At 36.6% G+C, this 72,089-nt stretch overlaps 2 long non-coding RNA genes across 2 annotated transcripts; both read right to left on the bottom strand.

Annotated features, from left to right (window-relative positions):
• Positions 1–10,835: 10,835 nt before the first annotated feature.
• On the bottom strand, positions 10,836–14,849 carry LOC111926371 (uncharacterized). Its single transcript, XR_002862878.2, has 3 exons — positions 14,716–14,849; positions 12,691–12,732; positions 10,836–11,058 (listed from the first exon to the last, which is right to left on the bottom strand). It is a non-coding gene; the product is annotated as an uncharacterized LOC111926371 (long non-coding RNA).
• Positions 14,850–22,064: 7,215 nt separating this feature from the next.
• LOC111926367 (uncharacterized) lies at positions 22,065–60,873 on the bottom strand. The gene is made up of 5 exons (XR_002862871.2): positions 60,555–60,873; positions 59,048–59,139; positions 26,390–26,511; positions 23,187–23,352; positions 22,065–22,336 (listed from the first exon to the last, which is right to left on the bottom strand). It is a non-coding gene; the product is annotated as an uncharacterized LOC111926367 (long non-coding RNA).
• Positions 60,874–72,089: the final 11,216 nt, after the last annotated feature.

Genomic DNA, 72,089 nt, shown 5'->3' with positions numbered 1-72,089 from the left:
TCTCAGGTCTTCAGATGACCTTTATAATGCTTTTGTATCCCTTCACTTCTCATCATTATTGCTTCTTGTCTTCAACCTTCATATTGTAAAGTACTTCAATTGCATAAATCTACTTCTCCCCACCCCCCTCTGATAGTACTTCTGTTGCTTACTAAATCCTTTTCTTTAATTAATTATTTTTCTTTTTTCTATATCCCCAAAAAATAAGAAAGCCCTTTCTTTCTTTTGAATGTCTACACTTTTGTTTATAGGGATACTTTGGAAGCTGGTTTCTTCACCACAGAAGGACAAGATAAATCTGTTGTATTTTCAAGATCATCTGCAAACCTGTTTCAAACATATCAAATGAGTTCCTTATCTTGTTATGTCATGTTAGTGGAATTGAATGTTACTTCTATCTTTTCATCTTCCTGTCATGATTTTTCAGGTGTAAGCTAATTATTTTACACAGCACTATTTGATTACTCTATTTTCTAAGTTCATTGACAGAAACAAGATAGTGAAAAAATGTGGATTTTAAGGGGGTTGCTCTGCATGCACAGCAAGCTTTGCAAAGCATCCAGTTCAGCACCAGTGTGTCATTTCAACAAGTGTATTGTGAGATTTCATCCAAAGGATGAGATACAGTGCCTGAGGCAATAGTCTAATGCTGTATCTATGTATCTATATTTATGAACCATCTCATTCTGTGGGATCCTCCTAAAGCAAATGTATATATTTGCTTATATATATTTATGAATGCCTTCAAATGTCTATCATTTCCATCAAACTTAGGCAATAAAAGGAACAAGGAGGAATGTGGAACTTCACTTGAGTTCCAGCCTGCCATGATGCCAAATGGAGCAGGAGCAATCCTTAAAAAAAAGGAAGATGGTATTTCAAGTCTCACATTTTACAGAATACCACTATGATTAGAGCTTTTTCCTCAGAAGTGGAAGCACATGATTCTAGATCTTATTCTAAATGTGTATCCTATGTGGGAAATTTTTAGAGTAGGTATTGTGTTTTCCTTTTTGAAATATTATGCAGTGAGGAAGATAAAATTGTATGGTGTCACTTGGAGAGCACAGATCATGGAGACTGCATAAGAGCAAGAAGAAGGAGACTTTTATCTCATCAGATGATAAAAATCTCAACTAGCTGATCTTCCCTAGGGTAGATCTATGAATTGTATTTGATCATTTGGATAAACTACAATTTTCTCCAGTGGAGTATTTCTGGGGGTGAATGATTACCAAGGTAGAACATAGATATTGAATGTGGAGTGAAAGAAAGAAAAGGCATAGTAAAAATCAGTAAGAAATATCTTCAAAACAAAGCATGTTACAAAGAAACAATTGCCATTATTACACACAATGGATAAGTAATGCATAGGTACAACCTCAAATCATTACAACTTCTATCACAGGGTTGATTAAGAGCTTAGATATATGTCTTACTTCTAAATTTGGAGCTTTACTTATAAGACTGCAATGACACTAAAATCAGTCATTGACCACTGTGATTATTTTATGTCCATTAGGACTTGCCTTTGCTCTTGATGAAATAATGATCATTCAGTATATTTCCATCCATCATTATTTGATTAATGAAGAAATGCCAGTTTTCTTTTAGCTAACAATGTCAGTTTGTCTCAAAGTGGTTTAACTTATGAAAAGCAAAATCAGTCTTTATCAAATACCAGAATATCATAAACTGTCATAGTACTGAAAAAAGTCTCATAAGGAAGGATAGTGAAGAGAGTCAGCTTAAGAATACTTATCAAGAACACCGTATATTTCTAGTTAGAGTGACATATATTTTAATTTGAGAACTGAAGTTTATATACGCAATTAAGTATGGCTTTTGACAAAACTGTTCTTATTATTACAAATTACTATCTAATAGTTTCAGGATGAAGTCGTTGATAGTTAAAGATATCCATGACATACTTTCATAACTACTGTAACTGCTGTTCCAGAGGAGTTTGTCACCATTATAAATCTTAAAAGCAAATCTTACTTTTCAATTCTGCTTTCCTTTTACAGCTAAATATTATGCAAAGGAGTGGACACAGCTCAGCAGGGTCACTTAGTTTTATAGAGCTGCTTGGAGAGAAGGAGTATTTTATTTGTTAGGGTATGATATACAGTTATGCTTTACTACATAGTAAAGTAAAAATGGCATGGAAGTGGAACTAAAGCAGGGTTACGATGGGCAATAGAACTGGGGAAATCAGATTCTTCCAAAAGGTAATGTCTATGGTAATGTACCTGGAACTAGAAATTGCTGTTCTTGTCTGTGCACCCTTGGTTTTATGAATTTGGAACAAATTAGGACATTATTGTTGGTATCTCCATTTTCTCATTGATTGCTTACAGAGTTGTCTAGGGTGATTTGATGTATCTTCAGTGTTGCTTGTTCTATAGATATTTACACAAAGGCAAAATAACATAAACATTAAACTACATTTGTGACAAATTTGTGACAAGCTAGTATTAGTGACAGAAATACAACATCTAATCAGTAATCTACATGTGAAATGACTTTGTGATTCTTTGGCAGTCTTCCTGAGGCAAAACCACAGGTAATACAACTCTACACGTCAGACAGTTGCAGAATACTTCTGAAGGTCACTCTCTAATTGGTGGCTTAAGTAATGAACTATAAGAAATACATTAGAACTGCAGATATAAAACAATGGGGTTTTTCACAATAATATTTTTTCATCTATCATTCCCTTCTAGGTGATGGACAGACATTATTTGTTAACACCCAGTTTAGTCATACTTATTCTGTAAATCACATGAGCAATAGAAAAGTAATCTGCAACATAGTACAGTAGTCCTTCAAAAAATATTAAAACAACATAATACCATAAATTATCTAATGATGGTCAAAATAATCTTTATTTCAGATTCATCACAGAATCATTCAATGGTTAGGCTGGAAAGGACCTCTAGATAATATCCAGTATGTGTGCTTCTCTGCCATTTCAATAAAATATGCTGTAGTTTAGATTCCTTTCAGTAAAACATAAGGCAGACTATATCCTCAAAGCAAACTTAAACCACCAAAGTCCTATTTCTTAAATTTTACCCTCCGCATCTGTATGTAGAGAAGAAGAAATAAATCTTTTTCCTCCTGATTTTGTCTAGGATGAAGAACTGGACTGTTGGAAGGTTAGAGAAGGCCAGATATACTGAAAAAACTTTTCAGACTAATCTTCAAAATTGGATCTAGGTCAATACAAAGGAACTAAGATAAAATATATGCAATGGAGTAATTTAACTTTCCTTGATTGCATCTTTCTGATTTTCATTTATAAGCATTTTGGTTTTGATCTGGTAGACCAGGTCATCAAATGGGAAGTTCACATTGTTTCATCTTTATCAGATTATTGTTACTCTTGAATAATAATTCAGGTTCAGGTGTTTTTTGTTGCTTTGTTATTTTATTTTTATCCACCTTTTGAAAGACAATTACATTATCACTGACTAAGAATATCTGTCTCATTTACACACCCAGCTGACTCAGTAAAACACATCCTACTGATTTCAGCAAAGGTTCAGGACCTTAGAGCTAAAGTTAATTCCATTTAAATTTAGTTGCTGAAAATATGTATACTTTAGGACTGCAAATCTAGGTGTTTAAGAGATCATTGCCAAAGCTCAAACTGGTCCAAATCATCTTTCCTTCTAGCTAGTGGAGAGAATGAGGCATTCTAAGAGGGTGATTTACTTCATCCCAAAACACTTGCCTGACACTGATGAAGAAAATTCACTCTCCCACTTGGTCTGATTCAGGATAGGACAGGGTAGCACCAGCATGTAAAGATCCTCCAAAGGACAGGTCACAACTCTGGCAGGCTTAATCATACTCTTGACATTTTTTCCTCTCCTTCTGTCTTTATTGACTAGAGAAGGAGCACCAAACTTTACTTCACCTAGCACAAGTGCTTCAGCCTTCCACTAGGTGTTCTGAGAATTTCTGTTTTGAACTTTCTTTATATGTATACATACAATTGCTTGAATCTTTCCGTGTGTTTGTTTGTTTGTTTGTTTATTTGTTTGTTTATTTTTTCCCACTGTCTGACTTCTGTTCTACTATTTCTGGTGTGTGGGTTGAATTGACATCCTTTTTCTCCACAGAAAGTTCAGGACAGACTGTGAATGTTGCATCTCATTTTATGAAAACAATTATATGCTAATGAAACAAACAAATAAACAAATTAATACAACAAAGGCCAAATTTTCGCAAAAAAATTTCTAGTGATTTGAGTCTAATTTAGTCATTGGAAGCTTGACCTACTCTTTTTTAAAATATTCTTATTTTCCAAATGTCTTTCTGAAAATCTTACTCTCTTTTTTACTTCCCAAACCAAATACATTCATCTGTTGATGTCCTATTTCTGGAACGGTTTATAAGTAGAATTATACTGACTTTTCCACTTTAATTCTCTCTTCAGTACTCTCTCCCAGCCCTAAGTATCTCTTGTGTACAGTAATGTGCACATACTCAACAGCCCAGGAAACTCAAACCTAGATCATATAAAGCTGACTTGCTTATTTATTTTAAAGGAGGATCATCATAGTGTGCACTTTTCTACATGATGCCTCATTTCATCCTCTTTTTAAATGTCACAGCAGAAAGGGCAACATTCATTATCTGAAAATGAATGAAAACCATTGCTTTGGTTTTGCTACTGGTTGAAGCACAGTTCCTCCCACAGAAGTCAGCACATTTGTAATAATCTTTCTGTCTTGCTTCCACTTCCATCATTTTTTTGTTTTTGTCTTCCTCTTTTTTTTTTTTATTTGTTTGTTTGGAGGTTTTTTTGGAGGGTTTTTTTTTTGTTTGTTTGTTTGTTTGTTGTTGGTTTTTCTCCTCTCTCCGTACATTTGTTTACATAAATGACTCCTTTTCTTTTTCACCCAAGGGTACTGAAGTGTCCTGGGGTGTTTTAAGATGTCAACTAAGTCTGCTAATACTTTTTGAAATTCCATGACCCCTGAGGAAAAATGTAGAAATGTATTCTGGTTTTAGATTAACTAAGATTTCAGTTTATGCAAAACTGACAGACAAATGGAGTGGAAGTGATACATAAGACAATTATAGCTAAACACCAATTTAATGAACTGATGTTTCATTTGCCATCTCTAAGGTGATTCCAACAGGAAGAGCCTTGGTATATGAAATTTTGGTTTTTTTCTAGACAGAAGACAGTAGAGAGAGCTTTTCAAAAAAGAAGATAAATTTATATAACACAAAAACCCAACCCTTTTCTGGTAATGACAGGCCTGACCAGAGGATAAAGGGTGCTGAGGCAGGGTATGGACTTACAGAAACTTGTATTTCTTTTCTGCTGTGCTGTACCTTATGTCAATATTTGTATTTTTAATAAAGGTTATAAAATGTTACCACTGAGAATGGCACAGATGATTCACAGAGAAAGAGTATGAATAGCATTATTGAAAAATCAGAAATGTCCAATACTACTGTTCTGGAGTGTCTGTCTGTGTTCACAATGGAAGGAATTTAAATTACCCATGTGGACTGGACAGCAGCTTTCAGACAGCTGACTTAGTTTAGGAGTTTTCCAACCTTTAAGTCTACCTAGAGTGAGGTTTGAATAAGAAAATAAGTGAAGCAAATCCAGACTTAGTACTTTAAGTCCCTTAGTTGCTTTTGAATTTCTTAGATATAATCAGATTATTTTCAAGAAGTTAAAAGTGACTCAACTTTTGGCAGAATTTATCATCTTTTATCTATAACCCCAAAGTTTATTATGTGCCTGCAGAGCATAAAATGTGATACCTTTCTAGCTTCTCATATCACATTCATTAACTTCATCTCAAGTTGGTGAATGTTAAAAAATCTTTTAAAACTTATTTCATTATATGAGTTTCTATGCTCTGTGGCTCTTCCTGAGCCTTGATCACAAGTTTTTTTTGCTAGCCTCTGTTCACTTGCAATTTTATATTTGCCTGCCTCCATTATCTCTTTGCTTATGTAAAGCTTTTTGAACTTTCAGTCACTTTTCCCATTAATAACTGTGATATGACACATTCCCTAAAATGAAACTTTGTATATAAACATTTCAAATGAAAATGAAAAATTACTCAAGGTTTGAGTAACTGAATATACTGTACAATATCACTAATCTCTTTCTCCCCTTAATGCTAGCTGCAGCTCCACAGGACAACTTCTTCAGCCTGGAAAATTATGTTCTGAAGGAACCAGACATTTCAGTGAGTCTAAATTTAAAGTTAGAAGATTATCACTAAAGCCGATCTATTGGAATTACTTATCTGAGCCAAAGTAATTCAGGTGCAGTGAAACACTTCTAATTTTAAATTTAGGAGCACTGAACAGTGAGGGGGATTCTTTGGAATAACAAGAACTTAGTTGCTACTGCTTTCTCCTTCTCATTCTTTCTGCTTCTCAACTTCATCATATTAAAGTCCATGCTTCCAAATCCCAAATGCTGTTAGATAAAAATTTTGTCCTGATGAAAATGTTAAGAAAAGATATTTACTATTAAATATTATACAGCTCTTAAAAATGGATAAATTATATATTTCTAAAATGCTGTAAAAAGTTACACCATGGAATACTATATGTGATGCAAAGATAACTCTTGGGAAAACAGTGTAAGATGATGATAAATCCATCAAATGGCTGGTAAAGTGAGACTTGTAGGAGGTTTCATTAAAGGTGAATTTGAAAAGATTGAAGTAAATAGACTCTGTTGGACTACTCAGGCACACCAGAGGCAGGAGAAATGTAGTCAGATTGTTTTAACATGGGCAGATGTAGGGGCCATGCATTTATTTGTTTCTCAAATATGTTGGTAGAAGATAGGAACCAGTAATTGTGTGCTCATTGTGTTTAATGATTGAATTCTTCACATGCTCATGGAGACCAGCACTCCCAGTAACATGCACACGAAAATATTCCTTGTCAGTTACCTGCAATTGCAATTGACAGCAAGGGACAAAATACATTTATCACCAGACACTTAAGAGTTATTTTGTATTAAAAAAACCATGAAAATTCTTCATTAATGTATTGTTTAGAAATATAGGATTAAGGGAAGAAAAAGTAAGGGTTAGACAGTCTTTGAGAGTTAAGTCTTCTGTATTCCTTTTGAAACACTGCAGAACTGAGGCTTACCATATCACTATCTAAATATACCTCCTCCAGCAATGAAATTCTTAAGGGACAGAAGTTGAATGCCGAGACAAAGAGAAACACAGCTCTAGTATCACAACCTGGAAATTATGATTTTTATCTTTTGTGATAATTGGAGATAACCAAACAAAGCTAAGAGCATGATTGTTAACATCAGCCAGTGTGTTGTAACCTGTGACCTTTCTGTGTGGTTGAACCTCAGGGAACCCCAGTTCGGGCTGGCACTTCATTCTCTTCTACAGTGTCCTGCATACAGACAGTCTCAGTAACATAAATCAAAGTTTAATTAGGTAAAATAAAAAGGGTTGATTGTGCAAGTAAGATGCTGAGCTGGTTGCAGGGCTACAGAATTCACAGATCAGATGTGGTGATTCTTTAAACAATTGTATAGTTTTGTACTTTGAGAAGGTTGTCTACTGTCACATTGGGCAGACTCTGGAAATGTGATATTCAGGATACTTTTCACTTATGGAAAGGAAATACTGATCAGTAGAAATCTTGACTCTTTTAATATAAGTGGACCCAAGGCTAATACAAAAATACATGCATGTACTAAACAAAACCCAGGCCAACTGACCAACCAAAAAAACCCCAATCCACAAAACAAACTAAAAATACATTTTGAGGTGTCTTTAATTAATCCTGTCAGGCTTTAGAGAGCAAAATGCAATGCTTGACAGTGGTGCAAACTTAGCAAAACCTAAAGACATTTACATTTAAAGACACTCTACAGTCAGCCAATTGAAATAGTCTCCTATAAAGATTTGTTCAGGTATAAAGTCCTTCTCAAGGATTTATCTGTCCTTTGAGCTATTATGTAATTTTTAGCAACACCTCTTTAATGCAGATATAACAATTAAATTACAAAATTAAGGAGGTTGCTTTTGTGCCTTTCTATATTTCTGAAAAGAGTAACTTCATTGCAAATTCCCTTGTACCAATGTGTTCAAGTTCTAGCTTCAGTGATAGACATACAGGTTAAAACAGTTTCAGACAGCTGGAAACTACATTTACAAAAGTAAGTTAATAATAGTGATAAATTTACTACTGCTTTACTGAAGGGAAAAAATCTTATAAAGAGTGATTGAAAATAATACTCTATGTACTGGCTGTTATTTTATGCTAGCATTCTTACTGTACAGGGTATGGCTAACCTCTGTCAACATTCATTGTCTCAGATTTTGTTCCATAATTAATAAATAAAATTATTAAGCATCTCTCAAGCTGTTTTTTAAAATAAAATATGGCACAGCTTTGTAATGAGGGCTGACAATCCATGTGTCATTTGAATATTTTCTAAATGGGTACAGGTCCACATGACACATGGGTAAATATATTTGAAGAAGGCTTCAATTGCAAAAATAGTCAAGGCCATCAAGGTATTCAACACTTAATGTAGAATCCACACTTTTTCATGAATAAAAAAGTGAATAGCTGCATTAAGTACATGTAACCTGTCACAAAATGACTTATGTCTTCCCCTGGGTAATTCCTGCTTATGCACTCTGCTCATTCAATTATATAATACATTTTTAATAATAAATAACAAATTCAATAATAAATTTGCATGTCAGGTGTAGAACTTAGGAACTTGTCTTTTTCATTTCTCAGTGTTAATATATTTGAAATCTAGCAGGTAAAACTAGAGAGGAAACAGACATGGAATGAGAAATATAAAAACTAAAATGGATAGAAAGAAATAAAAACCCAAACCTAATAAACAACAAAACCCAAAAAAACCAAAAAAACCGAACCAAACCAACCAACCCAACAATGAAACAAAACAAAAAAACCCAAAACAAACCCAAAATACAAAACCAGAAAACCCTCCAAAAAAACAAAAAAAAACCCCAAAAAACCAAAAACCAAAACCCCAAAAACACCCACAGAATTAATTTATGAGAAAAACTGACATAAAAAGGTTTGAATCCTGTAATTGAAACAATTCCCCCTAGTCCTGTCACTACATGCCTGAGACTTTAGATTGATTTTGAAAATAAGCTAAAAGTATAGTACTGGTATGGATTAAAAACATTCAGTTGGAAGGTAGTGTCAGTGCAAATAAATTATAGAGAAAATTGGGCAACACCAGGACTTCAGCAGCAATAATAGGACAACATGAAATACAAAGTTGGAGGTTATGAGGTTATGAGTGCCATGATAATTATGGAAAAAGAAGTCATGTTGGCAGAAAGGAACTGGAGAGCTATCCAGCAAAATGGAATTGTTCATATATATATTTAGGAGGTAAACAAAGAGGAAGAAGAAGTACTATGGAAACTCAGGTACCACATTGCCACAGTGGACAACACACCTATCTAGATCTTAATTGCCTTTAGCCTGGAAATTATCATTCCTGTCTTTCCAATAGATATTGCCTGTGAAAAAAGTCTAGTTAAAGTGAGATAGACCTTGGTCCACTAATGTATTTAATTATGTGATTTGGGGTTTTATTGTCAAAAATCTTTAGCTATTTACTCAAACAGCCCCTCCTAGTCAGTCTCTGATAAAAACACACTTAAAGTTTGTCCTTGGGTCTTCTTTTGCAAAACCAATCTCCTCTCTCTATCTAGCTTTGAAAGAATTGCCCAGGGCTGGTGTACTGAAACACTTAGAATTTTAAAGAAAGTGAATTCCTCTCATCTTTTCTTGTTTCACCTTATTCTTGAATAATTTACATTTGTGAGCCTTGAGAGACTCTCCTTTTCTTTCAAGTGATGTCATTACAATATTGTCATCTATCGATGCATTGGGCACTCTATGGCTCTCTTCAAACGGAATATGAAATCTGAACCGTAATGAGTTGAGAGGTGAAGTCTTGGTCTGAGGTTTTTTTTTTTTCCCCAAAGAAGGCTCTACAAACTCCCTTACTTGTGAATGATCCAAAAATTGATGGATATTAATAATGACAGAAGACACTAGGATGGTTCACTCTTTTCCTAGGAAAGGGAAAAAGAAGACCAAAAAACCCTCCAGACCAAATCAACCAAGCCAACAAACAAACAAACCCAAAAAAGGATATACAACTTTGTTTAGGCAACCAAGTTATTACATGAATTGTTGACTGATATCCATTGGCTTAAATAGACATGCTTTCAATGTAAATAATAGTTATGACCTTTTCTAACAAAAAAACCCACCTCATAAATATATCAAAAACTCAAAGCCTAAATATGATTTTTAGTTTAAACTTTCCAGAAATTCCAGAGTTTCTGTTAATGATTTATTAACTCTTTCCATTTCATTTCAAAATAGAATATAACAAAGAAAATCAGTAGAATATTGGAAAAAAAATATTTCTTTACTAAGAGGTAAAAAGAGAAAATGATAGAGTGCAAAAGGCTGTAAGATGTACAGAAAGCTTCAGTTCCTTGACTGATCCTCAGCTGTAATAAAGTGTGTATTTTGTCATGTACTTTTATGTATGAAGAGAAAAATGAGTCTTCAGTCAATAAACATGAGTTTCATTAGAAGGGAGGGGTCTCAATTTCAGAATTCTTTGAAGTGAATGCTTTACATTAAATTAAGACTGCCAAATTTAATTTCAGGAAACATTTGGTCTGGCATCAACAAGATTCACTTTCAAAATATATCTGGCACTCAATACCAAAATGTTTTGCCATCTCTGTCAGAACTTAGAGAGTCATATCCATTGCTTCTTATTTTTCTTTGAATCAAAAAATATTTATTGAAAAATTTCTTAGATCAGGCAAAAAAAAAAAAAAAAAAAAAAGACAGAAATCTATCATTTATTCCCTCCCATCCCTGTATAATACACATTGAGAAGACTGGGAGAATCTTCTGGAATGTCAGACGCGTGTGGTAAAATTCTTTCATGCAGATGTGTGATGGGCAGTTGTTCCCAGGTCAAGGATGAGTGGAGTTCTGTATGGAAGAATAGAGAACCTCATTCTACTTCATTTTGAAGGTAAATTTTGCCTATTAATTTTCTCCCCAAGGAAAGGACTAAGTAGCACACCACAGAGGGCAAAAGTTCTTGGTAATATCACTCCTGCAAGAAAAGAAGGATTTTCTACAGGACCAGACTAAAATTTTTATAATCTATAAAAGGTCTGAAACATACCTATGATTTTGTCCTTCATGCTTTTATTAATTAACTTAAGATTCCCTAAGCTCATACAGCCTCTAAATTCTTACATAGGTGCTTCTCTAAAATGCACACAGATACTTCAGCAGTCAGGTCTGTAGGGTCAAAGTCTTTCCTGTACATTTACTCTTGCACACGTGTTCAAGCCTAACAGTCAAGCTCTCATGTAGGTAGTTGCATCTCTTGGACAGACAGGTTATTCTAATTGTTGAGCAGTCATCAGTACTGCTTAGTCCTTTTTACTTTGTAATGAATCCTGACTGTGATTTGAGGCTACTGCTATAAAATTCTCTTTCCTTTTATCAGAAGACCTACATAGGAACTGAGAGAGGTAAAGTCATTATAGAATTCTAAATGAATTTGAGAGATCTTAATAGAAATTGCATAGAAAGAATGATCAAATTGGATTGATAATGACACATTTTTATAGGTTATTAGTACCTGCCTGTAGTATTCTACAGAGAAAATGTTCTGTGCCGAATTCTCTAAAGTTCCACCTAGTTTTATTTGATGAAGAAATAATATGATCTAGAAAGTAGAAGTGGGAAGTAAAACTCTGATTAAGTTTTACTGTATATCACAACAGTGATTTTTCACTATAGTTAACAAAAATATTGAATAAAGGAATATTCACTGTTTTTTTATTTAATAATTTTTTAAAAACTTTTCACAAATGCTTTGACTTTGGATCTCTCACTCACAAATTTCATGCATTTTCACTGTAGACAAGGTACACTTGTATATACAGTATGCAACAACTTCTCATGTTTCTTCAAAATATCATTTCCTAACTTTCTGAAATAAATTTCTGTTTCTATCAAGTGTGCTTCTATACTTATATCATGTCCTGGGTAATTTTCTACTGAGATTTAGTGGGTTTCATATGCTCATGAAGATGCCAAAATTAAAATGTTATGTGAAACTTTAGACAATATGCAAATTTGTCAGATCATGATAAGAAGGCATCAACATTTAGCTATATTGGTTCAGAACCCCTGGAATAATAATTAAAAAAAAAAAGTTGTGTTTATGATCACTATATAGTGGGAAAAATATATATATATGTGTGTGTGTTTTATAAATTAGAAAGGTCTTTATCACAGCTGCTAGGCTATTAGAAGCATAGAAAAGAATTATCTGAAACACTCTGCGTTTGAAAATCACATTCAACTTATTCAACCATTAGATTGTTGAGTTAAATGACTAGGAAATCATAAGAAAATATGCAGAAACAATTTCATTTTTAATTGAGAGAAAATCAGAGCTCAAAACTGATTGAAGTAAATCATATGAGCTATTTCCATTTAGTAAATGGAAATGAAGAAAAAAAAACAAACAACAAAGCAACAAAATACCCAAGCAAACAAACAGAAATGTAAATCATATTCTGTTTTCATTAGGAGATTTACCTGTATCTGTAGTGGCTCCAGTGACTATTTGAAATGCATGATCTGCAGTGGAAAAAAATAATAGAAACAAAAAAACTAGCCTTGACTATTGCAAATATAGACAGCTTTGTGAATTATAAACATTTCATGATGACTTAGAATGAGGTACCTTTATGTGCATGGAATTATGCTACTCAGACTCTGATTACTAAAACAGACATCTCTATGTCTTCCCAGAAGCCTTATGCATTGATCCTCTCAAGTGAGAATACAGCTAGCCCCATGCTGAGGGACTCTGGTTTAAAATTCAGATGAAAAATGTTTGGGTGTTGAAGAACAGTTAATCTCTTGTGTCATGATTGCCACATGCTGCTTTCCTATAAATAAAGATGATGTCAGGTATTAGATGACTTTTCTTTCTTTTTTTTCCTGTTTGAGAAACAAATAGTGTGCCTGTATTTGGAATAATTTGGAATAAGTTTATGACAATAATGAAATTGTGAGGCCCAGGCATATCTGTGATTCGTTAAATTGGGAATATTAGCTTAAAATACACGCTGTAAAATTTGAGCAAAAGCACTCTTATTGAAAAATGGATATGGTAAATATGTGAATATATGACGATACACCTTAGGGTATGATTCATTACCTTATCAAATAATATTTTAAATAATAGTTTTAGTAAAAGAAAATATTGAAAATCATACACTTTTGAAATTCTTAAATTCATTAGATGCTAAAAGAAGGACAAAATCTTCCAAAATAAAGAAGTTTTAAAACAGAGAGTACAGTAACTAGAGACCGTCATCTGAACAATTTTGTCCTGGCAAAATCTTTGCAAAGTACTGCAATCCTGAATTAAGCTTACTGCTAACTATAAAGCTGTGCAGTGGAGATGGTAATGGGGCATGACATAATGGCCAAAAGCATGGAGAATGAGGTCTTTGACAATAAAGCTTTTGCATCCTCAGAAACTTGATCATATTTGAATTTACTGCCCATAAAGAGAGATTTATTGGGATAGTTCATTCTTTCCATAGCAACCCAAATGTGTAGAGTCATAAAGCAATACACTAGGTAATGCTGTTTGAAGACTGATGTCAAAACAATTCAATGTTTCAGTATGACAGGACAAGTTTTCATATCTGCTAAATAAGTACGTAGCAGAAGCAAAGTATGTTGGCTATTTGGATCGCTGGGGACCACAGGAAAGTCTGTTATCACGGGCAAACTCTTAGTGGAAAAACTGGGTGGACACTGCAGTATTTTGATTTAATTCTCTATATGACGATGTCTTGATACTCGAATCCTATAAAAAAACCATTTATTTTTTTATAGCTACTGCCATTTTATCAGAAATGTGAAGCTTTTTTTAAAAAATATTGCAAAAAATAAATCCCAAAAACAAAGAGGGAAAGAAAGGGAAAAAAAAATTCCAGATGTGTTGAAAAATCACTGTGTAGTGCATATGTAGGAATACTCTTGATCTTCAGACTCTGAGAATAAACTTCACTCTTGTGCTCAGAAAATAGCTACCGGGAATACAGCTGTGCTTTCCTGTTGGGACTTGCCTGGAAACACACACAGTTGGAAGAGCTCTCTCTAAGAGACATAAAGAGTTTGTTTAAAATTCCTCATAAATGTGATGTCGCGAAGGACGTGGTATCTTGGCTTTTTAGAGGGAAAAATAAGATAAAAACTATAAAGTGTCCCATCTCTTTTAGAAGTCGGTAACAGTATCTTAATGAAGCAAGCAAATTGTCCAAACAGGCAATATTTTTTCTTTTTGTTAATCATGGTTTATGACAAATTTAGATACTGATGAGATCTCAGAGGCACAGCATAGCCTAAAGACAATCAGATTTGTTATCAGTCTTCATCTACCTAATGAAGGCTTATAGCCCTTTAATACCTGTATAAAATTAAGTGATTCTTTACATCTCGTCTTGTATCAACTCTGTCTAAATGAATAAAGTTTTGACAAGGATTGCTGAGAGCATAAATGTCTGATATTTCGTATGACTGTCATTATCAAAGTAGATGAACCTTCAACTTATCTTAAGGGCAGCAGCTGGCTTTCTGCTTTCCTTGACTTTCTCTCATGTTAGATGAGCAGGATTTATTCACATCTGTGGAAATCCAGCATACGAATGAGAGATATTTCTTGCTGATGGTTAAATCTGCTGAGGAAAACAGAAAAATCAATTGGAAATGCACATCATGTTTGCTCAGGGAAGGCTGCTGTGTGTTGCACCCATGGCATAGAAAATAAATAGCTCTTTAGCCTGGAGATGTTGATCTTGAAATTTTTGAGCAATTTCTCCCTCAGCATGTATTCATTCCCAGTCCCACTCAAGGGCTGGCACCTGTAGCTGTTGCTAAGTGGTGTATCTGCCACATGGTGGAAACATAATATTGATTTTTAGGAAAATCAATTCCCAGTTTTACAAGATCAAAACCAGAAGATAGCAAAAGAGAGACTGGACTTTATTTTATAATGATAATCATTATACTATACAGATTCTTGAAAGAGATGCATGGCTAAGAGACATCATATTGATTTACTGGTAATAAACTCTGCCTGTTATGGTTCTAACTGAGCTGCTTGAATCTCTAGATATAACACTATTGATCACAAGCAGTGAGTATGTTCTTATCTGTAAATAAAGAATTCCATTCTATTTTTCAGGCCTTTCAAATCTGTGAAAATGTAGAAAAGCACAAAAGGATGGCAGATGTCACTGCAACCATTTATTTTAAAGAGAAAAATAAAAATGACTGAGCTTTCTAAAAACTATCAAATCTGGAGATGGATCCTTTGGGAAATATTATTGAAATTAGCCTGATCATTTCTGGTGAATTCCAATCCTTAATACAAAATATATACAAAATTTATTATCTTTCCTTAGTTAGTGAATGATACCCATCTCACTTATTAAATAGTGATTTAGAGTATCACAGAATCACAGAACAACTATGGGTGAAAGGGGTCTCTGGAGATCCTCTAGTCCAACCCTTCTGTCAAGGCAGGGTCACCTGGAGTGGGTGACACAGGAGCACATACAGGTGAATTTTGGAACTCTCCAGAGAGGGACGCTCCAAAACCTCCCTGGGCAGCCTTCTCCTGTGCTCTGCCACCCTCAGTATTAAGAAGTCCTTCCTCATGTTGAGGTGGAACCTCATGTGTTTTAGTTTATTCCTACTACTCATCCTGTTGCTGGCATCACTGAAGAGTCTGGCACCACCTTCTTGGCACCTGCCTTTGAGGTATTTATAGATATTGATGAGATTCCTCTCAGTCTTCTCCACAAAAAACAGGTCCAGCTCTTGCAGTCTCTGCTCACAAGAGATGCTCCAGACTCCTCCATCATCTTTGTGGTTCTCTGCTGGACCTTCTTCAGTAGCTCCTTGTCTTTCTTGAACTGTGGAGACCAGAGATGAGCGCAATACTCCAGAGATGTGGTGTCACTAGGACTGAGTAGATGGCAAGGATCACGTCCCTTGACCTGCTGGCCACACCTTTCCCAGAGAAATGAAGAAAGAAAGGCTCTTGCATTTAAAAGAACCTATTTTTGGAGAAAACAATTAATAGGAAATAATAACAACACATATGTTAACCCAACACTATTATACATACTAGAATACATTTGGGATAATAATTTCAGCAAAATATTTATTATACCATTTCAAATATTGCTTGCCATGTTCATAGTGGATAGAAGAAAAGTTACAGCCAGAGTAGCAAGGCAATCTTAAAAATTTAGTCAAGTCAGGCAGTCTGTCCTCTGAAAATACATTTAAACAAGTATATGAAGTAGTCTAATATTTTATTAGCATATTTTAACACAGTTTTATCACATATAGAAACAATCTAAACTGTTTATCCAAGCAATAGACATGCTTACGTACACCTATCTAAGTGCATTTTACTGTGCCTTTGGTACAATATGGAGATTGGCAGCAATAATATTTTAAAAGTGTTATTCCTTTCCTCTTGAATTTCAGCAATATTGTAGCTGACACCATTTTAGAGGCAGAGAATTCTAAGTAGTAGCTTAGAATATATTGAGACTGGGTGAAAGTTCCTATCTTTACTCAAATACTGGAGAGTAAATAATGCCAGGATTACCAGTATATTTTGCTTTTGCTACTCAATTCCAACATGCTTATCCCCAAGCTGATTTAATTTGCAGTTCAAGAAACTTGTAGCAATCCCTGGGAGAATAATGATGCGGGTCAGAGGATTTTGTACAGTCTATGAAAAATTCCCTGGTCTTGTGTCAGATGCATCAAGTATTGCTAAATAACTTTTAAAATATCCAGTCCTAATTTATGTTACTCACAAGTTTGATGACCTTTTTATGAAGACACAGATAAAATTTATAAAGGCAGATCAGGTAACAGTTTTTGAATTTGTTTTCTACTTTGGCTTACTGAAACTAAGCATGGAATCATAGAATCATTTAAGATGGAAAACAGCTTTAATGTGATTGAGTCCAACTGTTAGCCTGGCACCTTCAAGTTCACTACAAAACCATGTACCTGAGTGGCTTATGTACATATCTTTTAAATAACTTTTACATAACTTTTAAATCACCAGGGATGGTGACTCAATCACTGTATGTTGGGATCTCACCACCTATGTATGATTTTGGGGAGTGGCAATAGGCGATGCTCAAGTTCAGAAGCCACAAACAATGTTTGCAGTATGGTGATTGTTTCTATGAGAATCTTCCTAAAAAGGCAAGAAATATGAAAGAAAAGTGCATTGAAGATGAACTAATAGCATCTAAGTTCATTCTCCATGCAGGAGTACAGTTCACACATGTAGCTGTCATTGGGAAACTGCACAGGTCTCGCTGCAGAGAGCTTCACCTGAAGCAGAGAAAATAAAGCAGAGTGCAAATATCTTTAGTGATAATTTCTTTCCCATAGTTTTAGACTGCCCAGAACAGCTGGGACTGTGACATCCAGCTGCATCATGAGAATATAAATGGGTCTTGCTGTTTATGTAAATGTGTGCCTTTGAAAACATTAACAGTCCGTGACAAAGTATTAAGCAACCGAGTGAACATGTAAATCTAGCAGAAAGGCTTCAATACCTTTGTTACCCTTTAATACAGGTCTTCTGACAAATATCATTGCCTTGTGACATCAGCAGAAATGCACCAATTTCATTCCCATTAATTTGTCACAGAGGGAAATGTGACAATTCCTGCCCCAAGACTTGTAAAAATGTATTAGTCCGTATTTCCAAGTCACATGGTTAATTTGCCTTCAGCATCAAACTAATTTTTGCTGCTCAGTTTACCTGTACGGGAACTAATACTAAGCTAGAACACAGACCTCATGTTTTAGACTCTCACAGTAAATATTTTTTTTTTTTCTGTGCATTTACAAGTGTCTCTCTGAAGCACCATTCTTGGAGGTAAGCAATTAATAATTCCCAAGAAAGATGGGCTTAGCACAACTCTTGCCAAACCTGAAAGAGGCCTTCTTTTGGCTCATGGACAAAGTTTTTCTTCACAAACTATGAAATAAATCCACTATTGGCATAGGATGCAAGGGAGATGCAATTCCATCAAGTGGTACTTAATTCATCTGGCAGCAAAGGTACTTTTCTACAGAATACCTATTAAAATTGTACCTGCAGAATGAGGCTTTTCCTTGACAAACAGTGTAAATAACTTATCTATTAGTTTATTAATCTGGAATGGCTTCACACAGCAGAAAAATAAGAAACATTTAGTAATTACAATAACTTGAGGGCTTGATCCAACTACAGATGCAAGTAATTAAAGACAGGGGACTTGAAAGCTGTGGTTAAGGACCTGTTTTTGCAGTTCATATGTAGTGGTATTCCACTAAATGGGAATTTTCCTGACTATTGGAAACTCAGCATCTGTATTGCTAAATCCCTGATGCAGTCCCTTGTGCAGTTTATTGCCGAATATCACCCGCTCAAACTATTTCTAGCAATACTTGGTGACTCAGTGTGGAGATGGGACCATTCCCTATTTGCAGCACAGTCACTGTGATCTGGAGAATATAGTATGGAGGCTGGACTCAAACTCAGAGAGGTTCTCTCAGTCATGTTTAATGCTGTAACTCAGAAACCAGACTCCAGAAACCTGTTGCCCAAGCTCGGGGGGAACAGCATCTAAAACAGCCGTACAGAGATATCCAAAGTATAAAGCTGAGAGGGCAGAAGTTCAAAATGTCTCCCTTTTATAGTTTTGATGTTATATGATTCTTAAGTATCATCATGTGTTTTGGTGCTAAAGCCCAAAACCACTGACAGAATATCTGAACATACCGAACCAAAATTCCTACTTCAACATTTCTGTTTTTCCTTTAAAAGAGCTGAAAAAAGTGTATGCTTTCCTATTTGATCAAATACCATAGGAGAAATAACAAAGAGTATTCTGGAAGAAAGTCTATTTTCTACCTATTCAACAAAACCTTACCCTTGTGTATCTCTAGGATCTATATTAAGTTATGGTAGAAAGAAATATTGCTGCACAATGCTATTGGAGAAATTAGCATGCAAAACTAAAAAGAAAGATTACAAAAGAGTGTGTGACTAAATGATGAATGTAAAATTGATTCCAAGAATGTGGATTAAAGCTTTAGATACCTTTTTTATTCTCCAGCTATTGCCAGAAAACAAGATTAAAACACTCTTAATTACAAAATAAGGCCTACAATAAAATAAAAAAAAATAAAAGCAAATATATTAATTAGGTTCTGTTGGACTGACACAAATATCTTCTTAAGTAATCTGTAATGTGCCAGTGTATTCTTAAATGTTCCAGTCTAATTCATGTCCTGTTACTTGCTTACACCTTACTTATATATTTGTTGGTTTTGTACAGTGCCTAGTGCAAAGTTATCTGGAAACATAAAACAGGGCTATTAAATGCTGGATGGTGATGATAATGCTAATGATAAAAGTATCATTTGATTAATTATATCAGTCTTTATTTGCATGAAACAGGCTTACATTTCCTTCTGCATTTTAATAATACAGTAATGGTTATTGTAATGAACTCATTAAATCTGAGAGTCAATATTAATGGACTATGAGAAGGATCTTTATGAACTTCATTGGCAGCCTACAAATAGTGGATTCATATAAAATACAGAATGAGTCAATTGGTTGTATAGTTATGAGTAATCAATTTATATTACTAAAAGCAAACATTTTAAAATACTGGGCTGAATCCTTGTTAGATGTAAATCAATAAAGGGAGGTCAATCTAAACCAGATACAGTTTTGGAACAGCGTTTTAGCAAAGGAAATGTTGTTTGTATTGACAAAAATATTGTCAATACTAAATCATCAGGCAGGCCCCAGAATATGATGATACTGCATTGATATAATGTGATTTTAATGGATATCTGTATATTTTAATCAATTATTACTGTGCATCTATATAATAATTTCATGCAATTTTATTTCCTATGTGCATGTTTGCATATACTTTAAAGAAAAATTTCAATTCAGGTACCATTTTCAAACTTTTCTCTAGGCTACAAGAGTTAAGCACATCCTTTTTTATTTTAAATTACAAGAGAGTTAATTTTGTTGTGCAATTGCTTGTGCTTAATAGCCATTTCAACAAAAATATAAAAGCTGTATTAAAACTGGAAAAGCTGACAATGTGGCAGTAATTCAGTTATGAAAATCCAAACAAAAAAAAAAAAATTGCTAATGCCCATGAAAAGACTGTCATTCAAAATAAAGGTTTTGTTAAAATGAGGAGTGTCATAATTTCCCATAAAGTGGTTTTAATCCATTTTTGTTATGCCCTTAGCTAGGATGTCCAGGTGTTGCACAGTGAGAGTCCTTCTATAACACAGATGGCCAATAGGGCACCGAATTTCAACATTCTTAATGCTGACAAAATATTTATTTCCTGGATTACATTTTTATTAGTGCTCTGATTTGTGCTCTACTGCTGTGCTCAGAGACATGGCAGGGCAATGTGACAGCCAGGTCTCCAAGCAAGAGACAGTGAGCCACGTAAGTAAGGGTTCAGTTTCTCTGTGCTCCCTGAGTTTGCGATACCTTGCACCTTTGGTGGACAAGAAGCTTGACATGATCCAGCAACCTGCACTTTCAGCCCAAAAGTCCGACCACATCCTGGGCTGCATCCAGAGCAGCATGGCCAGCAGGGTGAGGGAGGGGATTCTGCCCCTCTGCTCTGCTCTGGTGAGATCCCACCTGGAATGCTGCATCCAGCTCTGGGGTGTCCAGCACAAGAAACAGATGGACCTTCCAGGGCAGGAGCAGGTGAAACCACAAAGATGACAGGAGGCTTTGGAGCACCTCTCCTGTAAAGACAGGCTGAGAAGGCTGGAGTTGTTCAGTCTGGGGAAGAGAAGGCTTAGGGCAGACCCTATAGAACCTTTCCAGTACCTGAAAGGGGGCCACAAGAGAGATGGGGAGGAATTTTGACAAAGACTCATAAAGATAGATCAAGGGGGAATAGCTTTAAAATAAAACAGGGTAGATTAATACTAGCTATCAGGAAGAAATTCTTTCCTATGAGAGTAGTGAAACACTGGCACAGGTTGCCCAGACGGGTTGTGTTTGCCCTATGCCTGAATGTGTTTAAGGCCAGGTTGGATGGGGCTTTGAGCAACATGATCCAATGTGTGGCAGCCTTGCCCATAACAGGGGTTTGGAACTAGGTGATTTTTCATGTCTCTTCCAATCCAAACCATTCTATTTACCTATAACACACCCTCCACTTGAAACTTCACCAGCAACTGTGGCATTGTTGTTGACTTTCTCTTCACTGAAGTTTTTCATATCTGATATGTAGTACACCCTTGTAGGACCTTTGCTTTAGACTTCTCTTTCTGGCTTTCTGTGATAAAATGTAGGAACTTAATAACTACCCCTGAGACTTAAATGGCTCTTTTGAATTTGGTTGAATATTAGCTCATCAGTTAAAAGGTGGAGGGATAAAAACAACAACACCCTTCCCCACCCCCCAATAACAGAAAATAAATCTTGTTTTTTTTATTAAGTAAAAAAAAAAGATAAAAACAAATAGTATGCAAAATGAAATTTACACAGTTAATATTTTCTCTTTTTCCATTTTTTATTACTCTGTGCTATTATGAAATACATCTCTGAAAGTTCTGAAAAAAACCCCAGTTCTTTGTTTTGGCTTTCTTAATAAAAATTTGGAATAATGCAACCCTTTCCTCCCCTCAACCCCCTTGACCCTTGTCCTAGTTTTGGCTGGGGTGAAAACATGAGAACCCTGAGGTCAATAAGGACTATATGTAAGAATTTCTGATCCTCAGTCAGAGTCAGAAGTTCAAAGTGTTTAAATACAAAATTTTGACGTGAGCAAGAAAAAGAAAGTACTAAAATGATCTTGGGATGTGCTATAATGAGTGAATCTCCTTAGACTTCATGAATGTCTCTCTCAATACCTCCTCACTCATAGGGTTTCACCTTGTTGAATGTATTTTTAACAGGAAAACACTAGTTCAAAATGTGCACACATATCTCAGCAGCCACAATGAGTCCCTGCTTGGAGGCAAGAAATGAGCAAACAAACAAAAGGAATGTTTTCAACCTACTCACACAGTTCTGTCTCTGGAGCATTGCATGTTTTTGTAATGTAGCTCAAGTAGAGAATGGAATCTGAAGAAAAGGAAAAAACAAATAAACCCACAATATTTTCTGACCTCAGGGACAATCTTTTATCTTGACAGTGTTCTTCCCTTTCACTTTTTTCCTGGACATTTGACCGAAATGACCAGGTCTATGAATCTTAATAATAAGACCCATTCTTATTTCATGAGCAGAAGAAACTTTGGTAGCTGACATCTCATGGCTTTTTAAGCCATCCCAAAATCTGTGAAAATCTATAAAATTCCTATAAAAATAAAAACAATAACCTATTTCCTTTCACAAAGTTTTGTGGTCTTTGGTTTGTTTTTGGTTTTTTGGGGGAATATTTTCTTCGAGGTTTCTTTTGTGTTGGTTTTTTTTTTTTTCCATTCTGTTTGGTGGTTTGTCATTCTGGTTTATTTTTTTTATTCTTTTATTTGTGAATATTTCACAAGGCACAAAATGTACATGTTTGGAAAGATTATATTGGAAGGTTTAATATCTACCAGCTACTATGAAAAACCATGCTGATGCCAGCAAGTAAGATTATTTCTTTACTGTGAGTAAAGGGCTTTGTTCCTCATTATTTGCGTAGCAAGGACCCAGTAAATTGATAAATTGTCCAGAGATCCACTTGCAGCAGGCATAAATTAAAGATTCAAGCTAAAGAAACTGCAATGTCTCATGCTAGGAGTGTTCATGTTTAGTTTGAAGCATGGCACTGTGAAGGGGCTGGACATGCCTAGATTTCAGCATGATATGCCTTTGAAATTTTGCTGCCTTGTGCATGCAGCCTGGTTTGACCGTGTGTGATGGACGCAGCTGTGAAATTTAACATCTGGAACTGCTGATTTCTACTTGCAAATAGACTTAAACTTACTGCAGGTTAATGTGGTGCTCCACCTTCCTGTGGTCATGCAGTAGCTCCAGTTGCTGCCCTGTAGTATCTTTGTTTCTTTCTGTCTTCTCAGAGACCTTGTTTGTGGACTGGTGTGGACAGGGTGGGATACACAAACCCCAGCGTTGATAACTTTGATTGAGAACCTCTGCAAAAGGACAAGGAATTTTCTGAAGGACTGAATTAATTAGTGGTGGGTGCTCCTGAGCACGGCCTTATGAGCACTCCTGGGGCCTGGAGTGTATCACGCTCCTAGGAGATGGCTGAGCTGAGGAATTTAGCTGATTGAAACTCAAGTGACCTTCATTGCTGGCAAGAACTGCTGTGAAGAAGCTAAAAACAAGGTTCTACACCACTTTTTTCATGGAAGCCATACCACCATCTCCCACCTGGGCTACACTGAAGCAGCATTGCAGCTACACCTGTGTTTGGGTTTGTGCCTCCTCTATCTGTGCCTGGTGCTGTGTGATGCCTGGGCTGTTTCTGACTCCCATCACCATCTCAAGCCCTGATCCTAACCTGGACTTGCCACTCCTAATGGTCAGGTCACTGCTCTTACCTTATCCCCCCTGATCTCAGCTCCTTTTCTTGGAGGCCCCTGCTGCTCCCTGAAAGCTAAGATCTGATCTGATGATCAGTGAGAGAAAATCAAGTTTTTTGATCAACGCGTCAAGAACTTTGAATTCAGCCTGACTATAGAAGTCTGTGGAAGTCTCTAGCGCTACTGGACCATGCACATCCCCAAACTGGATGTTCAGTTCTTAACAGACTATGTGGCAGCTCCAAACAGGACACATTATTATGATTTAAGTATTGCATTCACAGCTTTCACCTGTTAATCAGCTTGGATATTTCACTGTAGGATATGTTTTCCTTTTATACACATAGAATGCCAGCTATTTAAATGTTATATTTCGCTATTACTCTCTAACACTGTGGGGCTGTGTTATTCCCTCCTGTAGAAAAAGCTATTAAAAATCAAGAAGTTACATGACTTTGTCTTACCCTAGCTTTCTGGCCTTTTCCCAAATGAATCTTTCTTTTCTGATTTTGTTTTTCTTTTTATTCTGTTTCATGCTATCTTGATGCTACATCTAATCCTTAATTCATATTTGCAATTCCTTCTCTCAATGGGTATGGGGCAATATACAATGGAGTTTTGCTATCTTAAATGAGCTAAGAACTTATTCTCTGTTGCTGGTACTCTGTTTTTTCTTGAAATTTTTTTTCTTTTCTCATTTTGTTCTTCAGAATATGTGTGCACATACATGTAAGGCCATTACTGTATTGTGCTGAAAAATTATCCAGCATAATTCAGACATAATAATAGGTGGTTATATGACACTGCATTTTCCAGCATGCTTTAGTTAGGATGCATCAAAAAAAGAATTTGATATATGATGGCTAATGAATCATGCCCTGCCACCCTTTACAACTCTTTTCATCTACTATCTTTCTGTTTTCTTTGCTCCCTGTCTTTCCAGACCTCTGGTGTTGAATGTTAATGATGAAATTTTTGGTTCTACTCTGTGCAATTATTCTCAAAAAATTAAGCCTCACATAGTGTATACTTTAAACATGATGTATTCACACAAATGAATAATAATGATATACAAAGGAGCGCAAATTCTGATTAGTGAATTTTTCATGAACTGGTCAAGAAAGAATAGCAATTCATTGAAAGTAGCTTGTGGAAGAGACAAAGTTTCCTTTTTCTGAAAATAATTTATTGCTCCCAAGAAAAAATGGTTAGAAAACTCTAAGCAGGGAATATTGCAGAAAAAAAAAATCCCCAAATTAGCACTTGTACAACGCTGTAATTTTAAAATTATTTTTTAATAATTTAAAAAAGTTTTCCTAAGCAATGCAGCATGAAGAAATGATAGTCGGTGATATTCCTGTTTAGGCAGAAGTGACAGAGCCATTTGATTTCATGAGCAGTAAACAGGACATACGACATCAGTAAAAATAACAGTAACCAACAGGCAGTTTCAGCAATAAAACTAGATTAACATAATGGGGAAAGAACATCAGAAGAATGTGTGGAGATTTTTTACTTTATTTCCTCTGGTGAATATCATGGAGTCAGCTGATGTAAGTTAAAAAAAAACAGACACACTATGAAACACCTGAGAAGAGAATTTTGAGTCAAAGTTTTCATTACTGTGATCAAACAAGTTGAGATGATTTAGAGACTATGTTTCACTTTAAATGATAAAAAGAATATTTTCCTGCCTAGAATATTGCTATTCCATTCTCTACTATGGATTTTCTGTTGCTTTGTAATAAATCTTTACATACTCCAAGACCTTCTGTCTTGCAAGATGTTTCTCTTTAAGAAATTTCTAAATTTTTTATGCTCTTCATTACTTATACTTTACATGTAAATTTTAGAAACTATTTGCTGCCCCAGACAGGTGGAACATACCACCAGCTCTATACTGTCACTGTTGCTAGACTGTAAATTTTACTAGCTGTACCACTTAGTCCATCTAGGATCACAGTTTGCTCGTGTCCTCTGCTGACACAGCTACCCAGGGGACATAAACATAAGGCACTGTGTTAAGTGTATGATATGTTTCAGATATGAAAGCAGTGAGTAAAAAAAAATAAATTCTGAACTTCTCTTCATCAACTGAGTAGAAAAAAAGAGGACCATGAAGGCCTATATTTTGCATTATTAAATCAGCCTAAAATTCAGGGTATGAATAATTGTGGGAGTTTTGTCTAACTTCTATAGCTCCATTCTGATTCAGGCAAAATGACAGTAAAGGACAAAAAAAGTGTACCATACTGCAGAAGAAATGCAAGAGAAGGGTGGAACAGATGGAACAAGATGACTTTGTTGGTGCATAATAGGGTTGTCAAATATTTGAATAGAGATTAGGGTCTAATTTTGATTTTACTCTTTTTTTTTTTCTTTTTTCTTTTTTTAATAGGCATTGTAGGAGCTGTGGCAGTAACAGAGGGCTTCTTATCAAACTCATCATTCTTACCCCACAGTAACACAATAAGAGAACTTACTCCATTACTTTGTTAAATTCATCATCTTTAACAGGAAGCAATAGCAATGGTAAATTTTTCTGATGATCTAAGAGCTCAATGGATCATATCAATAAATACTGAAAAATTAAAAATATAAACAGGCTGGAATCTAGTAATAGACTATATAATACACAGTGTACCTGGAAGTCTCATGCCTTGTGGTACATCACTGACTTCTTTTAAAGGAAAGTATCTCCCATTAAACATGAAGAACAGAAGAAAAATATTAAGTTCCTCTCTCCATCGTCTTTCAATTCAAGCCCTAAAAAAAGAAGTACATTTGAATCATAGACGTCTCCTCCACACTTGTGAAATGAAGTATTGTTCCCCTAGGTGGAGAGAGAACAATCCTTTACTGCTCAAAATTAACTACCTCATCATACTTGAGGTTTATGGGTCTGTCACAGGGTTTTATAAATGAACACTCCTGACTGCTGACCAACAGAAATCATGGATGAGGAAGCTCAGTTGGTGCTGAAAACATTTGGTTCTGAGAGCTGGGCAGCCATTCAAGATTCCTATGCTCATCTGTATACCAGTGTGTGAATATATAGGTCTAATGAACAGATGAACGATTTAGAAGGAAAGTTAAGATCCCAAAAAGGCCTTCACGTCTCATTGCAACTAAATTTTTCCCATAGTTTTGTCTATGCTTTCCCAGTGCAGTATCTTTGTTATATCTCACTATTGCTTGTGAAATTAACCTCCATATCCTGTGTGTTGAATTGGACAGCCCCCTCCGCTTCCTTGGCTTAATGATTACATAAGACACCTGAGCTAAAAGGCAATGACAGAATATGTCATTGTTACTGGAGCATACAAAAAGAAAGAGGTCTTGAGGAAATAGCAATGTGTGTAAAGTTGGTCATACTGGGCATGGCAAAGACAGGAAGTGTAGAGGTGACACAGTGATCTAAGTTTAAGGATCAGCAGTTTTCAAAAAGAGCTCTTTCTCTGAGAAATAACCATTTGACACTTCCCACTCAAAGAATGGTCTGAAATTTCCTTTCCTACAGATTAAATGAGAAACCTTTTGGTAATACTCTCTGAGGACATAACACTTTGCTAAAGCCACTACGTAGTCAAAGCAGCAGCTGCTCAAGGATAGCCTGAAATGGATCTGAACTAGTGAACTAAGTTAACATTTTCAAAAGCATGTATGTATATGACCTGGCTTCTTAGTAAGGTCTTCAAATCTGGCTCAGAAAGGTGAGGTGCTTAAATATGCAGATACCGGCTATATTTTCCTCTCCTTAGAAATGTCAGTGTACTTAACTTTTATTGATTTCAGAGACATTAATTTCATCAAGTGGACTAGCAAGACACTTTCAGAAAATCCAACCAAGCATCTACATGAAACTTAAAGTCCTTAAATACCTTTGTAAATCTAACCCTTTTGTACTGAGAATTACTTAGAACCACAGTGAAGGGCAGTGGGATTTGGTCTCTGAATTACTGTGACTTGGACAAGCAGGTGCTTTTGAAAGTCCTCAGACATGGGAATGAATTTGTTGCTTTATACTGTCCTGTGATTTTTTTTCCTTCAGTCCATTGACATGAGCAAATAAAATATACAGGCATGTGGTTTACAGTAGGATAACAGTAGGATAGCAGTGAAGCAGGGCATACACACTGTAGGAAAATGGTAGAAGAAATGAAGGTTGTGATTGATATTCATCCTAGCTAAATCTGAATAGAGAACAGGACAGTGAAGGTGAATGTATTTGGAAAGAGATATAAAAATTAAACTAGCAACAAAGACTAAGCTTTTTTGTTGTTTTGTTTTGTTGAGGTTTTTTTTTGAAGAATACATTTTTTATGAGATATGAAATCCCCAGTAGTTCTGAGAAATGACTGGTTGTTATTCCTGTTGGATACTAATGAACTAGCACCATGAGATCTTTAATACAAATTGGGGGAAAAATGTGTTTTTCCAAGTGCTACAATTCATTGAAACAATTAAGGACTGATTTCATGAGTCTCAAACCTCCTAATACACAGATGACCCCTGGGAGGAGCAGAAACTTCAGTCACTCAAAACCATCTTAACAAAGCAACAAGGGATTGCAGTCTTCACGGTCCACAAGGATCCAAGAAAGCAAGGAGTCTGCAGCCATTTATCTATGTATGAAAGAGCTTATTTTTACAGTTTCCAGGCACTAGCTGAAACAATTTTTTTCATTCTCCTTACTGGTTCTGAATTATGACTATACAGAATGAGAATTTCCTTTCATTAAATCCAATGCATTTGTCTTATACAGAATATATTATTAATTGTTCTAGTGTGTTTTATAGAGAATGTTTTCTCATAGCCATTATTTATACCATTTTGCCATGTGAATGTCAAATCAATTTTGTTACCAACATAAGACTGAAGTAGAGATGGCATGTATATACCTCTTCCTGTTAGTTTTATTTGGATTAGTAAGGACATTTTCTCCTTCTCATACTGAGAATAAATTTCACATTCAAATGAAAAGCTTAAACTTTGCTCACCTTATCATCAGAACCGATTTGTGGTTCTATACTCTTTCCTTAAGTTATGTCTCAGTAATTGATATATTCAAGTGTGTTTGAAAAGTATTTATAAATTTAAGAATTTAGGTTGGTAATCAGCTAATTTGATACATATTAATATCTGGGTTAGCACACACACAGGGAAGGTAAGAAAATATTTGCTTTAGAAAATCTTATAGGTTGTACAGAGAATTACATCTGCTTCCTTGTAGCCCTGCATATCTCTGTATGTTTCTGTAATGATACACCTCTCTCCAGAGATGGTCTCTCCTTTTGTGCTTAACAGTAACCGCCAACACAAGTAGAGTAACAACCATCTCCCATCTAGGCTTCTTTGACATGCAAATTTGGATGGAGAATCATCTACATTTTTTCAAAGTCCACCACAGGATCGACAAAATTTGAATTTGATTAGAACTACAAATCCTTTAATCTCAAGTGATATGTTCAAGAGAGAGGTATTTCTTGCCTAGTTGTGTGACGGCTGTGGTACAACGTTGTGTCCACATAATATTAATATATTTTATTTTAGAGAAAATATAAAATATTCTCCAGAAAGAGGAATCAGAACAAGTTAAGCCTGCTTTCTACATATCTTCCACTGCTATCAAACTATAAGGATGAATTGAAATCACAGAATGAGTCTTAAGTGGACTGATTATGTCCTATCAGTTCCCTGTGTTCTTAATGGAGAGGTAAAAAGATAACATATAAGCAGAATTTCCCATTTCAGACCCAAAAAACCTTAAGCTAACCAAAGACTACACAAAATTTGGGAGTTTACTTGCCTGAATATCAACAGTGAGGATAGTACCATTCCAGAGCAGGAGTCACAGGCTAGCTCAGACTACCTGGTACTGACTTGGGGCAATATATAGATCTGTGTTCTCATGCATACCAGAAATATTCCAATTGCTCATCAGTTCCACTTATGGTACTAGAGCTGTTATGCCAAGTATGTGGTGACAATTCACATTAAAGAACAGTTTTTTAATATATTTGATTAAGAAGAAAAAATATTTAAGAAGTTAATTAGATATATAAAAGAAGAAAACATACTGTGATTTTTTAATCTGTCTGAACAATAATGATTTATTCTAATATCTTGGACCTTTGCTACTACAGCTTTGTATGTTTGGTTTTCTTTGGTGCCAAGGATATCTAAATTACCCTAGTTAAAAAAATACTAGTAAAAAAACATCCTATACTTAACCATCTGTGCATCTCAGTTTAGTTATCTAGAAAAATTTAATGCACCCTTTTTAAAAGCCAAAATCCTTCTATATGATATATTACTTGATTATTGAATTTGTCTTTTGAAGTTACAGCAGTAACTGTTCCTGGAACTAAATCAAAATTAAATTGGGGCAAATATTCCAATAGTTTACCTTAAAATGTTAGAGTTTCCTACTCTAGACAGAAACTTCCCAAGTGTAAATTACTACATTTCCCACTCTAGGAAGTTGTTTGCTGCAATAATGGCACAAATAATGACATAGTCAATCTACTGCATGGCTTTTAGCACATGCTGGTATGACATTTATACTAAACCTCACCCAACTTTCCGAGCTATTTTACTCTCAAATGTCTTTAACAATACCTGGAGCCACTTGACTATGTCATAATGCACTTTGTCCCTTCACCATGGACAGCCTCACCCTGGCAATGAGAGATGGAGTTTGTCTCACATAGATGACCCATAATGAAGTTACACCACAGCTTCACAACTCCATAGGCAGCTAAAAGAAAGAACGGGGTCTTACTATATGTCTTTGGCCCAGTTATTGTAGCAACTGGAGAGCAAGTTGATGGTAATTTACTTCTGGCAGACATACACAGCAGATATCTGTCACTTGCACTTTCTCCCCTGACACCCAGAGAGCTGAAACTCCCTCTACCAGCCAGCACAAATAAAAAAAATAAATAGTCATATGGCATTTATTTTTCATATTTACTTGCAAGTTACTGAGAAAAATATAGGATGCACTTACTCCCTGAAGTCCAAGACACTTTATGTCTCAGAAAAAAGCCATGACATGTAACAGAATAAAGACTAGAGAAATATGCACTTCTGTTCATGCTTACAATGGTGCTACCTCATTGAAGCTCTGTCCCTTTTTTTTTTTTAAAGTACTGTTCCTCAATAGAACCAATAATTGTGACATCCCAAATGATAAAAGGAAGTTGAAATAAAAAGGTGGAGAACTGCAACAGATGTATAGAACAGAATGTAAAAGCATAGTCTACTGACCGCAAAATTTTTCACCATGTTATTCATATCTATTGAAATGCTCCCTTTCCATTTCACAGACACAATAAAGGGAGAGTCATTAATACACATCTCGACAGAGTTATAAGGAAGCTAAAAGAGATATAATATTATTATGCAGATGGCCCTTGGTCTAGGGGGCTTGAATAAAGTACCATTGTGCATCTAATTAACTCTAAAATGACTGTGCCAATTGCTTTGCTATGTTTGAAACCTTCTGTTCTCATATGTTTTGATGAGTTGTTTATTCATAAAAAATACTTGGATGTTTTGTTGGCCTCAGAGCAGCACTCAGAAAGGTAGTGAAGTTGGCAGAATTAGCTTACACCCACTTGTCAGGCTAGCAGAATGCATTAACAAACTTCAGGAAGTGTTCCCTTAGACCAACATTGATTGAAGGGTAAAGTCTATGACTGTAGCCTGTAAATATTCCCTGGCAGTAATTCAATAGAGCTGGAGCTCACTGTTCTGTAATGAACTGCAACTCTAACTTCCTGTTAAACTGAGCTAGCACCCATGTTCTCTACAGAAGACTTTACAAAATGAGGCTACTATGATCCTTACTCAATTCTTTAAAAGATTAGTAGTAAATTAAATGCTGGCGCACAAAGTAAATTAGAACATCAAACGATACTGGAATAATAAACTTTAAACAGTGTACCAAATAATGTTCAGCTTGCAAAAGGCAAGATATGTAAATTAAGCCCAATGCACCAGACAACCACTGTGCATATAACTGTGTGAAATGTAATGGGAGGTGCACGTATTTATAGCCATTTTGAAGTTACTTGACTGATTCCTGTGCAGGTAGCCTCCAGGAGTACATAAAGGCAAATGTTGACATATGGTTTAGTCCTGCATTTGCAAACATATAGTGCACAACCACATTAAAACAACAACAACAGCTCACATATGTTTATTTACTGATCAGGTGCTTGGGAGAAAACAATTTGTTTCTTGGATGCTACTTCACCTAGTTTAAAGGATACTAAGATACATGTCTTTGCTTTCTCTAGGGCTTCCCACAGACTTTTTTGCGCTCCCTGCACATGCATAAAATATATGTACATAGATAAAGTGGGGAAGGAGGAATAAGAATCTTCCCTTATTTGTACAATAAAAGTTCCAAAACCCATTCCCACCCCAGTCAACTGTGCACAGCAATTTTAGGATGTGTACATGAAGTATGTGGAGTATACAAATTATGTGGAGTATATGAAGCAGTGATTGGCAATTCCTCAGGGGCCAGTATTGGGATCAGGGCTGTTTAACATCTCTTTTGGTGGCGTGGACAGAGGGATTGAGAGCACCCCCAGCAAGTTTGCTGACAACACCGAGTTGCTCAGTCACTGGAGGGAAGGGACCTCATCCAGAGGGACCTGGACAGGCTTGAGAGGTGGGCCTGTGTGAACATCATGAAGTTCAACGGGGCCAAGTGAATGTTTCTATATAAGGATCAGGGCAGCCCCAAGTATAAATACAGGCTGAATGAAGAATGGATTGAGGGCAACCCTGAGGAGCACTTGGGGATGTTGGTGGACAGGAAGCTCAACGAGACCCATCAGTGTACACTTGCAGCACCAAAAGTCAACCATGTACTGGGATGCATCAACAGAAACACGGCCATCGTGTCAAGGAGTGTGATTCTGCCCCTCTCCTCCACTCTCATGAGTTCCCCTTTGTGAGGGTGGTGAGGTACTGTAAGAGGTTGTCCACAGGATTTGTGAATATCCCATTCCTGGCAGTGTTCAAGGTCAGTCAGGGGCTTAGAGCAGCACATCTTAGTGGAAGCTGTCCCTGATGATGTCAGGGGGTTGGACTAGATGATTTTCAGAGTGCTTTCCAAACCATTCTATGATTCTGTGATCCCATAATAATTTCAAAATGGACATATTTAAAAGAGAAGTTCTTTTCTACTCCAATTCCAGATGAATGTTTTTACCTTTGTGCAGCAGACCAGTGCTACCTTTGGCATTCTTTCACCTCTGGCCTCATGATGTATTCCTGACAAAACAGCACCCTCTTTTCAAAAAGAAAGGTTTTCGGATCAGTGATTTTATACTCACAGAGTCTTTTAGGGTCCCTAAAGCCTACCAGCTGCACCTGTGCCCTTGCTCCTGTCTGAATATATCTCTGTTTATGTTTTAGTTCTGAACACTGTTCTGATCGTAACATAGAATTGTCAAGAGAAAAACTCACCAAATAGGTTGGGGATGGGGGGGCGGGGAGGGGAGGGGTTGTGGGGTTGTTTTTGGGGTTTTTCTTTGTGGGTTTTCTGGTGAGTTTTTTGTGGTGTTTTTTGTTTGTTTGTTTGCTTGTTCGGGTTTTCGTTGGTTTTTTGTTTGGGTATTTTTATGTTTGGTATGTTTTGGTATTTTTGCTTAGGTTTTTTGTTGTTTTTTTTGGGGGTGTTGTTTTTTTTTTTTGTTGGAAAAAATGAGATATTGAAAAATGTGTCAAACAATAGTAAAACCACAGTCTAAAAAACTCTAGAAACTTAGAAGTGTTCAAAACCAAATACAAATTATAAAATCAAACAAAACTTGGGTTAGGAAATTTAAATCTTACTTGAGAAAGTTTAGCTGCCTCTGAATTTGTATGCAAGTTTATGCATTAAGAGCAATATCATTGGATTTTTTACTCAAATTGCCTTCAAAGAATAGAGTAGCTATTGTTATGAATAAAAATTGAAGAAAGAAGAGAATAAAGAGAAACATCTTAAATCCCTATTTGTTGGCAATGTTTTATTACAGTGCACAGAGTATTTATATAAAAAGGATTAAAAAATGTATTAAAACAGAAATGCTTTCTTAATAGCTATTTCTCTGTGAGCACTGTCCTGCATTAGTACAATCGATTTTCACATCATTTTCATGCTTCTGCAGTATGTCTTCCCTATTTTAAATGCACAGATTTGCTGTAAGAATAGGATTTTGTTGCCATCCATAAGACAGTAGCCAGATTTATGGGAACTCTGAAACTGGTTTAAAAACTCCTCAAGTCTCTCCCCAGGGTGATCATTTTCCTCCTGGGTCCAAGACCTCTTTAGCTGTTCTAAGGCTTTGTCTCGAGTCTAGAAGAGAAGTTCACCATCATGTTGCCAAGCAGTAACTCATCCATCACTCAGGGTATGTTCTGTGAGTACCGACTGCACAATATAATTTTCTCCATGTATTGAGGATGTTTCACTTGTCAGAGGCCTTTGAAAGTAGTCAGCTTTCATCAATGGATCTTGACAACATGGAAAGAATGAAGCACCTGAAGGAAGCGTAGGGCATAGCATTTCAAAAGCGGTATCTGAAGACTGATTATTCTTTGTCCTTGACACCCTGCCAAGGGCTAGATGAACTGAGCATTTGGGAAGTAATGGAGCCTACAAATCACCGGTTGCCTACAATCCCACTCAGGCCACAAGAGGATAGCATGCTTGACTTCAGTTTTTATTACGTGTTGTACGCTTTTGACTGTTCTGATGTGTGTTGTCACTGATGTGTCAAGACTGGGCTCTGACAGGGTGTCTGACCTTATTGAGATCAACAGTGCTCTGTTATGACTGAAAAAATAAAAAAGTAAAATAGCAACACTATTGTGTGACTTTCTTTAATTGACCACAGTCATTATCTGTGCCATATGGAAACAAACCATGAGGGTTGTCCTAGGTGAGAGGAGATGGTATAAGAACATACTGCCAAAGTGTTCTGTATGAGCTATACACTGGGATGTACCCTTTGTTGTTGGAGAAGCCTTTGTCCTGATATACTTCTGATTACTCACCATCTCAATATTTTAAACTCAAAGAGAAATCACCAAAAGAGTTGGCTAAGTGTTGAAGATGTTGCACTGGTAGTTTTAAAATCTTTTATAAAAAGGTTGGTATACTCTGCCTTAGGACTAAACATCTCTAACAGTATCAAGTCATCAGCTATGTGAGAATCTGGTATGAATTAAATTTTCAGGGTATTTTTTTCCTTCATTTAAAAGGAAAACAACAACCAAGATTTTTTCCTTTAGAAGCCATGGAAGATAACAATAAGTATTTTCATGACCACTTGTTATTCTAAACAAACAAAAAGAGGATCAGTGAGGCCCAAAGCACTCCCTACTCGGAAATGATAAGACTCCTCAGGATAATGACACTATATCTTTTGAGCAACATCTCAAAACAATACTGTGTCCTGGTTAGGTGTCTAAGTTCTGCCAAGTCAAATGAAATATAGCAGTGTAGCTAACATCTGAACCAAGTGAGCACCATGTAGAGGATGCCTGTGCATGAAGAGCCACAGAGCCATTTTAATGCACACAGCTGAACCTACAGGATGTAAACCAGCATGAATTTAAGAACTCATTTTCCTCTGAATATCTGAAGCCAAACATGTATTTTCTGGAAGTACCAAAATATTCCAAAAATTATGTTTGTTTGTTAGTTTTGTATTTATAAGATAGCACATATGTAAAGCAATTTTAAAAGGTTCTATCGCTAACATTAACTTGTAGTACCATTTAGAAAGAAAATTTCATATATCATTTATATCACTGGAATCTATAAATCTTTTCAACTATTTAAAATCAAACCAATAGTTATAGCTCTCTTTTTGAATACAGGTAAGTAGCTCATTCTAATACATAGGAAGAAAAGCAATAATTCACAGATTAAATAAAACCCTTTAAAGTTGCAAATGCCTTTGATCCTGACATAACATAATGCCCTCTGAAACTATGGAAGTTTCATGTGAAGTAGTTATTTATGTTTTCAAGGACTGGAGATGTTAAAAGTACTGGGATTAAATTATTTCCTAACACTGGCTCTAGCTTTTGATAAATAAAGTATGAAAAACTGAAGGATATTTTACCACTGTGGCACTATAGGTACACATTTTTAGTGACAAAAATTTCCAATAGTGGCTGTTTAATAGACAGAAAAGAATTTCCTCATCTTATCTAGACAAACCATATTTTTGATATGGTGTAATACCCAATATTGTCTGAAACTGCACAAGTGAATAAGCTCCTACTCACTTCTCTGGGTCAGTAAAATCTAAAAAATCAAACACTTAAGAACTTTTATGCAATATTTAGGCTGGATTTCCTTAGTTTAATATTCCTATTTCTGCTTTTTTGTCCTTTACGATAACACAGCTCCACCTGCTCTGGCAATTGCACTTCTTCTGTACTTGTACAGTGTAACATATCTTTGCCATGGATAATTAAGAACACTGGATTAAATTAAAATTTAAAAAATTGAAACAAAAAATTACATTGTTAAGAAAAAGACCATGTTAGAACTTTTCCATTGATTTGTCATGGTCTCTTAAATTCTTCAAGCAATTAGAAATCCAAAATATAGAAAAGTTTCAGGACTAAACACAAAGTGACAGATTAAATCACCATGTAAGCTTTTCCCCAAATTAGGTAACAATAAAATCATGCAGCTGTCTAAAAACTATAAAATTAATATTAATAATTAAAAATATTATATATCTGTGAAAAAAATGAAGAATTTTTACCTCAGAGGAAGCAGGTCTGTGCATAGTGTAAGGTAAAGTGTAACACAACCCACACAATTTTTAATGCAGCATTTGAATTTATTCACAGTCACAGAATCACAGAGTGGTTGAGATTGATGAGGTGAGCTACAGCAGATTTCTCAGGACCATATCCAGTTGCTGTGTAAATAACTTTGAGGATGGGGAGACCACAGCCTCTCTGGAAACCCTGTTTTGGTGCTTAGCCATCCTCACAGTAAAAAAGTATTTCCTTAAGTCTAAGCTGAATATCCCATACTTCTGTTTTTTCATTCTCATCCTGTCCCTAGGAGTCTCTCTCTGATATCTTTCCTCCCTTCAATCTGGTATTTATGCAAAAGATATTTAAAAGGTGATTAGTGGTGATCCTGCAGCAATGGCAGCCATGTCCCTTAGGCATTTGAGTGTACGTCTCATTGGGGCCTATGGAATTGTGTATGCCCAGTATTCTTAAATCTTCCATAATAGAATCCTCCTCCAGGCAAGGAAAATCCTTCTTGCCCCAGACTTTCTCACTAGTCAGAGGGACATGGGATTGAGGAGTGCAAATTTTACTAATAAAGACAAGGGAGAAGAAGGTATTGACTATCTAGGATGTTTCCACATGATTTTTCAGCAGGTCCTCTGTCCTATGTCAGCAGCCCATATATTCTCCAGTCTATCTTTTGCTGGTGCTCTATCTGTAGATATCTCATTGACATTCAAAGCACTCATCAGATTCAGTACAAGGTGGGTTTTGGCTTTCCTAATCACATTCCTGCAGTCTCAGACAGTGTATCTCTATTCCTTCTTGGTCACCTCTTCCTGCTTCCCTTTGTAGTACACTTTCTATATTTGTCTTTTTATGGGGGAACTTGATGTCCCTCTGTGAAGTTCTCCTTCTACCCTTACTTTATTGACAAAGCTTCCAGCTCCTCACCTCCTATAAGGCATTCATCCCATCTTAAGCTTGTGGTCAACAGCAATTCCCAAATCCTTTTTCCAGAAGAATGTTATGTTGTTTGTCCTGTATAAGTCTTGAGTTTGTATTTTATCTTTTTTATCTTTTTCCCACTGCTTCTCCCATTTGTCAAGGTAATTCTGAAATCTTGAATCCTAACCTTCAACATCATTCTAGATTCTCTCAGCCTTGGGCTGTCATCCATCAAATAAGTCATTGATTAAATATTGGAGTGAAACTGAGCACAGGATGAAATATCAACCTCCTTCCATTTTGACAGGGAACAACAGATAACTAAAAGTGGACTGTGGTTTTCAGTGGCTTTACATATCTTATAGGAATGTATTTGCAAAAATATATTAATGTGAAATAGTGCAAAAACTAAGCCATAACCTCACATTTAAATGTAAATATCTAGCAGCAACAAAGGGATGAATTTCTGTGAAAACAATGGATTAACTAAGTAATGATTTTTTAAAATTTATTAATAGTATTATAATTATCTCTTAAAATACTTTATACAGTATTTGAGATATTAGACTTAAATAAAGCTATGGAAATGGGTTTTAATAACACATTAGACTCTTCTAGAAAATTAAAAAAATATCCAAATCTCAAAAATAAACCCGCATTTTCTACTACAAAATTCTAAAGTCTAAATCTATGTAGTGTTTTGCAAAAGTCTAGAAAATAAAATTCTATTTTGTGTTTTGTAATGGCATTAAGGTGAAATGCCGCAGAATGGAAAATGTAATAGCGTTTCAGGTCACATTGTCTCTGTATCCTTCTCCTCATTATACAAAGAAGATAATGACAGAGCAGAATTTAATAGAAAAGTAAAGTTTTTCTGTAAAAGGATATGGCTGAAAAGTCAATTTGTACTACGTAATGTAATGGTAGCTTAAACAGTATTTTAATTTAGTTTAGTCCTTAGCTTGTAACTCAGCAAGAGATTAATTTGAAACAACAGATGCAGGAGGTTTAAAGTTAGGATCTATCTCATCTAACTTTAGTCATCTCAAAGTCAGTTGTCTAATCAGAGTGAATTATTTAGGTACTCTCTGTTGTAAGTAGAAAGAGAGAACAATTTTCACTCCTTCCTAAAATAAGTAGGATTAATCTAACTTTAATAAAGTTACTTATTTCTCTCAATCAACTAGAGATGAAATCTCTATACTCTATTTGAGACAGTGCAGTAGACATTTTATATTATGCAAAGGGAGGGTATATTTTGAGAATAAGAATGAACTGTTCTCACTTTTACAAGATAAGAATTCACCTTCAGTAACACAGGAAAAACTCCAGGTATGAATATGAATCTTTTAGTAAAGCCTATGAATTTCATACAGTTAACAATGTTAAAAGGATTTTATTTTAACAGCTTTTGCATTTTATTTCTCCTTTATAAATGAAATGACACTTCAGGGTGTGTCTTCAGGACTGTGCCTTTCAGTGAGATACCTCAAAAGACATATTTATTCTGAAGAATTTACTATCTCAGCTATAATGAAATAATAAAGCATTTCTGGCCATACCCCTAAATCAGTAAAATACAGCTAAAATACTAGAGAGGCAGAGCACTATGTTATCACCATGCATGCATCTTCTGCTGTGTAAGTTCTTCGGGACTTTATTTTCTGCATCAATTATGCTGTCTAAAAATAACAATAATTATGCCATTTACAAATACAGTTGCATTTCAAAACAATCCTTATCTCGACCAGGCTTAAGCTAACAGGAAAAAAAAAATTGTGAGAGGAAAATGTGTAAGAATAGTTATATCTAAATTTATACCCCTTTCTTGATAAATACCAATACACCTACAAAACTCAGCCACTATGTAATATGGCATATGAAATATAATTAGGTAATAGTCCTTGCAATGTCCTTGAAATCTTCCCTTATTCCTTCTGGAAAGTTAGATGGCAGCTTGACATTTAGTTCGAGTATTTACTTGTGGCACCTTGGAAAGTCTTGAGGAAAAAATTATACTTAATAGGTAGCTCCTGGTAAAACTGACTGAATTGCAGTGTACTGCTGCTGATAATATGGATCTATTTACCCAGTACTTGGTTAGGAGGAGGAAGGGGAGGAGGATTTGTCTGGGAGGATTGTCTTCCTGAAACAAAGCTGCTGAGATGGAGAGAATTCAAAAGGTCAGTAAGGCATCAGGGGAAGTAATTGTAAGAAGGAAAACCAAACCAAACAAACAAAAAGATAGCTGCTGAAAGTAAGCCTACATCTGCCAGACAAGAAAAAAAATAAATGTATCCAAAAGAAAAATTTCTAGCTGGGACTCACAGCATATTTCTTTTGTTAAACTGAAAGACAATTAAGAAAGTTTTGTGTACGGCTCATGTTGACTAATAATTGCAAGGTTGTCACATAGCATGTGGACCAACAAAGAGAATACATGATGAGATACAGATTTCACCAGTGTAGTGAATTATACAGCTCTTTCTTATATAGTATGGTTGAGACTGAAAAATAAGGGATATAAGTAATGACTGAAGTGGATAGTAAATCTTAATGCTTTTAGTGTTTCCTGACTAATCTTTTAGTCTCCTTTCTAGTCCCTCTCTGCTCAAAGTCCTAATTTACCTTGTTATGATTCTAAACTTTTCTTTTTTCTTCAACTTGTAATTCACCCTTTATTCTATTCCTTTCCTGATTTCTGCCACAGCCTTTCCTCCCAGCTCTCTCTCCCAACACTGTCATGTTCTTTTTTCCTCCATGTTAGCTACAAGCCCTAGTTTGTTTTATCTCTGTCTCCTTTCCGTGAGCTGTTTTTTCTGGATTAAACTCCTCCGTTCCTGAACCCTGCTTCAGCCACCTACCCCTCCTCCTCACACCTTATCCCCTTCCTCTGCCTCTACTTGATTTCTTTTCCCCTGCCACATATTTCTTTCTTGCTAGACTCCAAAAGAGGGATCAGTGAAATCAAAGAGACAGTGTCCCAGCTCATAGTTTCTGCTGAGACATGGGGTTTCAGGGGAGACCAACCCATTAGCAGAGAGATCGTGTTCTGAGGAGATGCAACATCTGCGGCAACTCAGAGAGCACAGTCCTCATGGAGCAGGGAGAAGGCTTCCTCTCTGACCACTGCTGCACACAGACAAACTGCTTAGAGCTTGGCCACATTAAAGGCAAATTTCCATGCCCACAGTTAGCAGCATTCCTCAAATCAGAACATTGTCTTGCCCGTCCTGGATGTCTCAGGCTTCCTCTAGAACAGAGAGATACATAAAACTGTAAAGGCATGTGGAGTCAGAGAACATATCACTCATTGGATCACCTGCTTAAGGTATCTTCAGTATAAAAGAAATAAATGAAGACTACAATAAAGACTGGAATCCTTCAGCCATCAGTTCATGAAGTGCTCAGAAACAGCACTGAAGAGGGTCAATCAGAACTTGTAATAGTAAGAAAGAAAAACCAAGACTAACTTTACTATTTCCAGATACTAAAGTGGGATAATTTGTAATAATTGTATAGGGTGTTCAGATGACAGGCCAACAGTGGAGAAAGGGAAGGATCAGAGTAGACTAGCAAGAAAAAAACACAGAAAGATGGAGAGGAGAGGGATAAAGGGCTGAAGTGAAAGAATTAAGATACATGAGTAGGGAACTGGAGAAGCAAGGATGTATATATATTTGTAGGTATGCGTGAGAAGTCAAAGTGCCAGCAAGGGAAAGACCTGTGTGCATTCATTTTCCCCACATAAATGCAATCCTTTGTCCATGGGTGTGGATGTGTCATTTGTGAGTACATTTTAAGCTTGACAAGGTGGCAAGTAGCAGGAGACTTGCACCAGGAAATACTCATGATCTGAACCAGGGGCTAGGAAAGGGGTGCAGGGTCCATGCAGGTGTATTAGGTAGAGAAGAGACAATCCTAATACTTGGGAAGTCTGTGATAGTGGGTGAATGTGTGAGAATGAAGTTTACAGAGGCAGCTGGCAGATGCTGTAGTTGAGTATCTGGCTTCTGCTTCTGGAGACAAGCTCCAAGGTCCTTGGGAAACCTCTGGGAACCGTCTGACAAACTTGAGGGAGGTTAACTGTACTGAAGGAGCTGTGCTGCCTGCTGGAGGAGTAAAGGGAAGAAGTGAGCAGGCAAAGCAGCATTTGCAAAGGTGGAGGGGAAATGGGATTAGCTCTGAAACTCCACAGCTTGAAGTGATGAAGCTCTTATCTTCAACAGAGAAGGAAGCAGTGTCCAACCCCACTATCAAGGTAAGGGAAACCTCTAGAGACAGGGAAGATTTGCTCTGAAGATTCTAAGAGTAAGGCTCCTGCCCCATCCAAGGGCTTACATATGTGAAACAGGTTTACCACCCTCAAAGGTAAGGGGAAGGCTGGAGTACCTACAAGCAAATAGTACTTCTCAGGACTACCAGGAAGAAATGGCAACTCACCCTAAGAGGTAACTGCCTGCTGCAGGGGACAGAGGCACATGATTACCAGCCCAAGCAGTCATCTGAAAGGTTAGCTGCTGCAGGAGGTTGGGATCTGGGATGGGGCAGGGTACATGTCTGAGTTTCAGAAGTGGATTTGGTAGTGGATTTGTAAGAGGAGCAATGTGGATGTTGCTACAGACAATGTTTGTCTGTTTACCTGGCCATACTGCTACAGTGTGCGTGTCTGCCAGCACTGCTGCTGCATGAATCTGCAAACAGCAACAACAGCAGCCATCTGCATGAGAGTGGGTTGGAGGGACCCCCAAGCTCCCCAAATGCACTCAGCTGGACCAGCTGCACCCAGGAAAGAAGAATTCAGAAGCCTGTTGCATCTTGCTGGTCTAGTAACATGCTTTCCAAAAGCTGCTTTGCTAAAAGCTCACCCCTTTTGAGACTTAATAGTAGGAATAAAACTCTCTAATTATTATTAGATAATATTTTTAGCCTAAATCTTTTTAGGCTTTGTCAAAACCCCAGAGTGACACAACTCACTTTAAACAATTTATATTAAACAAAGTTAGAAGCAGTGAAGAGGAGAGAGTATGACAGCCTTATTTTTTCTGCTTATAATGTCATTAATTGTCTCAGAATGCAAAATGCATTAATTGTCCTTCTGATTCAACAGAGACTATTACAGTCTTTTACACTTCTTATGGTAGCACAGCTTTAAGATGTTAAGCAAACAATGAGTTGAAGATTTCAGACACACAGGGTCACAGTAAAAAAAGACTTTAGATAACTTCAATAAGCAATTCTTAGTACCTGAGAAACAAGTAAACCATTTCACAAAGCTGTGGGGTTTTTTTATGAAGCCTGTAACTGTAGACTTGCAGAACATGAAATTAAAGCTCCTGCTAAGTAAAGGGATCTCTAATTACTGTTTCGTACATTGACAAGGCAAATTATTTCTGAGGAAAAAAAAAAAGCTAGATTATTTCTTTTTCTAGAGGGAATAATGAGTTGAAATGTGGTGGCTTCTGTCTGGTGTTCATTGTCTTTTTTATAAAGTGGATGGCTGGTAGGTTGATAATTTGATCCCATCAAGAAGCAGAAAAAACAAGGAACATTACCCCATCACGTGAATGAAAAAGGTAGATAGGAAGAAGATGCAGGTGAGTGATGAAATAAGAGCAGTCTTTTAAAATCAGTTTTGTACAATAAGCCTAAGGCTGGCTTTTAGGTTGAGGAGCTGCACCACGTGTACAGTGCTATGAAGCAAATCACTTCCACACAGTTTTACTACTTGCACTATTATGTTGAATGAATAACCTCCCTCTCACCATAAACTTTTGAGGATAAATTGCACAGATAAGACTTGCCTAATTTCTTTCAAATGAGAGGTGTTATCTTCTAATCTTCTCTGCTAGCAAAGAAATACCAGGAAATATGACCCTCTTTTGGATTCTGTGCTTTGCCTACCTGCTGGGCCCTACTGTTGACAAGCTTGCTGAAATTATATTTTCTTTGGTTGGGAAAGTAATGTGTTGCTTATATCAGGGCTGTGACTGAAGCCCAGCACATCAGAGAAGCATGAGAGTGCTGTGAAGTAATCATAGATAAAAACAGGACATATTTGTAAACAGGTTGTGTGAGCCTGTTGGTTTTCATTCACCTGTGGAGAGTGAATGAATACCTTATAAATAAAGCCAAAGGGGAAGATGTTAAACATGCTGTATTTGCTTTGTAGATATATGCATCTAAAAATAAATTTGCATTTTTTGTGTTTAGCTCTATATTATTACATCAAGGTCACTTTCTGCAGTACCCTGCAAGACAAATGAAGTGTACCACCAAAAATGAAGGTAGTCTCTAAAACAAAATATATTTTTCTAGCAGTAAGGTCCATGATGATTTTTCAGCATATATATATATATATATATATATATATATATATATATATGTGCCAGATAAATGCTGTTGGTTTGTTTCAAGTGAAATGAAAAGTCATTGTGTTCTCTTACTCACATCTTCCATTCCAAGTCTGCACATCTTATATCCTCAGGAAAACAGTTCTCATATCTGAGCAACAGAGATCTCTTCAAACTGCTTTCTCCCCCTTGATTCATGGTGTGTGAGGGCCCTGCTCCAGAACACCCACCAGGAAACCCAAAACCCAGTTCTGAATATGTTTCCTGCATGGTTCATAAACTGGTCTGATATGATAAATACAGACCATATCATTCTGTGGTGTGGTTCACCTCCCAACAAGTGGATGCAGGTGAAATTTCTGCAAAATTCCATTATTTGACTGGAATTCATCATATGTCTGAGATAGCAGAGATTTCCAGGGCCTTTTGTGTCTTTATCTGTTTGTTCTTCCTCTGTCCTGTCCCCTTCCTTTCTACACACCTTCATATTTCCTGGAAGGGAATTCACAGCTTCATAATCCTTCTTGCAGGGCTGTTTTTACTTCTAGTCAGGAAAGGAAAAAGACAAGATTTCTCCTTAGTGTTTATTTGTAGGGGCCAAGGATACCGGCTGCAGCAGCTGCATTTTCCAGTATTTTCCTTACCGTGGCTTTGGGAGAGTTTCTCTCTGGTCAGATTAAAAAGGTTTTGGTATTCCTTTATTCACATGAGCTTCCACTGATTTCTTGTATGCAAAGTTCTTGCAGCCGTTGTCAAGGGATAAGGAAGGAAGACAAAGCTTTCCCTAGAATTATTTTTAAAGTATTTCTGTAATAAACTTTGCATAATCATTTTGAATCCTAAAGGAAAATTGGTTTTAGCTATTCCTTTTAGTAATATATAAAAATTGTCATTGTAGCAGAGGGTTCATCTTCGCAAAATGAATGATCATAATGGCTTCTTTGTAAATGCTTATTGCATTGTATTACAGGAGAACCTCTTCTGAGATAACATGTTACATGAAAAAACCTTTTGTGATTTTAGTTTTAGAGATTTAAATGTCAGCCTTCATGAAAAGTGTTTTTTTAAAAGCTGAAAAAGACAACAGACCCTTCCATCAAGTGACCTCAAATGGAGTTCTTTCCAGATAGGAAAAAAAGTATATCTTAAATGTTAAAATAAAAGAAATGGAATTGATTCTGTTTTAAAAGTTTAGGGTTTTTTTTCCTGGATATCAAATAAATTTATATATTAATTTCTACCATCCAGATATGATAGAAATTGTTTGCAATTATCTGTTATACTTGCATACTGATGAAGGAGAAAATAAATACTTTTTTACTAAAATTGTTATCTTGGTACAAGTGGATTTCCACAATAAAGAAAAAGTTTAGAGAGTGTTAAAAGACCTTAATGTGCTCAGATCTTCCGCATTAGACCAAACCTAATCATTTAGTGTCCTCTGACCCAGAAGTAAAAATTTACTATTAAATGTACCATGCCTCTGGGTTAATGCTTATGTCATGGTCCTTGGAGGGATGTAATTGGACTGGCTTTCAAGCTAAAAATTACAGCTGGAAGTGAGACTGGGTTTGCTTCTCAGGAGACATGCTTCCCCTCAGCAGGGAATAGACAAGCAACAACCACTTGGTCACTGGCTACATAAATCTGTAGGGCTAGTTTTGCTAGGCTTGTCCCTTCTCACATTTGACATAGGAGGAAAGATATTTTAGTACATAATAGGCGAGTCCACCTCATTGTGCTTCATAAAACTTGTCAGTGTTAAATACCATGTTTGAAAATGAACTAGAAGATTCATAAATGAGAACTCTTTGACGGTGGCATACGCGTTTGCTGTGATAACCAGTGATGGTAGCAAGGAGGTTGAGACATCTTTTGCAGGGCCCTGACTTCCTGGCAGTGAGTCTGTCACAGCAAGTGAGCCACTGAGAGCAGGTAGCTGAGGGAACACTACGTGCAATATCTGTCACCAGAAATCAGTTAGGAGCCTCAGGACAGGAGTCTGTGTAAACTCATATAATGAAAGTGAGAGGTATTGGGACAGTTAAGACACTAATTCACAAAAGGGGAAACAAATCTCCATCATCATTTAGGGCAAGTCCTCTGCAGTAATTGCAGCAAACTGTGTTTTTGCAACCTGCTTTCATAAAACATCCTCTCTCTACTTTCTTCAAAATCATGCAGAAATTTTTGAAATCTGTCTAATTTTCAAAGAACTGCTCCAAGTCCAATTTTGTTTAGGGTATTGTGCTGTGAAGTGGAAAATGCACGTTTGTTTGAATATTTTTTCCTCTTAGTCTCAGATCTTAAGACAATCTTGTTTGTTCACTATGTATACCTATATATGAGAAAGCAAAAGAAAGGTCTTGATGTCTTACAGTTACAGGAAATGCTCCATCCTGAAAGAACTTCTGTAATTCCCACAACTGGAGAAAAACCCATAGCAATTCAGATCAAATCTGTAATTCTATTTCATTGGTTAATTTCAATTTAATTTCATTGATTGACAATATGCAAGACCATTTGTATATATCAAAAGGATCTGTGCATGATGCATCTTCTCTCTCTCTGGAGATCCAGGATAAATAGCAAAGCTGACACTTCAAACCTTGTCTGTTTCCACAGTATTATCAACAAAAGATCTCGTGACTGCCTTTTTTGAATGCAGACAGTGCAGGTACATGGTTTAGTGGAATTCTTCAACAGTCAGTGGTGACTGAAAACATCTCAGTAGAATATTCAGATGACCTGCTGGACACAGCTACCTTAGGGGGTGATGAATCCCCACACCTCTGTGTGCAGCACTTCACTGCCATCTGGGGCAGCTTAGGTAACTTAGACTGGAAACTTGACTTTTCAGTGCTTGCAGTTAAGTGACAAGAATCCTATCCAAAGAGAATACTGTAGTCCTGATGAACTCAAGGAGTATGCTTAGACCAGCATTTCCCTGTTAATTCTTCCACCACTTGCGGAATGGGACCTTGCTTAATGAAAGAACATATTATAGTGTATTTAGAATTTGAGGCTGCTATGAAGATGAGAAAGTCTTTTCTGTGGCATTATGTCTGTAACTGCATTTTATGACAGTTAGTCCTGATTTTGCCTATATCAGTTTATGGTCATAAGACATTGACACATTTAACAGCAGCTGTTTAAAATTTCATAAACATCACAAATGCTAACCCTTCCTTAAAAACAAAAACAGAACCAAAAGATATATAATATAAAAGTTATATAATAAAAAGTTTTGTAACATTTTAAAATATAAAAGCAGTGCTTTAAGCTTTAAATTGTGTCTGTCAGGACCTGCAGTATATTGCTATAAAAAATACAATAGCTAAATAAGAAAAAAAGTAGGAAAAATATTCATGGGGAAAAAAAGATCCACAAATTGTAAAATTACAAGGTATTAAGTCATTTTCAGTAATAAAAAAATCCATAGATTTTCAAAATATTTTTCCCACTGAAAATTAATCAATCACATGATGAAAATATACCAGTCATGTGCAGTGTGTATTGTTCAATGAGAATAGGCTAGTCTCACTTATGATTATGTTCAGAAATAGCTTGTTAATATCATCTCTATACGTACGTAACCAGAGCTGTTAAGATAGCAGATTACAAGAATACAGAGAATCCATTTCTTTATATATTTTCCCCCTTAGGAATCCAGATGGAAGATGTCTTCCCCTGTGGAATTATTTTATCCTGCACTCCAGGATAAATTCTGTCTTTCTCTATCACATAACCTAGAAGATGAAGTGATCTGCAGCAGAATCTGTAACTGTACTATTGATGTATCCATGCAGAGGGCAATCTTAATGATAGCAGGTTTCCTTCAAGAACATGTATGGATCATTTATTTTTACAGGTCTTTCACTTGCTAGAAGCTTGCAGTCATCATTGCAGATGTGCTTGCAAGCAGACGTTATCCCAGTTAACACATTAGCTCCCAATGGAAGTACTGACCCTTCCGTGCAAATGCATTTGGCTTGTCATCCAACCCAGGGAGGATCCCCAATGATTTAGATACCATCAAATATGTGCTAGCTTTTAAATATGTTTATATAAAGAGCAATTATCCAAGAAGACTGGCTAAAGAAACAATGAATTTATTTGAAAGTAAAAGGTTAGAAGCTTTCTTACCTATTTGGAAAGGGATTTTTTCCCAAATATTTTTTTTAAAAAGCATGTCATATATAGGGAAGATCATTATTGATATTTTGATAGAAGAAATTAGACAATATATTGTCACAATTTTCCATGAAGTAACTCCTATGTGGCTTAGCATTTACTGAAGAAATTATTTCAGTCTGTTTGGCCATAGCAGACTGAAGCCTTCTATACTCATACTCCAGGTAAGCATCACAAGCTCAAGTTTATTGATTTAGCCATTAGTGTAGCTCCTATCTATCCATTTCTAAGTAACTGCATATGGGGGAGCAGGACCTGGGGATGTTAGGTGTGGGTTATCAAGAGGAGAGTGAAAAAAGGCATAGCTTATTCACTTGAAAACAGAGTTGAAGCCATGAATTTTTAAAGAAATTTAGATATCTAATTCTATCTTCCAGACTTTAGTGGAGTTGCAAGAACATTTTCTGCATGTAAAGCAATATATTGGATGTAGTCCTGAATTGTCTTATGTTACAGAGCCAGGGGCAATAAGATACAATAGGAAATTCTCAATGTACTAATCTGCAAACAAAATGAACTTATCAAAATAAAGAAATAAATGAAATGGAAGCTTCAACTCTTTTAATCTTTTAATCAAAGGCTTAGTGGCAGAATGTTATAATGAAGACCCCACATTAACACAAGTCTCCATTACTTGAATGCTAAATTAATTAGTGTTACCATGAAGTTTCATAAATTCCTTAAACTAGCCTTGTCAAAATAAATGAGCAAAGTATGTTCTGTGATACTCTAGAACTTTTTTCCTTTTTTTAGTTTCTTTCCTTGTTCTATTTTCTTCACATTTTGCCTGCTTTTGTGCTTGCTAGTTCACAGAACTGTTAGATCACATTGTAGACTTGTTTCAATGCCTGTCAGTCAGAGCCTTAGTAAGCTTGTTGGGGGTCTGAGTAGGCACTGAGTGTCCCAGTATCAGTGAAAATAAGTCATGTTCTATTGTTACAGCTAATTAGCCCGAAAGCATTGCAGAGCAGGTCCTGTCTTTGAGGGTGTGATTGTACAGCACTTAACACAATGGGGCATCCATTCTGATTGGATTATCTCCATTAGTAGCACAGTTCTCTAGTGAATGCAAGTATTGTAAATCTCTGCCATGTGCTCAGGGTAGGTTTGGTTTTTTTTTAATTACCTCCTTTTAGAAAGTTCTAATCTGTGCAAGACATTGGATAAATAAAGTATGTACTATAAAATCAGTCAGGTAGCTGTTACCAAGAGCTGTGACAATATTTTTAGATTATTTTATTAACATTCAAATGATAAGAACAGGAAAAAAAAATATTTAAGTGACAATTTAATACATTTCTTTAGTGTGTGAACATTTTCATGCATATATATGTGTATTCTATTTATGTATACTTATGTGAAAACTTTAGGCCAGACTGTAACCTACTAGTTCAAACAGATGACCACGTGGCTGGGAGCTCCATCAGAAATTACATTTTGTATAAAACTGACACATCAGACACCCCAAAGTGAGAAGGAGGAGAGTGGAAAATATTGCATGGCTCAAGGAGTGTGACAATGAATATCTGATATCACAGAAAATTCCTGTGACAGCCTTTTTTTAAGGTATTGTAATTCTAGTCCCCTCAACATGCGGTTCTGCCCAACAGCCATACTGTATTTTATTACAAGAGGCATAAGTGAAAAAGCTCAGCAGTGATAATTTCTGCACTATATTATGCTCAGTGCCCTTCAATTTTGATGGCATTCTCCTATAAGGTACATAGAAAACATAGAATTTGAATTTAATCTGCGAGAAGGCAGAATCAGACTTTTCTCCTAAATACTATAAGGGAAAAGAAAAGATTATGTATATTGCTAAAAAATAGTATCAGAAGATATTTTAGTGAAGAAAATTAGGTGTTTCATGTCTGATATGTGCATCATCTGCATTTCAGAAATGTACAGTACTCTCTTACTGATTTTATTCAGTATTGGAATTCCACTGGATAATTATGCACCGAGTGTGAGTACTGGGGAAAGGACAATATCTTTAAATTATAATGGCTCTGTTTTGTTTGATTGGATAAATTCCTATTAAAGTGTGCATGCGTGTGTAGGAGAGAAGCCATTGATATGTTTCTCAGCTCTTCATTAAGCCCTATTTAAAAGTGTCAGAAAAATATTATTGCCTTTTTTCTTTCGTAATCGGTCATACAGCAAATCCTGCTGGCCAAAACATCACTGTGCTTCATTGTCAACAGCCTACTGATGTAAAAGGAAAATGTTCCCCCTTCTACAGAGTTAAATGCTGAACCATCTCACTGTCACTTTGACACCTTCATAGTGCATACACATAACCTCTCACCTGACTATGCACTTTAATAGCAGATTAAATCAAAGCCCTCTTTCATGGGGGCAGTAGGACTCTGCAGTCACAGAGTGGTAGACTCAAAAGCAATTTTCTCTGTACCAGAAAATGAATTTGTGGGGAGTCCCTTCATTTGTCCAAGCCTTTGGAAAATAGAATTGCAGCAATACATTTCATGCTTTTTATTTGTGTGGCTCAGTGAAGGGACAGTTGCTTCCCAAAAGCACTGTTTCAATCTGTTTGCTTGGAGATTCAGCCCTGGATTGCTACCTGCCTGGAAATCTCATCCTAGACATTAAGAATACAAGATTTCTTTCTCGTTAAAGTTTGTGTTCTGCAGAAATTGATAAATATCCCTGAGAAGACTGGCATGTTGTAATGCTACATTTTGGCTCAGTTTGAACCCTTATAGCAAATAAATATGAAAAGTCATACCAGAAGTCTGCTTAAAATCCAGGGGCTCTGTTGTGAATCTTATGTAAGGTTCAGCACCGCTTGTTCTCACAGTTGACTGTGAAGTGGGTCTGGCTCCCAGCCAGGTCCCCCACACAATGATTAACTTAGAGACTGCACAGCACCATCTGGTACTGTCTCAGGTAGGAAAGATATAAATGACTGAGTAGTTACACTTTTCCCTCTGTAAGCAGAGTAATATTTGAGAGATGGCACCTTTATCTTATTCCCCAGCATAACTGCTGTGAAATATTTCATGTACAGATAAAACTTGCCCTTGGTACTAAACCTCCTCCCCAAAATTTTTCTGGAAGTCTTTGCTTCTTGCTTTGGTTTATGTACTATTTCTGTGTCCGTCTGTCTGTCTTCTCCCATTCCACCCTCCCTCCCTCTCATTTTGTCTCATCTTTTCATTCTTTCCTTCTTTTTTCACTTTTTCTTGAAGTTTTGCTCAATCTTCCCTGAATGTTTATCTTGAGTCCAGGAGCTTGATTATCAGCTAGAGACCTAAATCTGCCCTGTTTTCTGCCTTCTAGCTGGAGAAGTATTTCTGTGGGTGCTTTTGCTAAGTCAGAAGGGGAAGTGAATAAATAGCTCAGAAAGAGTCATAACTCTTGGGGCTGACATAGTAGAAACACCCCCATTTCCTAACAGAAAATAGAAAAGAAATGTTTATTCAAGACAGCAATGTTAAAGAGGGAAAAACGTAAACAAAAAGAGTCATAAGTTCCCATCTTTTCCTTACCGCTCTTTTTGCCTTGGGTGGTCATATTTTTCAGTGGCTTAAGAATAGTAGGACATGATACTTTGCTGTCCTGTTTTAGAACACAAAAGCTGACCCTCTCATCCTGCTCTGTGTTTCTGATAAATCTCTTCTATAATGGTCCTTTAAAATCAAAAAGTGTGAAATATGAGGGTCACAAAACGTGAAATAGCCAAGGACCTGAGATTTCCTAGATTCCACAGGCCTAGCTTCCTGTAATGCATCCTCTGAGGCTTAAGTGGTGGTCTGGCAACTACTTCTTCAGCCTTCAGTTGCTAAGAAGAATCTCCCTACAGAGGTGGAGCTGATTCAGCCTCTAAAATAGTTCTCATTGACTTTTTTCCCCCTGTGTCTGTGTGTTTCACAAACACAAAACCTGAAATATGAGCAAACTTATCAGGTTCACAGACCCTGAGCCTACAGTTCTAATCCTTCTTGAGAACCAAAACTCATGGAAATGAAAATATAATAATGAGGACACATAATATTATAATGAGAAAGTTGTGGCAGAAAACAATATCCTGAGAATGTGTTTAAGGCAAAAAATGCCTCCGATATAGCCTGAGAACTTGATACTATTAAATATTTATGAAGGATTGATTCTTTCTCTGCATTTTTGCCAAAAGTACCATATTTTTCATAATTATTCCTACACACCCTTTTTTAAAATATAATTTATTTATTTTAAAAACACTTGAATTTTAGAAAAAATAACAGTTCTGTGTAGGTTTATTCTGGGTGTTGTATATTAGTAACTGTTGGGCAGGTATATAGGACTCAATTCTGCTGTGTTTCCCACAATCAGCTGGTGAGATACTTTGACTTCTGCTCCTAGAGCTTCCTAAAGCCAGGAAGTGACTTTGAGAGATCTGTTTAACAATGAAGGGAGCTAAAGACACTTAAACCAGCAATATAACACATCAGATTAGTTGTGAAGCTGGAACCTGAACAAGCATCCCTAACAGACAGGGAGGAGCCCTATACCACAGCAGGGTAGTTGGAACAGTTCCTAGCTTCCTAACAGAAGCCTAAGTGTTCACATCAAGAAAACAGTTAAATTTTTATAATTATTTTGTAACAAGCTAAAATTCCTCAGAAAGGGATTGTAACACTGGATGGGCTTTGGAATCGTAGACCACAAAACAAGTATTATACCTGTACCTGGATGCTGACATCAAAAAATTGAGGAAATGTTTACAGAGGTGTAAGGGATTGTCACTATGTTTAATGGACTGGAATTAAGAACAGTCAGACATAGGCTGAAAATCAACAAAAGCTTCCTTATATTGATATGTCTGATAATATAGAAGAGACTCCAAAGGGAAGTTGTAAAAGAATAATCAGTGCTAAAAGTCAGAATATAATGATGAATTCTTCATTGGCAGCAATATGAACTAGGCAGCCCAACAGGGTTTTTTTATCCATGGCTTCCATTATTCTATGGCAAAATTAGAAGGCAAATAAGCAGAATTGTTCAAGACAGTGTTATCTTTTATTGCCAGTAGGAGAATGCTTACCCAAGCTAATCATGCTGCAATATAACTTCAACATTTTATATTGGATATTATTATAGGTACATATCACTATAACATAGTGCTTTCATTTTGAGCCCATCATGGTGCTGTAACAGTTTTCTAGCAAAACACGTTAAATTTAAAGGGGAAAATGAGTGGGAAGTATAGTACTCAATTATCTCTACTGTGTCTTCGGTTTTAGGGATTTTATTGTTAGACTTGGCTTTTCTTACTAGCTCAAAACAGCAGCTGGGATTTACTCTCTGTGTGTGTCATTTTAGTTTGAGGGTCTCCAGAGATTTTAAATGCAGTCCGCCTTCCCTATACTGTGGTATTTATTTTGCTTGCTTGCTTCTCTGTAGTTTTTAATTTCATTGAAATGAATTGCTGTTTAGATCAATGACTTGCAAATGTCAGTATACTAATGGGATACTGGGTATGAAAAAAAATTTCAGTTAGATTTCATGAGCTGTGGGGACACTCACTACCCACAAAATGTATCATTACTAAACCTCAAGCAACTCCATTTGGGGTGGTAAAATAGAAAATTTAAAACCTTTGAACACAATAGCCAAAATTAGGTCCAGATTACACAGAAGGGGTAATGCTCCTTAAATTGTTCATCATGTTCCTAGGAGCAAATGGATGCCTTTATGGTGTCAAAGATATATTGTTATCTTGGCTGCTGCTTATTTTGAAAAATAAATTTATTTGAAGTGTCAGAAGTTATTTACATAAAATGGAGCTCCTTGTTCATCAAGGAATTCATCCACCACTCTGAATCCAGGTCTAACCAACAATTAGACATGCATTTCTGTAGAGATTAAAAATAATTTAGAGCCTAGATATGCCACTTAAAAATAATATAATACATGTATAAGGTTGGTCAAAATCCAAGGCTGACTGATTGAGGGGCAGAGCACTGAGGTGCTTAAAAATATGAGCTCAGAGTTGCAGTTGTTACTCTTCTTCCACATGCCCACATCTGCTTCAGATTTCTCAAGTAAGGAATAACCAAAGAAAAGCCTGTTCATTTCTCTGGGTCTCAGAGGATGTGATTTCCATCTGAGAAGAGTTTTAGTCTCTCAGCATTTCGTTAAGAAAGCTTACCATGAAAGCCCTGTCCTAAAGGATGCAATACATATGCCTAGATAAAATTAGACAAGATCTGATTTTGAATTTTTTCTTCTGATAAATTTCTTTCTTCTACAAAATTTCTGTCCCAATGTGCATGTCAGTTAGCCTTGGTAATCCTGAAGAAAAGGGCTAATCTGAAATTCAGGTCTATCCTACTGCCAATAGGAGTATTGGCATTTCATTTATTTAAAAACCAGGTTAAAGAGAGGTCCAGAAGGTGCATCTGTTTCTATGACACTCTTTTTCATTTGGCAATCACCAGTGAGTAATGTGAAGGTGACTGAAGGAGGCTGCATTTATCTGTAAATAAGCTAGGACCTCTTCTACTCATTCAGTGGGTAAATTCAATGGCCAGTCCATCTGAGTCCTCTGAGACACTATATGGATACACCAGTATTTCAAATGGAACGAACTAGGATTTTACAAAAACAGTTTGAATTATATAAAATATATACACAACTTCTATCACTGTTATATCTAGTACTTTTGGTTAAAAGCTTCAACTGAAAAGTTAATAATGATGCCTTATTCTTGTAGATGTTCTGTTTTCTTCAACATAGAGGAATCAAAGTCATAGAATAGTTTCTATTGAAAGAGACTTTAAAGATTATCTAGTTCCAAGCCCCCCTGCCATGGGCAGAGACATTTTTCATTAGATTAGGTTGCTCAGAGCCCCATCCAATCTGGTCTGAAAAACTTCCAGGGTGGAGATGCAGAATCACCTCTCTTGACCTGCTGACCACACTTCTTTTTATGTAGCCCAGGATACCATTGTCTTTCTGGGATACAAATGCACATTACTGAGTCATGTCCAACCTCCTGCGCACCAGCATCTCCCCTACACCTCAACCTGGGCAGGGCTGTTCTTGATCTGTCCATTCCCCAGCCTGTGTTGATACTAGGGTTTGCCCTGACCCAGGTGCTGCACCTCATCTTTGGTCTTGTTGACCTTCATGAGATCCCCGTGGGCCCACTTCTTGAGCTTATCCCTCTGAATGGCATTCCATCCTTCTGATGTGTCGACCACGCTGCTCACCTTGGTTTCATCTGTAAATTTGCTAAGGCTGCACTCAGTTCCTTTAAAAATGCACTCATTTCTTCTGTCTATGTTATTAATGAAAATATTAAACAACAGTGGTCCCAATACAGGCCTCTGAGGGACACCACTTGTCATTGATGTCCATTGGGATGTCCATTGATGTCCATCTAAGCCATTGACCATTACCCTCTTGATGCAACCATTCAACCACTTTCTTATCCATCTAATAGTTCACTCATCACATCTCTCACCACTGTAGAAAAAAGGATGTTGTGGGGGGCTGTGTCAAAGGCTTCACAGAAGAAGCAAAGTTGTATCAACGGTCTGAAATAGATGAGAACTATATAACTGAGGGTTAGTTCTTTTTTCATTTATTTCCACTGTCATTCTAATCCTACCTGGAATCTATTGTTACCAGGAGAAAAACTATGCTATCAGAACTATTGAGCTACATAATTCAACTGTGATTACTTATGGGCATAATGATCAGGAATGACTCAGCATTGATGAGTTTGCATCACCATTGTAACACCTGCTCTTCCTAAAGTCCAAGCACCTGCAGGTGTCTGAAACTTTGGTGGAACAAGGGAGAGTGTGAGTTTTTGGGGAGAGTTGTCAAAGCCTGACTTCATCTCCTTACTAAAATATCTGTCCAGATTGCTGTCAAAAATTTGAAGGAAAGGTGTGGAGGTAGTGCGAAAGAAAAGGTCATTACAGAAGTGTAATGGAACTGGTCCTGGACGCAAATTAGTGTGGGCAGAACTGAAGTTCTGAAGAACAGCAAGTTTAATAACATTATTTAGCCCTGAATACAGTTAGAAGGGCAGCAATCCCGAAGAAAAAAAAAAATATATATATGTACGTATACATATAGCTCTTTGTCTCTGCACACACCTTTGTGGTTATGGCTGAACATTTACATCTACTCATCATCTATATATATATATGTATATATATATATACACACATACAAACCCAGCCTCCTGTGTGTACAGAGAATAGGCCTGACATCTAAACCAAACAGAAATATATGCACAACCTTAGCTAGTACTTGTGATAAGATATTAAGCCCAGCTGGACAGGAACAGAAGAGAAGGGCTATGTAACTGTGATCCATTGTCCTGTATCGTCTCTGGAGTGATAGAAGAGCAGTGTATCCCAGCTTGTAAGAAAACTTACAATGCATAGAGAGTATTTGAAGAAAACATCAGCTAAGTTGTTCTTTTCAAATGTTATTACTTACAGAAAGTCACCAGTATGATAAGAATTTAAAATCCTATTAGGCAATTGAGATTTTTTTTCCTGTAATTTGACATGAAAGTCTTTTTGTTAGTGACTTTCATATTGTATTAGCTATAAAGAGAGAATGGAGAAGTAGGCTCTGGCTCTGAGCCAAGTCTGAGATGCAGTACTACCACAATAAATTCCAGGGTGAATGGCAGAAGCATGCAAATGAGCCAAGAGCTCAGATGAGCAGATGTGGCACACATGGGCTGATAGGAAAGTGTGGTGTTAACCTCCTACTTTTGTTATGACAAAATTGCTTAAAATCTGGGGGGCAGAACCGGTTTCAGGTTGGACAATGTCCGTTCCATGTTATTAAGGATCATTCTTACACAAATCTTCTCTTTTTTCAATTCATAGGCATAATTCTATCTACCCACTCTAATTTGCTTCAGGCAGCTTACTGTCTAATATTTCTATTTTTTTAGAAACCTTAAATATTTAGCAGAATACTGTATCACAACACTGTAATCTCTCTTTGTGTGTGAGGAAAAAGAATAAAGTTTGTGCATTGTCTAAATTATGCTTGAGAATGATGTATCTTCTTTTTAATGAGTAAATGAAAAGACAGAATCAAAAGATTATGATTCCAGTTAGCAAACCTACCTAGAGAAGGACCTAACTCAAAAAAAAATCCATATCAAATGAAATTGAAAATTTCAGTGCAAATTACACATGAAGAAAAAAAAGAAATTATTAATATGCATATTTACACATCCAATGCTTAATGAAAACATCTGGTCCTGGGTGGGTGTGGGTGTGTCAGTTTTCTTGTTTTGTTTTTATATGTATGCATTGCAGCATTTATAAAGCTCATCTTCCTAGAGCCTACAACAGAAATTCACAATTTAAGTGGCATAATGAACAGATTTATGCAATTCAATTGTGGTGTCACTAAACCTTAACATAAAATTATACTGCTGAAAGAGAATAGACCTCAGAGGAGACAACAGCCAGCATCTATCTGGCAATCAAGGTACTGTACTGATCGTACCCTGAATGCATGATATAGGACAAGTACTGAAAAGCCATTTCTTCCGCTTTGTCTGCTTTCAAAAATGACGCATTTAAAACAGCATCATATAGTGAAGAAATCAAAGAAATGTGCACATATAAAATCAAATTTTCTTAACCTATTTTAATGGGATAAATACTTAATTCTTAGTTTTCTGTAAAGCAGACTTGGGATATAAATTTAGCATCTTATCTAAATAAAAGTAAAATTTTAGCACTGTATTTGAGTATTTGTTGTCAATGTCTGAAAGCACTGAACCAGACAAAGTTGACTTGCATCCTTTTTATAGCTTTCCCTGTAATTATCCTCAAAAATTGCAAATTATTTTCAAGTGCTTCAGTGTCCCCATTTATAAAATAAGGATAATGGTTTTCATGAAGATATATAACAGAAAATGACAATTAGAAACCTAGATATAGTGATATGTGTCTTGAGTGAATGTGATTTATACAGATGTAAAAGACGAAAACCACATAATTATACTACCAGAAGTCACTAATATACTTGGGTTAAATTCTAGTTAGTCACTGGGCTTTCTGATTTAAGATCAGCAAGACCAGAACATTTATTTACATAATGTTATTTGACAAGTAAATTATCTAAACTGCTGATTAATGTATTTCTTTAAGATATAAATGCACATGTATTTATAAAATATATATGCTAGGACATAGCAAAAATTAGCAATAAAAGATAATTCTAAATAGAAGTATTGTGAAAGGGGGGAAAAAACATTAAAGAGAAATTTCATGCCTTAAAGTAAAATTGAACTTTTTTTCAAAGTACTTTAATATCTATATTGCTATCTGAGATATAGAAATTCAAAGCCTTTGATAAAAATGTAGATAAATAGATTACTTTTATACTGCTGAAGTGACTTATCATTTCAACAATGCTTGAAATTTCTTTATAGATTTCCACCTCAAATTGCTTGAGTTTTGTCTTATAAAAGATGTTCCTTTTATCTACATTATTTTTATCTTCTCACTGAATTGACCCCCCCATCTTATAATCACCTGAAGTACATTGTTTGATATCATCATTAGACAACTCCAGAAATGTAAAAAGGTGTGATTACTACAGTATTTGAAAGGCTTATTATAGCCACTAGAATGATTTTTACTTATCTAAAAAGTAAATAAGTAAAAAATAGGAAAATGTATTTAAAAAAAAAAATAAAAATAATGTATTATGATCTTGGAGCAAAATTAGAGGCTGCATATTTTGGTAGTTGATTTATTATTGCTACATGGCAGCTATACTAATTGATGTTATAATCTTTTTTATTTGGAAGCCACCTGGCAATCACTGTCTCTCTCTCTTCTTGAGCTCACTGTTCAGTGCTGTGCGTAGCAAATGACACAGCATCTTGAGATGCACTTAGCAATAACTAAAAAGGATAACTGGAAGTTAAGGTAAAAGATAATGCATATCTGAGGATCAAACCTGACAAACACAAAGATCAAGTGGAAATTAGGCACTTGGCCTCTCTGGCATCAGTGGGATATAGGTACCTGAACACATTTGAGGACCTGGCTTTGCATTTTAGGGCATTACTTTCTTGTTCAGAGATATGATTTCACATCCTGTGGGGTTCTTCCTGCTTCTGGAAGAAATAAAGTGGGAAAGATGTTAGTTTTCCTTATTGTTTTGAATATTTTTGTCTCTTTTAGAGTGTTTTACAATGATTGCATGGTATAATTGCTTGCATAAAATGCTTTTGATAGAAGTATTTAAAATATATCTCCAGACAGATTTTATCTTTCCAATACATTATAATTCTTCCAGAAGACAGCAAACAGGAGTGCTGGGAGAAGCTTTCAAACACATTATAAAAGATCCCAGTAATGACAGTTCTTTCAAAACATACTTTTTCTTTAAATCCTCCTTAGAGTTTGTGTAGAATATTACATTCAGAATCACTCTCCACCTACAAAAACCCCCAAGCACCATCATGCCATGAGAGAGAGTACAATAAAATGTATATTTCCATAAGAATCAAAACAAACAAATAATACATTTTAACACTTGATAAAAAAAAAACCAAAAAAAATGTCCTTTACTTCCAAACCTTTATCAAGGTGTAGTGGTTTAGGTTCTGCTGATTTAAGGTTCCCGGCCAATGCACCAAATAATGTGGTGGGTTTAATGGTGGCTAAAATCACCAGTGTACTTGCTCATTTCTTGATGTGAGATATAGATTAGGAGGAGGGCAAAACAGGCTCAAATGTTAAAGGTATGAAGAGAACTTTATTAACAGAACTAAAAAAATAAAAAGAATCAGAATAAAACCTTTAGAACACTTTTCCTCCCTCCACCCAACTTCTTTTCTTTCCCAACTGATGATGTAGAGATAAAACCTGGGATTTAAAATCAGTTACCAAATCTACAATAGTCTTTCATCAATTCTTGTAGGGAGAGGAACTTTCTCTTGTCATGCCATGGAGACTTCTCCACAAGAAGCTGTTCTCTCATGGCTTTTAATTTCCACGAATAGCAGCTGCCCAGGAAAAGACCTGTAAAAGTGAAGTTCCTCCCATTTTCACAGCCTTCCCACAGCTGGATAAATGAGCCATGTCAACTTATGGGGTGCTATTTTAAGGATGAGCTGCTTAAAAGCAAAGGTTCTCTTTATCTATATCTGCAATCATCTTCATCTCTGGGAACAGAGATCTTCTTATCTCCCTGGGGTCAAAGGGTCTTCATCACTCTCATCTCCCTCTCTCTCTGTTCAAGTTTCTCATGAGATCAGAATTACTTCAACATCTACTTTATTTCATCAGTAGATGCCTCTGCTCACATCTACAGTTTGAACGCTCCATCCCCCCATACTTTCTCATGAATTAAAGGGAATATTTTAGTGTATCATAGTCCATCTCCATGGCTATACTGAAAGAACTTTCAGCCTCAATACTAGGGCATCTCCTCATTCTCCTTCCATCTGGGACTTGATTCCTCTTTACTGACCTCAGTGTCTTCATGCTGTCTCCAAAGTGTCCTCATTCTATCTTTTTCTCTCACCTGAGGGGAGAATCGTGGTCTGCAGGTCTCATCTGTGCACCAAAAGGGTTAATATCTCGCCCAGGCCTGCAGATGTTCGTGGTGGTTTCTGCTGAGCAGTTGCAAATGGATTTTGGGCCTGGCCTGGCCTGGAGCTGCTCCCAGGGGCCAGCAGACCCCAGCTTGGGCCAACAGCAGGGACTGGGCTTAGTGTCAGCGAGATGTTAGTGCTGTGAACTTGCCCAGCTTCAGCCAGGGCCCCGTGGCCTCCTGTCCCCTGCCTGGCCACCACTGGGGTCCGGCCTGGCCCTGCCAGCTGTGGTGGAGCAGGGCCGGTCCCACCAGAGCTGTTACCTTTCAAGGCCAGAAGCAAGAGAGAGGTTCCCCGGGCTTGTCTGTTTTTAAAATGTGGAATTCACAGAAGCAGACCTAGCTTCTAAATGGTTTAATAGGATGCCAATTCTCAGAGCTAGCCAGCTATTGGTTTTTTCCAGGCACAGAGGAAGCTCTTAGCAGCTTCGCTCAGGAAAATCATTTCTGTGGGTGGTTTCTTTTCTCTTTACTAAATATCAATCAATGCAAAACCAGCACATGAGGCAAGATATTCACATGGTTATTATAATTTCCTTCTAGAAATATGGATAAAATATTTTTAGAAATTTTATTCACATTGCTGTTCTTCCAAGCACAACAAGGGGAAAAAACCCTTCAATTACTATTCACAATATTAGCAAAATTTATATTTATGGAAAATGCATGGGCACAATCTAGATCTGAATATGACATCCTGTCACAATATACCACTTCCCTCAAAAATGCTTTTGTTGACAGTTTTGCTTGCTTTCTGGATTCATCTTTTCCCTTCATAATCTCAGAAAAATCCCCACTGAAAAAGAACTCTATAAAACCTTCTGAAAAATTAGTAAAATGCTCTGAGATGATTCAACTGCTTTAAAGCTGAAGATATACTAACATTTATATAATCAGCTTTCTGAGAGGAAACTTCAAAGCTTCCGAGCTACCTGCAAAACAACACTGCCTGTAGCAGCAGGGTGAGGAGAAGGAGAGAGGATTGACAGGAAGAAGGGCAGATGGTAGGTGGGAAAAAGAATTACAGGCTTTTGCTGCCTTGTGGCTAAACTTAGCAGTAGTTGCTATTTTTAAGAGAATTAGGGGAAAGAAATGGATGCTGCTGTTGTTATCACTGTCCGTAACTATCTAATAAGAATGATGTGCTCTGATCTGCTTGTGGATCTTGATGAAAAAGGTGCAAGAAAATATATTCCATCCCATGCTCCATTTTCAGTCCCCATTTCAGTACAGCCAAGTCTTCTACCCTGTGTAAGGGAAGAGTTTTATCCCAGAGAGCACTATCTCTTATCCCCTGTGAAAAAAGTAAGAATTTGTCTCCCTTCTGTGTAGCACCTGCTACACCTCGGTGTAAAGATTGTATTGTCTTGGAAAACAAGCACTGCCTGGTGGGGAGGAGAGGCACTGACACCCCTGAGCTCCCTGGGAAGAAGGCTGTTCTGCCTTTCCTCTGCCTGGACCTCTGCCTTAGGGATACATTTTCCCTTTGTAAGTGAGCTGAGTTGGTGTTGAGGCAGACTTTGTTTCAGAGGTTTACCACCAAAAACATAATCATCAAGAGCACATTGTTGAACAACATGTGTGCAAACCCATCTCTTTTATCTTTTATATTGCTTGTATTTGCAGCTGGTGCTTACACAAAGAAACAGGCAGAAAATAACAAGAATAGCCTTTGGTGACTTGTACACTGGGGTATGTACTCCTAGGGTGGGCTTTACAGAGCAGTGCTCATTAACACAGCTCAAGAAATTTAAAAATGGTAATATGCTCGTTTTGTTTATTTATAATTGGTTTTAACCTAGACACCTCTTTTTTTTTTTTTTTTTTTTTTTTCTTTCCTTTTTCTTCCTTCTCATGGTAAAACAAAGTCTATGTTTTGGGTGGGCTGTAGATTTCCAAGCCATTTCCTCAGCTGATGTAGTAGTTAAAGCCCATGTACATGAAATCAGGGGGGCTAAGCCAATTTGCACCAGCTGTGAAGCCAAGCCTCCATGTATTTCTATTCACAGGAATGAATGCCTGGTGCAGTTCTCATTGGTGATTGAATACATCAGGTTCCAAAACACTGGCTTCTCATTAATCACAGCAGAGATAATTATTACTCTAGGCTTGATTCAGTCTCTCTTAAATAATTTCTAAATTGTAATTTGGTCAGGTCTAGGCAGTTAACAGTGAGTCTGTATAGATAAATCGAGTCGAATATACATATTTTGCTCAGCACACTGGGCATCCACCTATGGTCATATGTGCTGTGTCCTGTGTCATGTTTGGGTAGTGTGGTGGCCTCCCTTGCAGCAAGGTTGTACAACGCACAGCTACTGTGCAGGCCAGGCACACAGTAGGGACAGAATAAAGAAACAACTATTTGCATTTGTCCACTAGTGTTTCAGATAAGGTTCTAGTAAGTGCCCATTTACAAACATCACTTAGTTCATGGACACACCTAAAACTCTCACACTGTTGGTGATCAAAAAGAAACACCTACCTTATCCTTCAGATCTTTTTGACTGAGGCCATGCGAATTCTCACCACAGGGTTCTAGCAAGACTATGCTCCTGCCCAATGTTTAGGTGTCTTAGCAAACACTAAGGGCTCCAAGAAACTCCCTAAGTCCTATTACTTAGAAGATGCAAAGCATATTTAGAAACTTGCTTGTTTGGACACTCCTGCAGTACACTAGTGACTTCTGATTTTTGATGCCCTTGTCTTAGTGCTAGGCCACACAGCTACTTTGAAAATGAAGTTACAAACAACATCATAACCCATGGGTATGAGTGTAGGACAGCATATCCTATTTAAACAGGGTTCACAGACAACCAGGAGTGCAAGACATGAAATGTTAGGAATAGATTAAAGAACAGAAAAGCTGTCTGATCTGATTTTCTTTTGTTGATATTAATGCAGATATTATTGCAATCATGAGATCATCCTTGAAGAACTAATCAGATGTGCAACAATTCAACAAAATTGAATGCAACAACCTTGTGCTCAAGAAAAGTCTGCTCCCTGCCTCAGCAGCTTCCTTTATTTCTTAAAGACACAGAGAATTTCTAGAATAATTTTTTAGAATAAAATTTGGTTTATAAGCCTGTGCTATTTTCATGCTCTATGGGCTACCTTGTGTTGATGGTGGCATATCTGAACTGTGAATTCAACAAAATTATTGAAGCACTGGATTTGAGAAGCTTTGTGCTGATCTACATAATGTTCCACAACTACAGCCATTTTCATGACTACCTAATCTGTGTTGATGTTGTCTAGTTGCTTCATGTTAAGCTTGGAGGGTGGGGGAAAGATGTCTAAGCACTGGATAAAAAGCTGTGCAGTTGAAATTGCTGCTCCTGAGACAAGAGATTCAAATTTCTCTGTTAGTAAGAATATTTATTTCACCCATTTGCTTTTTTTAAAAAAATACCAAGGAAAAAGAAAGATGTAAGCTTTAAAACTCTGCAGTTTTATTTGGATTCTAAGAAGAATACAGAAAGGAAATTTAAGGATTAAGGGAAAAATATAAATGAGAATGAATATTTAAAGCCAGCTTTGAGGCTGAGAGGCTCTACCAGAATTATCAGGTGTGCTTGCAAAGGAAGTATTAGCATATACATTGCAAAGCAGTGGAAGTGTAATTGTAATGACAGTTATGAGCCCATAAGAAATGTACAGAGAAAGATAGGACTATGGGGGGAAATTCAATTTTAGCACAGTACAGCCTGGTCCGTTCCATCCCTAATAGTCAGTGTTTTTTCAGCTAGTGCATTTGGATTATGGCTTTCCTGATTCTTCAGTCTGCTTTCAGCCTCTGCAAAAATTATGATGGCTGTGGGGCTGATATAACTTGCACCAGCTGTCAATAGGATGCTGAAGAATCTGTCAGAGGAAGCACAGCCAGGGTGCATTGTGTCCTGACCGCTCCTGCCCTGTCTCTTATGTGCTTCTGAAATCCTTCAAGGCAGGCAAGGAAAAGGCTTGCTGGGAAAGCCATGTGATGAGCAGCTGCCATTTTGCCTTGAGCAGAGAGAGGTTACCTAAGGAGGTGTCTGTACATTCTTGCTTACACTTGTTAAAGGCAGTAGGTCTGGGGGCAGAAGCAATTTGGTCACTGGCACTGCAATACCTGAAGGCAAATGTGAATACATTTAATGTGAAAAGCGCTTGTGTGAGAACATTCTGAAAGCAAAACTCAAGACATACTGATGAAAAAGAAAGGCAAGAACACAGAACAAAAGGACTATAATCTCCTGAGAGACTTATATTTAGTCCCAAGTGACTGAAGAAGACATTTTATTTCCCTACTCAAGCTGCTTTAGCATCAGATTCCTATCCAAAATTTGTCTACAGTGGGAGCCTTGACAAAGTCCTTCTTGGACATTACTTCAGGCATACCCCAAGAGTGGAAGCCCTAGGCAGAAAGGCAGAATATAGAGCCAGCTAGTAGCTCTGAGGAGCAGGTAGGCATCAAGATGTTAGTCTGTTCCACAGTGGAAAATATAAGAGCAAAAATTGAAGTGCATCTTGCAGCTAAACCATCCAAACAGCTTGGCAGTCTGTTTCATGGATCATTTGGTCAGCAAGGCACTGTTGATCTGTGGTGAGACTTCAAAGTCCAACTCTCTTTGTAGATCTAGACTAGACCTTAGGATATAGGTTGTGAAAAACTGGCAGCAAGCTGGAAGGATTAAATGGCATGCTATAATCTTTCTGCCACCTACCTTTATCTGCTTGTATTTCTTCATTATTTGCATTTTTACCTAGTGATTGCTCTCATTCCCTCCTCATCTTCCCTTTTCCCCTAGTTGCACTTTTCCTTACCCCAGTTGCTCTGTTCCATATGCACAACTTGGCTGGAAGCAAAACTAATAAGATTTTCAATCTACAAAGCCCAGATGGCACTTTCCGTGCTTCAGAGGCTGTCAATCTTGTTCGTCTCACTTCCTGGTCATTAGCAGAGGGAAGGGAGGAATGGGAGGAGCACAAGTCTCCTGCTAGGCTAGGAGAGGAAAATATTCCCTATCAGCATTGCTGGGGTGTGAAGGTAGATGCAGAATGGGAACAAGAATAGAGAAGCAAGATTGTTTCACAGTGCAGGAATCTGATCTAGCAATGATGTGAAAAAATACAAAATGGTATAAAAAGAAAGCAACTAAATAGAGAGTAAAATATATTTTAAGGAAATAAACAATGCAAATAAAGATGATATGAAGAATGTGTGGAGAAGCAAGATCCAGGTGTTGGGAGATGGAAAGGATGCAGAGCCTTATGGCAAGAACATGATCTGTAAAGGAATATCAGCTAGTTGTGTGGGTAGGTGTGACATTCATGAGTCTGGAGTCCTAGGGCTGGAACTGTGAATGGGAAGGCAGAAATTCATTGTGAGAGGAATGAAGACATAGCTCAAAAGGATTATTTCTATATAGAAAATAACCTACATTGTATAGCTTTTGTTCTCTTAACCAATTGCAAACAACTTTAAAAGACAGGTAAACGTCTCAGATAATATTATGCTAGAGATCTGGGAAAAAAAAAAAGACAGAAATAGGAACAGCCCTATAAGCCAGGCTAAGTGACCCCCCCAAGCATAAAGCTGCAATGCAGGGGGGACTGACAGCTACCCCATCCATTCTTCTGACCAGCTGAGGTGTTAAGGGCCTACAGAGGGAAAAGCAGTGCCTGCAATCCCACTGACACTACTAAGAAACATTGCTGAAGGAGACATTTAGCTCTTCTTTCCTCTACTCATAATGTAAAAAGTCCAGAAGACTGTCCTAAATACACATCCAATTTGTCTCATTCTTTGTTTCTTGTACCTTGCAGTTTGAGTTCTGCTATTGGAATAAAATTTCAAATAACTCCTGTGAGGCATAAAAATATTTACATGTTATCATTTTTATCCATGAGAAAGTAGGCTGAAATGAGTTGACCTGAGCTGAGTGCTAGGTGCTTACTAAACCAGCTTCTCACTCCCCTCCTTAACAGGACAAGAGGAGAAAATAAGACAAAAAGCTTTTGGTTGAAATAAAGGCAGTTTAACAAAATAAAGCAAAAAGTCACATCTGGAAGCAAAGCAAAAATACCCAACAAAACAAACCAAACCAAACCAAACCAACCAATCAACCAACCAACCAACCAACCAAACTCCTCAAAAAACCCCCAAACAACTAGAAGATGTATTCTACATATTCCATCAGCAGATGGCCAGTCACTTCAGAGGAAAGAGGGCCCCACTATAGGTAGGAGTTGTGTTGCAAGACGAATACCTTGATAACAAATGCCTCATCCCTGTACCTTTCCTAGCCTATCTCACTGAGCCTGACATTACATAGTGTGGAATATCTCTGATCAGATTGGGTCAGCTGTGTCTGCTATGCACCCTCCCAACCCCTTGCCCACGCTCAACCTTCTGCCCTTTGATGTGGTGTTTGGAGAGGAGCCTTGATGTTGTGCAGGCACTGCTCAGCAGCAGCCAGCAGATTGGCATGGTATTAACATCCTTCCAGCTACAAATACAAAACACCACAGAACTGCATGGGCTGCTATGAGAAAAGGTAGCTCCACTCCAGGCAGAGCCAGACACAGGCAAAAATCAGTAATGTTGATACAGTCAAAGGAATATTAGTCAGAAAGGACCTCTAGAGACTGCTTTTCCAGTCTCCAACACAAAATGAGAGTAGATGATGTGAACTGTGGTTTTACCTAACCAGGTCTTGAAACTTTTCAAGTCAGAATATTCCACAACCCCTCTGGACTGCTCAGTCTGGTACTGAACCATTTTCCTAGGATTTTTTTTTTTCCTAGGGTCTGATCTAAACCTCCTGAGCCACAGGTTGTGGTCAATGCCCTTTGTTGTATATCTTTGTTCACTAAGAAGCATTTGGCAGGAAGCCCCATCTCAAAATATTGATTACCTTAAAGGAATTATGAGTCTATGGTGCTCAACTTTTGCTCAATAGATACTGAGGGAAGATAGTTTCATGTTCAGCTAGAGCCCTATGTATTTTCATCTCCTTCTTTAGGATGAGGTTCTTTCTGGTTAGCTGTAAAAATAGAATGGGCTATTCTATTCTATTCAGCTGAATAAAAGTAAATAATTGTTGTAAATTATTTTGATATTAATTGGAACTCAAATGTCAGATAGAAATGTAGATGTAAAATTACCACATTAACACTTTAGAAAGATGAAGTATATGTACATTTTATGTTTTTTTCTACTCAGTATGGGGTGTCTTATATCACTTGGCTTACTGAGAGGTAAACTGTGCAACTGGGAAACAATAAAATCTTTCTACACATAAGATACACAAAATACACAAAACATACAAATGGCTGATGCTTACTTGCTTTGTAATTTCCACTGACACTGATGTCCTGCATATAAATAGGAAATCCTATGTGCTTAGGTTCATGTCTCTGTTCAATTATTCAATTCTACACTGCAACATTAAAAAGCATTATATTCTTCCCCTTCTGTGGATGATTGATACTAAACCTGTAAATCTGGAATTTTTCAAAGAAATATAATTTTTTGCTATTTCAGCATGCATTTAAAAATACAACTAAACCTTCACTTGTTTCCTTCTGCATTAATTTAGCCTGTCAAATTCCTAACTACTCATTTTAATTCAAGATGTGATCACTGAGAAAATATCTTCATCTCTGTCTGGAAAAAAAGTCTACTCAAAATAGATAAAATCCTTTAGTCTACAGATTTTGTCATTATCATTTTGCTCACTCTTAGTGTTATACATAAATATTGATTTTTTTTTTCTGTGCTTAAATCTTCAAAGAATTATTTGATATATCGCCAAAAATATCACAGAATAAAAAAGAAATCTCAGAAACTGAGATTTGAGAAGGAATGTCTGTGAAATTGTGTATTTGTGTAAAAAAATAAAACCCAATAGATTGCAAAACATTCTCAAGAATAAGAAAAAAAGCAAGCATGTATGTGGTTAAGCAAAACTTTTTTGAGTTTATACAAGCCAATCTTAGGTGAGAGAGGTTCCCTATTTTAAAGCAGTTAAATAAATAACTCATTGTTCAGAAGGGATGTTGGATATAATTCAGAGCAGCAATATGAAGTCAAAATATTCTGACCCAAATTTCTCAGCTACCTATTGGTTTCTCCTGGTCTAAGAATTATTTAATTACATACATTAGCAGTTTATTAGCTCCCAAAGAGAAGATGGGAATTGTCAGATTCATCTCACCTCAAGTTGTCTGACTTATAATGTGGAGTGTTATATCTGAGCTGTGTTGCAGGGTCCAGTCCTAGGAGTAAGATGAGTACTGAGAAACTGTGGTCTTCTAAATTTTTATTTTAGTCTAGCACAGGATGACAGAAAATATTGCAAATAACGTTTTCGGATATAGACTATATTTTTTTTACAAGGGAATGCTAACTTAAAATCAACAGTATCAGTCAAAGAGATAAAGTAAAACATATTTAATGTATACCTGGAATCAAATATATGCAAGAAGGTGAAAATATGTTTGGTTTAAACACTATTTGTCTGTTTAAAAGTTTTCCATTGCACATTCACCAGCTCCTTTAAGTTGTGTGCTCTTTCTTTTGGTTACATGGCATCCCCATCAACGCTTGGAGATGAGATTTTGGCACTTTCTTGTGATCTTCAATGTTCTGTCTCCTAGACTGAACACTCAAATGAGTTTGTCTGATTGATTCTGTTATTTGGGTTTATTTTTTCTTTATACTTTTTTCATTGTCCCTATCTGTTTCATGTTGGGCCATGTTCCTGTTGGCTGAGGCAAGCGGAAAATTTTAGAAGTTATGCTCAGCAGTGAAAATGTCCCAGTGCAGATAGAAGGAGCTGATGCGACTTGCTGTGTATATCCATTCCCTTCCAATATGTCCCTGTTCATAACATCCCTGGAAATCTCCTCCTCTCCATTCTTTCACTGATAATGAAGAATGAACAAAAGCCTGAAAAGTGTCTTAAAGCAAAGAAGAGGAAACTTTTCTCCCCCGTATTTAAATGCTACATTTTCCATTTCAAACTGGGTAGAATGAAACAGACTGTGTAGCTTACAAATCTATTTTCAAATTCATTTTGAAAAAAAACACCCAAAATTTGAACAGATTTTAAAGTGAGCAAAAGTGTATTTATTGGGTTTTGACCAAATGTTTTTTAAAGTAAAATAGAATAAAATGGTGATAATAGGTAAAAGAAACTTATTATTTATGATTAAAGAAATTTTTTTTTAAATAATGTACACATGTATATATTAGATACATGTTTCAAAAAATAAATAAAAATAAAGAAAAATTTTATTATTATTATTATTATTATTAGTTATTTTTATAAACCTGGAAAAAACAATTTCTTCATAGTGTACCTAAGCCTTAATTCTACGTTTTTTTTTTTTTTAGCTTGTATATCTAATATTTTTAAAACATATAAAAGGAAATTCACTTAGTCAACTAAGATCACTGTGTGGTTTACAATACTGGAGTCTTCAAATCTCCTGCTTTTGAAAAAGGGGAAAATATTAGATCAAAATTATTCTGTATTATGGATCAGACTTGTTCTGCAGTGCAGTTTGTTTCTTCAAGAATGGATTTAATTTAAGCCTCTGTTATTATTTACAGAGCTAGATTTTCTGTGGTTTTTGCCTGATTGTCATTTACATTGATGCAGAGTCATTGCTACTTGGGTGTAAAATGCTGTCATTCTGAGCTGGTTGATATTTATCCTACTTTGCACGTCTATACATCAATAGATGTAGAAGAAAACAATGCAGAATTAGGCAAGCAGTTTTACAGATATCGTTAGAGGGACACTAAGGTTATTTTTCATGTGGTTTTGTACTGCTGAAATACATGTTAGATTTTCAAAAGGAGGTTAAATGTCTTTTTTCACTGCGTAAAAAAAAATCCCAAGCCCCTAAGACACACAGCGACAGAAACACAAATGACATTATGTTAATGCATTTTAAAATCCTAAATTTTACAGCCATCACACTAAATTATTTTCATATCCCTCAGTAGAATGTCTCTTCTCTAGGTGTTAGGCATTCGCCCACTTAATCGGTGAAGTGTGGGAGGGAATAAACTCCAATGAAGGAAGAAAACATCAATTTTGATCAGAGCCTTTTTCACATTTTTGCTAGTTTCAGCCTTTAAAGGCTCAGCTCAGTTGCCTAAAGACAGAAATCTTTTAGTGTTTGAAATGCTGGAGACAATATGAGATATCATCTCAACACTGTAAAATAAAATAGAAAACTGTACCTTAATAGAAAACTCTACCTTACTGGAAGAGCAGCTGAAGGACAGGTGGGACAGCTTAGGTCGTCTCAAACCTGTGTAGTGATGTTTATGCAGCTCAAGACAGCTCCAAGAGTTTCAGAAGTACAAAGAAAAAATAGTAGCATATGTTGTCATTTAAAGGGAAATGTTGCCTCAGAATAATCCTGGCTCTCTGAAGCCAGATCAAAGACTTCATTCGCTAGAGATCTGATCTCAGGCTGTCAGGAGAGGTAAAAACATTAACTTAAAGAATCTTTGTGTGTTTTGTTTTATAACTGGAGCAGACTTTAAGGATGCACACAGTCACTTGCTACAACTAGGATGACAGCCAGTCTTAATAACTCTATAAGGTGGCCAAATTCTTCTGGTAAAACTCTATTGCTGCATTTTGCAGTGCGCAAAACCCAAATCACATCTGGATTTCAGTAGTTGTGCTGAATAACAGCTTATGTAAAGTTGCCATAGATCAGTTTTTCCTCTAGGGAATGAAACAGAATTGATGGGAAACTCTTGGGGCAGGATATGACCATATATAAACAATTTTTGTGTGTCCTGCAGCCAGTGCTGTAGCTTGCAATCAAGAGAGATCCCTCTCCCTAGTATAACAAACATGTTTCTCCAGATTACCTGTCATTTCTAAATAAAGATGAGGCTGTCTCGGAGTCTGAGCTGTCGACCCATCTGTAGCTCTCTTCCTCAAGTTTAATATAAATCTGGGAGAGGGTAGTCTAGAGAACAACCCTGCAGGAGCTTCTAATGTGGGCCAGCCCTGTCAGCCAAGAGGGCAAAACGAGCACCAAACACACCATGACCAGATGGTGAGAAGGGGTGATTATTCTGCTGCATGTATAAAAGCTTCTCAGAGACCCCAAGCCAGTCAGCATTTAAGAGGCATTTGGACAATGACCTTGACAAAATGATTTAACTCTTGGTCATCCCTGAAGCAGTTAGATGGTTGGACTAGATGGACGTTGTAGGTTGCTCCCAACTGAACTATTCTATTCTATTCTATTCTATTCTATTCTATTCTATTCTATTCTATTCTATTCTATTCTATTCTATTCTATTCTATTCTATTCTATTCTATTCTATTCCATCCCATCCCATCCCATCCCATCCCATCCCATCCCATCCCATCCCATCCCATCCCACCCTACCCTACCCTACCCTACCCTACCCTACCCTACCCTACCCTACCCTACCCT

The sequence above is a fragment of the Cyanistes caeruleus genome, chromosome 3 (genome assembly GCF_971803275.1).
Source record: "Cyanistes caeruleus chromosome 3, bCyaCae1.hap1.1, whole genome shotgun sequence".
In the NCBI taxonomy this organism is placed as follows: Eukaryota; Metazoa; Chordata; class Aves; order Passeriformes; family Paridae; genus Cyanistes; species Cyanistes caeruleus.
The sequence above is the reverse complement of the archived record's forward strand: the minus strand, read 5'-3'. Positions and strand labels throughout refer to the sequence as shown.